Source organism: Nansenia antarctica, assembly GCF_963989245.1.
Source record: "Nansenia antarctica genome assembly, chromosome: 7".
Classification (NCBI taxonomy): Eukaryota; Metazoa; Chordata; class Actinopteri; order Argentiniformes; family Microstomatidae; genus Nansenia; species Nansenia antarctica.
Genome location: NC_137677.1, coordinates 46,345,859 through 46,399,457, shown reverse-complemented (window position 1 = coordinate 46,399,457; position 53,599 = coordinate 46,345,859). Strand labels below are relative to the sequence as shown.

Below are 53,599 nucleotides of genomic sequence, written 5' to 3'. Positions count from 1 at the left end.
CTGAATCTCCTGGCTTTTATGCACCAACATTTGAGGACTTGGAAGCTGCAGAGAAGATATCAATGAATACATACACCTTTTGGCGTCAGAAATGGAGTATATTGGAATGAGTGACCTTGTATTTGTCATAGTCAACGGGCCTCTTGCTATTCTCAACATATTTGCAAATGTATTTTTTGCCTTCTGCCTGATCTGTCCATCGCGTGGTAGAGAGAGACTCAAGCAGCCTGTGAAGACACTACTGGGATCATTGGTTTGCTGTACCATCTTTTACCTGCTTTCTCTTATTTCACTATACTGTCTAAGGTATTTGCAAGATGTCCAGTTAATGGTGGTATTTAATTGGTTAGTGACTTACACTGTATCAATGAGCATGTCTTCTTATGTTTGGCTGAATTTTTATTACTATATTCAGATTGTACCTGCCCAGAGAGCTCTCCTCATCTGGGTGAAGAGGAATATCAAAGTCTTCATATACTATGGCCTGTTTGTTGACAGGATGTTCTATTCGCTTGAATTTGCTACACAACTTTCAATTGGACTCATAATTCAGTACAATAACCGTGAATCTGACAATGGGACAACTACAGCTAATGGGACAACTTCTTGGAATAAAAACGATCATCTGTACGTCACATCTCAAACATGTTTCTGTCTGAAAATAGTCTATAGTTTTTTTTGTGTCTGTGTGACGGTGTGGTCGAGCGGTGCCACAGTGTGCTACCTACACAGACACATAAGGAGCATGAGAGAGAGTGGCAGCCCCTTCTCCTCCCCCTGTCTCAGGAGTCAGATGAGGGTCACTATCACCGGCCTCCTGCAGGGAGTCCTCTTCTTCCTTTGTGCAGTGTGGTTCTACATTAATTTCTTCATCTTCGCCCAGATCAAAGTACAGGTTGAGATAACCGTCCTCTACACAGGTGTGTCTCTCTACCTGTCTGGCACCACTGTAAACCTGGCGATTGGTCAGTCACTCTTCCGACAGAGGGCAGCTGATGTTTGGAAGTCATTGAGGCAGTGTGGTAGTCTCTGTCAATCAGAGATTCTAGGTCCTGAGATGAACTGTGTGGACAACACTGTCGTCAGCCTACAAAATAGGTTTGTTAATAAACAAAATTAGACACGTCATGCTATGATGTGGAATGTTGTGACATATAGGACTGCTTTTACAGAAGCAGATTAAGTCTGTTACAACATTTGAATCAATAATAATCATAATGTGGATTCATAGACATGACCTGAATCATGTTTAGTGTGTGATAGTATGGAATTAACTGCATATAGCTACTGTGTTTATTAACTTATGTTTTTAGTTTTTTATGTGACTGCTTGTGATTTCCATATGAGATGCAAACTGGTACATGGTACCTTTGTTTATGGTACCTTTGACGCCAGGTGTTAAAAAATTATTTCAATTTCTGTTACTCAGTGTGCTATACCTGCACATCGATATGACCAAATAAGCAGCAGGTTGTCTGTCATTTGCAGTAAGCATGCTGCAGGGAGCGCTCAAACCCCCTTCAGATGGGAGTCAGCTTGTGAACATGTTTGTGAAACTGTGTGACTATGTTTTATGTGCACAATAAAAACAACAACATTACAACAAAACAACTGAACTCTGTATTTTGGCTTAGAGTTGATGGACACCTTGATAAGCAACGTTATGAGCTCATAAGGAACAGTCTGCAATGCAATAGGGCACATGTTGTGTTACACAGTGGTTAAACAGATGCAGGTGGAACTTGAGAGAGAATTCATGATGTCATACTCTTCAGTGTGTGTGTGTGTGTGTGTGTGTGTGTGTGTGTGTGTGTGTGTGTGTGTGTGTGTGTGTGTGTGTGTGTGTAGCACATGTGGGTACCATGTAGTAGTCAATTGTCCTCCTTTCTGTTATGATCAGTGATGGGCACGTTACTTTAAAAAAGTAATTAGTTATAGTTACTAGTTACTTATCCCAAAAAGTAACTGAGTTAGTAACTGAATTACTTCATTATAAAAGTAACTAGTTACTAGGGAAAGTAACTATTGTGTTACTTTTTAAAGTAAACATTTAACAATATGAAGTGCTTTTAAATCTTTGTAGTGTAAATTAAATAAATCAAACTGTCACACAACTTCAGACAACTGGTAGACAGACTGTAACTTCAAGTATTTTCAACACAACAAAAGTAAACAGTTAAACAATATGAAGTGCTTTTAAAGTAGTACTGAAAAAATAAGACATGAATTTCTTGGACAAATCCAACTTTAGCTCCTAAACATTCATTCATTCATTCATCTATCCATCCGTACACTCCTTCCTAACACTCATCCATCCATGCATGCATTCATTCATCCAGCCAACCCAGTCATCTAACATCCTAGCCAATGTGAAGTGTTGACACTGAACTATGGTTGGCTTACCATGAAATGTTCTCTACCATAGCCAATCATGATCACTTGCGCGGTTGTCTCGCCCCGCCCCTCCCCTCCCCAACAAACAAACAAAAAACACCTTTGCAACTGTGACTGAGGTCGATGACAATGAGAAGCTTCAGTAGTAACGCGCCGCATTGAATTACTGGTAACGGTAACGGCGGTATAACGCAAAAAATAGTAATTAATTAGATTACCCGTTACTGAAAAAGTAACGCCGTTTATTTTGCCGCCGTTATTCACATCACTGGTTATGATAATAGAAGCTTGAATATTGCTGTCTTTTGATGGTCATGAGGGGAGATATTTCTCCTAAAAAAAGAAAAAGACAAAAAAAGAGATGGAAATATCTAAAGAATACCCAGTGCACACATATACGACAATGATGATGGGGGAGTATCATTTCTCCCCCTTCCTTGTTTTTGTCGGCATGCATGAGCTGTGTTTACCAAACAAACGCCGCGCCTCTCAACATCTCCCACGGTTTTATATTACCAACGCCTGAAGCATGGAGCGACGCCATTTTGGCTCAGACCGGGGAAGGGAGGGTGGGAGCTAAGCTCAACGTACACGCTCTCTGCTAAAGCTGAGCCGAAATGGAGAGGCATCTCACAGCAGTTTCAAGGCACTCGAAAGGATTCTAATATAGGCTGTGTTCGGAATGGCATACTAGCATACTACTCATACGAGATATGACGTAGATTTTGAGTATGCAGTGCGTTCACACTGTAGAGTATGTGAAATTTGAGTATGCAAGAAATGTATACTAGATTTTCGGTCGGCTGGTATTGGCATACTTATGAATTTAGTAAGCAGTATGCAGTATATACTAATTGAGTATGCTAGTATGCTAGTATGCCATTTCGAACACAGTCATAGACTCTCATAGAAGGGAGGGAGGGAGGGAGCTCAGCGTACGCGCTCTTTGCAGAAGCTGAGCCGAAATGGAGAGGCATCTAACAGCAGTTTCAAGGCACTCGAAAGGATTCTAATTAGCATATAGACTCCTCCCACAGTGGATGGCACGCCCATCCTCCAACAGTGTCAACAGCAGAGCTCCTGCAGCAGATCGTCAGTTCGAATCCGCGACAGTTGGAACCAGATTGATACGAGGGAGCAGATCAACTGATCCATCTCCTGCAAGCTTACTAGCTAGCCAAATAATTACCTAGCGTTACACAGATTTCGACATTGTCAATACTTTTTTTTTCGTGTCCCATGAAGGAAAGGCTTCGTATGTTGTACCAGTGAACAGCAGAAGGGCTTTACATTTACATTTTCCTCGGATCCTGTCGATTTTGAGTGAGATCAAGGTGAGAATCGAGTCGATTATTGACGTTATTTTAAACGTTCTGTGCCCGTTTCGAGCCCCTCTTGCTTGGCAAGGCACTGTCTCTCTCTGTCTCTCTATCTCTGCTGTTGAACAAGCTGTTGACTTTGTTGTGGCTACTGGCAGCCCTGCCCAGTCAGCTGGGGTTGTCTTATCTACATAAGTCGTTTGTTGTCAATGAAAGCAGCGTCCATCAGGTTAATTATTGCTACTGCTGTTGTCTTGTTGAATCTGGTCCCAGCCACGCCCACCTATTGTTTGTAAACAGTTGGCTGAAAGTGCTGAAAAGTGTTGTTGTTGTTGTTGTTGTTGTTGTTGTTGTTGTTGTTGTTGTTGTTACTCATCATAGGAGCCATCTCAGATGCAAGTCAATTCTTTGATTCTTTGGTCAACAGAGAAAGAACTGCAATTTCATTGGACAGGGAATGGCCCCAGCCCTGACCAAGATCACCAAAGACGGTCACGGGGTCCACCTGTCGTCTCCACTGGCTTCCAGCAACATGGACACAGAGGGGGCGATGCTCAGTATTGAGTTGGATCCACAGTTGAAACTGATGGAAGACAGCTACTCTCAGAGGCTGTGGCTGAACCTCTCCTCTCTGCCCTATCTGGACACCTGCTGCTCCAAGAGTCCCCTTGAGTTCCCAGAGTCTCTCCTGTCCCCGCTGTTACAGGCAGGGCAATACAAAACGGTGCTCCTCTCCAACCCTGGCTCCCTGCTCAGCCTCCTGTCCCTGAACAAAACCCTGAAGGATACCCAGGTGGCCTATCCAGGTGCGCAAGACATGTATTTTGCTCCCACCCCAGAACACAATAGCCAAGGTGTGACTCAGCAGTGTCAACAACACAGTGGCCATGGACCAGATGGTTATGATATCCCTCAGTCCCCTCCACACAGCCAGGGTGAAACCATGTCCCAGTACAACACTGCCTTCCTCACACCCCCCATAGTGAGGCAGGGGCATGTAGGCTGCATCAGTCCAGACGAGACTGCCCCAACCCAGCCCCAATCCTGCCATGAGCAGCCTGCCTCGGTGGAGAAGGCAGTGAGAGATCGGACTCGGTGGCATGCCTCTAAACAAGCGGCCCTGGTAGGACGTGCTGGGAGAATCCAGAAGAGGTTAAAGGTCATACTAGGGGAGCATGCTTCTCGCCACTGCAGCCTCCAGCTGGAGGGTCTGAAGGGGAGGCAGTTCAGTGGGACCCCTTCATCCCCTGCTGACATCAAGCCCTTTGATCCACCCATGGTGCAGGGGCAGGCGTGGACACTGAGCCCCAGAACCCACTGCCCGCCCCTGCTGAAGACCTCTACAGCCCCGTCAGCCTCCACAGATGTTCAGGAGTTTGCCCGCTACGGCCAGGCAGTGCTGCGATGTTTACAAGTGGCTATAGACTCTGATGCCACAGACAGCAGCAGTTCGGACGAAGACTTGGAGCATGAACTCCAAGGAACCAAGTTTTTACCAGGGTGAGTTTTCTCCTTTTATGAGTTTTTGTTAAAAGATGACTCCTTTAGCCATGTTTGGCCCATGGGTCTCTTTATTGTAAAAAAACCAAACAAACAAAAAAGCCATGGCATCTCCCTGAATGCCTCAGTGTGGGTTATTACTGTCCAGCTAAATGAATAGGGTCTGTAAGACAGGTATGAAGATCACATGGTGAGTGGCCTACGATATGTTGTATGAGTAGGTGTGTGATTACAATGTTTAGGCTGCCTGCTTACCTGTTACATGAAATAGCACACACGGACCTCACACTTTAAACACTTAAATGACATAGGCCTAGGCCTATCATCACTTCATTTGATGCGAAGAAAACAGCTACCCTCATCCACTAGGCCTAATTAGAAAGCCCCCAAACCCAGCCACAGCCCTTTGACGTCAGTCCGAGAGCGTCTTCTACGATAAACAGGAGGGTGATTCAACGAGCGGGTTTAATCTCTGCATAGTAGTTGACAGGCACTCAGCCAGGTACAGGGAGGCCACTGCAGATTCCATGACAAAAAGGCCTTGAGGGAAAGAGAGAGAGCGAAAGGGAAAGAGGGAGAGAGTCGGATGACAGCTGTGGAAAAGCAGCCTCCTTATGGAAGTACCACCCTCTCAGTGTAAGGCTCCACACATGTTTCACTTGGAACCTGACAGGCTGAGCAAACTTGTTGCAGGGGCACATTCCGTCCCTACAGCTGTGGAGAGTGTGACGTTTCTCTGTTTATCTTTGCCTCCAAGGACTTATCCGGTTGGCTAGTCTGCTGCAGCAGCAGATTCCTCCTACTCCCCCTCTCCTGCAGTCATAACAGACCTGTGGTCTCCTAACCCAGAGGCAGGGAAATAAATACAGCCTTATTCCACCCTCTACTCCTTCCTAACTCCCCCTTCAAGTGGAGGAACCCTTTAAGTTCTGCTGTGAAGTCTGTGCGCCCAGATGTGCACAGACTCTCACTTCCTGTACCCTCTTGCCAAAGAGAAGCGCCGATTAACCCAGATGAGGGAGCTGTTTACATTAAAGACCACGTTCTAATAGTTCCCTGCCCTTTTGCAGCTGTAAGAGCTCTCTCCGAAACGATACATGTTGCGTGATTGATCGTTACTTGGTACAGTTATGTTGATCATTACGCGAATTCATGTCTCATTGCTTTGGTGAGGGGTTTTTTCAAACAGCTTACTAGGGATGACTTGGTTTTCTGACCTGGGCCTCTCGTGCCAGCATATCGCCAGGTAACCTGACTTCCCTGCCTGGAATGTTGGAGGGAGATGCAGTGTTTGTGTGGGGTGAGGGGAGGGGAGGACGAGATAGCTCTTGTGATTCCTGTGCCTGTCTAATAAACAGCAGTGAATGACAAAGAGGCACAAGTTTATGAGCTCCGGGAACAGGAATGGGGAGGGAAGGGTGTGTGTGTCCGTGTGTTACCCTGGCAGCAACAGTCTTTGTTGGAGTGTCTCCCTCATGCTGTGCACAATGGTGTCTATGGCCTTGCAATAGGTTCCCCAGGGAGTGTTTTATGACGCATGCACACACACATACACATACACAAACACACCGTCTCGAATTGACTGTCACCTCTTTTGAGTGTATTTTCATTGCCCCCTGAAAACTGTTTGATGCCAACATCTTAACATTGAAATCAGAGAGTCATAAGAACCAGACAGTGGACATCATAGTTTCACCTAATGCTCCCTGGCTAAGCATTAAGCTGATTCTGAACTGAAAGTCACATGGAATTTCTCATAACTGCCCCACAGGCTTCAACTCTCTTGCTTTCCTTCGTGTACTTTCCCATATGTTCGTGATTTCACTAGGCCTAGCTACTTGCGGCAGACCAGCCTAATTCGTGGAAAATAAAATGAGGGACACACCCAGTAAAGTTATTGCCCATACAAGAGCAATAACAGTGTTTAAAATAGCAGAACTCCTACATGTAGCTACAGGCTGGCTTTTTCCTCTCTCTTCTTTTTTTTTCAAAGCTGAGATCAGGGCTGAAGACACTGCACTTGTTATTACAAGAGTACAAGAGAAGGCTTATGGAAGATCATAGTCATTTTTGCCAGTGACATTAAGCTTTTAGTGTGTTGGGGAGTGAAAGGGGGGTGATTTTCTCCGGGCAGCAGTGTCTCTGGAGATGCCTCGGTCTTGGTGCTGCCTGCCTGGGGACTGGTTGTTTATGTTTAGGGAGGGCTCCTCCTCAGCTGGAGATCTGTGCCCCTGCTCCCCCTTCATGTGTGGGTGTGTGCTGCCTGGCTCCAGCCCTGGCCCTGCTGCTCCACAGCACTGTAAATATTCCTGGAATTTTCCTGTTATTCAGAGCGGGCCCGCGGGGCAAGCAGTGTTGGCTGGCTATTGTGTCTGAGAGAGCCTGCTGAGAATGGTGGTGTCAGTCTTCTTGTCCTTGCTCATCTGAGATGGTTCAGGCCAGGGTTCACTAAAACTCAATGACACTGGAATCCATGTTTTGGTACTATTTTAAGCCATTCAATTTTTCCATTGAGCTACATAGACAGCTAGAATTCTATTCATCTAGGCCTAGGCTAATCAATTTACTGTTAAAAGAAACGGACAAGGTCTTTACATGTCTATGGTGGTCCTACCAGCTGGTACAGATAACCTTTCTGTCGTCTGTTTGAAGTGGGGAGCTGGCATTCCCAAGGTCGTTGAGCACTCCCATGGTAACTGGACTGTGGAACTGCTAGCAACCAGTGTCTACAAAGGAGGAATGGTAGAACAGAGGAGCTCCATGGAAACCTTCACACACAGCTTGCAAATGATTTATTTGTGGCCTAGATAGCTGTTTTACCTGGCTCAGCAAAGTACCCCTCTCTCAGCCCTTTCCTTATTTGAAAAAAAGATTATAAGCAAAAGGAACATTTTTCACCTGGTGCATTAGATTGGTTAGAATGTAGCTAGGTCATATTTGTTGGTTATTCAAATATTAATCATATGTTTTTAGCCTCTGTGCTGGAGGCTGTTTTAAAGATCAGTTTTTTTTATCAAACATAACCATGAAATTCAAGTTTCATTGAGTAGCATAAATACGTATCTGGGGACTGCTGGCTAGGCCTAGCCTCTATCATTATGAAAACAACTAATTATAAATGGTTTATAAGAGAGCAGTTATTTATAAGTTGTTTATAGAATGTTATTGCAATGTTTGTTGATAGTTGTCCCATCCCATTCTGATCCCCACCCCTCGCTCTCTCCCCCCCCCCCCCCCCCCCCCCCCCCTCCCTCTCTGTAATGCAGTAGAAGCAGCAGCCATGGGTCTAAGTGGAGGTGGCAGGCAGAGAGGGCGGAGGTGGGCAGCCGATGGACATGGCTGCAGCTGCGTGTTGCTGAGCTGGAGGGACGCGTCCAGCAGCTGGACAGCCTTCACAAACGGATCGTCTCGACCAAAGTAGGTCCCTGGTCTGTGGCCTCATCAGCCCCATGTACTTCTCCATAGGACTCCCCAGTCCCAACAGATCCACCCCAGAGCTCTAAACCAAAGCAGGAGCAAGCATTGCCAAGCCTCTTGTCATATTACAATACAATATGTTAGAGGTGTGTGACTAGAGTAGGCCTATCTCTATTCATAGCCTTGATGAGTTCATTCAAATGGTCTCTTGTCTGGGTCTCTTGTCTTGTCTTGAAGTCGTCCTCCTCCTCCTCCTCCTCCTCCTCCAGGCTCCCCGTGTCCCCCTGAGCCCAGTAGAATGAGATTGACTTGCGTCACTGCCTTCGTGTGATGCCTGTTCCTCTACCCTATCTCATAAAGGGCCTGTGGAGTGATTCATCTCGCTGTAATTTCTCTGGTCTAATTCCCCCGTCTACAACCACGCCAACTTTTTGGTTCCGCACACAACTGTCATGGCACTGATGTTGTTATGTGTGAATATGTCCTTGTTGTAAAGTTAATCACGGCTGTGTGTGTGTGTGTGTGTGTGTGTGTGTGTGTGTGTGTGTGTGTGCGTGTGCGTGTGCGTGTGCGTGTGCGTGTGCGTGTGCGTGTGCGTGTGCGTGTGCGTGTGCGTGTGTCGTCTTAGGGGGGTGTGGTCCTGGCTGAGTGTCAGCCAATGACGGACAGGCAGATCCAGCAGACGCTGCTGACAGAGAAGGCGGGGCTGTCCTTCACGGCAGGGAGCGGCGGACACATGCCCTCCGACACGGAGAACGAGCCCAGCAGCCCCACGCGCCTCCTCAGGAACATTGAGAGACAAGTGAGCACCCCCCAACTACACATAACACAGCAAGGAATGATGGGTAATATTGACTGACATGACAGCATGTCCTGCGGTCCTGCTCATATTTCGAAGGGCTCTTTTGAATTTTGTCATTTCTGATCCATGAAGTGGGACCCTCTCAAAACAGTCCAAATCAGTGTAATTGTTTGTTTCCTCAATTAACCTAATTACACAGTGGAGATATTGAGAGTGAGAGGTGACCTGCTGCTGTTAATAAAGCTGGAGGCAGGTGGCAGGTTTTCAGGTGGGAGCACTGTAGGGGTGAGGAGGAGCACGAGATGATGGATGGATTGTGTGTACGTACTGTATGTGGTCTATCATGTTTGATGCTAAGCGCTCCTCAGTTCAATTGACTGAGAGGACGAGTTGTTGCACCCCACAGAATGCCCAGCTGAGCCAGATCGTGAATAGCCTGATGTGTCCTCTGAACCTGTCGCCCACCTCCTCCCCCGTCTCCAAAAACCCCCGCAGGTGGAAGGGGCAGAGCAAAGGGCCTTTTAACAGGTAAAGACCACATACAATCTTGGAGCCAATAATAATAATAATAATAATAATAAAAAAGATGCTCTCACTCAGTGTTTTCTGCAATTAGATGGCTGATATTTTCTAATGATGATAATCTTGCCGAAGCTCTAATTCACTGCGCCACTGTTGCATGTCATGTCAGAGGATCAATGTATAGGAAAGCGCCAGTGAGCTGTCATACAAAAGCCACACCAGAGTAGCATTCTTAGGAATCAAAAACGAATCTCTGTCACCCTTCCGTGGATTAATGAAATACCAGATACTTGATTCTGCAGACTTATCTTTTGATTGTAGAGATCATGCGAGAAAGAGAAAGTCCTGTTTTGAGGCTCATAGGTCAAGTTCACTTCAGTTCACAAACACCCTCTCAAAAACTGTGGTCATGTACAGTAGCAGCTGTTTTTAGCTGTTTTGAGTATGTACGTACTTTGTTTTTGAGTCAAACCATTCAAATCCTATTAAGGAAAGGTCAAGGAGGTTGGGTGGAGGAGGTTAGGGATGGGCGCTGTGATCTGGCCAGGCAGAGACCAAAATGGGCACACTTCCTGTAACCATTACCAAGGGAACATAAATATCCCTCCCCCGGAGCTGGAGATGACAGCTCGTGAGTGTTGGACAAGTGATGTTCACCAGCCTGTGTCTCCTCCAGCACACACAGGCTCTCCTATCCATCAACCTTAAGCTTAAACATGCTCCCTATCATTAAAACAAACCCATGGAAAAGTCCCCCTCCCGACATCCGCAATGATTTTGATCTAAGTCATTAGTTCAAGTTTTCCTTCCTCTTGCCCTTTTTACTTTTTTTTTTTACTCTGTATATTCCTCAGTTCTTTACTCCCTTGTTGTCATGGAAATCAGATAAGGCAGTGTATATCCTGGAGAACTGGGCTGGACTGTCTCTCTCTCTGGATCATGCTAGGGCGTCTGTCTACTGTTAAATATGAAGTGAACCCGTGGAGTAAATGAAATGTCATATTATAATAATAATAATAATAAATATATATATCTTCCTTCTTCTAGCACCACGACTGCCAATGGCACCTGGATTGAACATAGATTACTTTTTCCTACTAAGACAGGTGGATAGATGATTCACTTACTTAGTCAAATGTATTTATTGTAAGTCGTTTTGGAATAAAGCGTCTGCTAATTGCAAAAAAAAAAGGAAAAAATAAAAAAGTGCTGTATTCTCCCCTGCAGTTGTTTGAGCGCTTGGGAGCTGTTCACCCAGGAGAGGAGGCGACTGGCCCGCAGTAGAAAACTCCTCCGCCAGGAGAACGCCACCTGTGTCTCGGCCCGTACCAGACCCTTGGTGACCTATCACAAACCCAGGCTCTTCGCCGTGAACACAGCCAGCGGACTCAGCAGCCACCAGGTAGAGTGGCTCACCTCACCTCATCTCTGAGGAGGCTGACGTCTTACAGCCAGGGCCATAAGAACAGATGGAAAACACATAGAATGTCTTTATTCCACTGTGGCAGTATTGGGTCATGCCAATAATGAAATGTCAGATGACTGAGAAAAAAGTCTCTTAAATTAAATTGGGATTAGAGCTAAGCAAAGCTGGTCTGGTTTGAATAGCTAGAGAACTTGGAACGTCTTGTCATACACAAAAGGAATAACATTGACTAAGGCCACCATTAATGTACGAGAATGACTATATTCTTGTCAAAGAATAATTTAAAAATGTAATAAAAATGCAACCTTCGGTGTGGCTGGAACCATGGTGTAATAAAATGAGTACAAACTTATCATACTGTAGTCACTGTAGTGCTCACATTGTTACTGTACCATTGTACTTGTACAAAGGTTTTTTTCCAACCTGTGATCAGCTGGCTCATTAAAGCAAGGCGTTGATTCTAGCCTTCGTCTTTCTAAAGAGACCTTGTGCTGTGGCATCATGACCTCCATGTTGAAGAGGCGTAATTGTCACATTGTGAGTCTGTGAATAGCTATATGGAGAAGTTTAAAGGAGCAGGGTATAAGTCTGTTGGAAATCTTCCACTACGGCGAAATTCATTTCAACAACAACGACATCCTCTGTAATAATAATATAACCCCCCTGATATGGACTTGCAGTGTCAGACATTAGCTGTTGTGTTTCTGCATGTGTGCATGATTCAAAGAGCACAGCAAAGTCCATTTCCCTAGAACACCCTTGGTCATGTTCGGATACAAACCAGAGTGTCGCACGAACGCTTTTTAGGACCAAAACAGAAACGATGAAAGATTTCTTTCAGGGGATATCATTCCCTGATCGCTACCAATTAAACATAGTCATCACAACCATCAGAAAGCTTGAATGTTACGTGGTGGCGTGCATGGTGACGTTTAATCTAAGAACATCGACATGGCTGCTTTCTTTCCTCCTACACAATGTGCTAACTCATCTGAGATATTAATGGGAGGAAGGAGAAGAAAGCTTTTTAACAACTTAAATAGTTGATTTACCGCAATTTGGCCAAGTGCCTGCCAGTGCTCCTCCAGGTCACAGTGACTCTCACACAATGTCGTTTAGAGACAATCTGAGGCAGTGCCAAGCCAACCAGCCACAACCCTCTGTTAGCTACTTGTTTACTTCCTCCTTCCTTTCTCAAGGACTGGAGAGTTTTTTTCTTCTCGTGGTTACTGTTTCGGGTATCTGTTTTGAGCAACGCTGACTCTGGAGAATGTCTGTACTTTTTGGTCAGTGGTGAAGCACATGGTGGTTTGATTTTCTCGTAATGTCTTCCTTGTGATTTTATCAGCTTGTCCTGAAGGTGGAAATGGTGTTCTACCGTCTTGTAAATGGTTCTGCATATTCTATGAGAATCATGTTAAAAAATGTTTGGTATTGTTGTTGTGTATACGTTGTATTTTCTCCATTAGGGCTCCTCCTCCTCCTCCTCCTCCACTTGCCCCATCTGTGCCTCCTGTGACCCCCTGGCCCTGTGCTCTGACCCTGCCTGCTCCAGCAACAACCTGAACACTGGGACCAATCGTGCTAGGACACACCCTGTGTTGTCTCTCCCCTCAGGTTAGACTTCTATTTCCTTGTGCTCGACAGACATTGACACCTACATCTGACACACCCTGTGCTGTCTCTCTCTTCAGGTAGGCTTTTATCCCCTTGTGCTGACAGACTCTGACATAACGTTTGCTCACCGATGCTAGTGTTGTTACTGTTATCAGGGTTCCCACGGGTCCTTGAAATCCTTGAAAGTTTGTGAATTTGAGAAAAAAAAATCCTTAAAGGCCTTAAAAGTTTTTGAAAATAGACATGGGTCATTAAAAGTGCTTGAATTCCCCCCCCCCCCTCTCTCTCTCTCTCTCTCTCTCTCTCTCTCTCTCTCTCTCTCTCTCTCTCTCGCTCTCTCTCTCTCTCTCTCTCTCTCTCTCTCTCAAAACATAATTATAGTAGATAAGTCTCTGTATTGCCTAACTTAACACAGTAACTTTACACATATTTCACAATATATTGTTTTGCTCTGCTGTGGTAGAGAAGGCAAGAGACCATCTAGTGTTTAAGCCTCTACATTCAAAAGGCTCTCTTTTTAATTGTTGTCTGTGAGCGGATAGTTCCTATTATATACATTCTCATCTACATCTGTCTCAAACTATGCTGTGTTGGGTCCTTGCATTTAAGGGAATTGAGTCTTGAAAGTCCTTGAAAAGTGCTTGAATTTGATGTTTCAGAAGGTGTGGGAACCCTGTGTTATGTAACTGCTGTCCATGCCGAGTTTAATTGAGTTTACCAACAATAAGAAGAGTGGATGGCGAAGGATGAAAATGGCATGTGGTCAGGTGGTTGACTGTATCTTCCCCACACAGATACCCCACTATCACAACACCTCCAGAATGCTGTCCTCAGAGAGGACTGGGTCCAGTGGCCATTACCTTTGAAGACTGAGACCCCCAGCCCGGTCCACTACCACAGCTGTAGAGACGGGGAACGCAGCTTCACACCAACATTCAGTAAGTTAATATTTAATGGACTATCATAAACCAACAACATAGCATGTCCTCTCTCAACCAGCACCAAATCTCCTGAAATCCTGTCGAGGTGTATTTGTGGCCGTCTTAGTTCCTGGTCCTGGTGTTCAGTACAAGACCTCCTAGTGAGCTGTGTGTGAAGATGAGATGATTTTGCAGTAACTCTCTCTGGCCTCTTACCAGGGGACTGACACACACACACACACACACACACACACACAAACACATACACACACACGCTCTGACTCACCTTACTCTAATCATTACTCTCATGTTGCTCCTCGCCTCGCCGCGCTGTTGGCTATTGGCTTGGGAGGGGGAGGGTGGAGGGGGTTAATGATCCCAAACAATCCCAGAGATCTTAAAGGGGCACTTCAAGGGCAGTTTTTAACATAACATACCTTTTCTCCAGTACCGTACCGGTAAACGGCAATTTTCTACATTGTGTAGTCAAAAAGATAAGACAAAAGGTCTTATGGGAATATACAAAATATATTCTCTATGAAAATTAATTGATTTTCAAAACTACAGCCACACTCCCACCGGCAAGAATGTAATTGATTTATTTTTACCTCCAATGACATCATTGTCCACCCCATGGCCAATGATTGATTGAACTAAAAACAACACACAGACAGAAGGAGGGACTTGGGAAGGAATCCTACAGATACATGTACTTTCCGATATACAGTACAAAGTGTCTCTCTCTCTCTCTCTCTCTCTCTACTGCTATGTGGGGTGTGCTGTGTGTTTCATTACGAACTGTCAGGGCTGTTACTGGCCTGTAGGCTTGGATAATGACATTGTAGCAGGTGGGTGGGGGGGGGTATTGCTGCAGGTATTGTCCCTGCTTATCTGTCCCTGACAGGCAGACAGAACCTCGGTGCAAGGCGTGATTCAGCACCAGCTAGCCCCGTTCAGCATGGCAACCCTCGCAGCTCAGCTGGAGAAGATTACACAGGATCTGTGTCATATCAAATCCCCCACCCCCCCAACTCAACACAACCACAAAACACATCTGTTCTCCTAACAATGCCCGTAGCCTGGCCTTACACGAAGACCTCCATTGACCTCTGAGAAGTGATCTGTCTCGTGTAATTGGACTGATAGTTAAGGATTAAGGCGGCCAGCTATTTTACACATTAACCAAAGCGCCTAATCCTTTGGGGTTGGTGGGGGATTTTAGGCAAGGGGGAATTCCTGTTAAATGAACTATGTTGTTGCTGTGTCATTCAAGGGTACACACACAACCACAAGCCTCATGGGAGGCATCGGAGGGGCGGAGTCAGGGGTGTGTCACCCATCAGGTGGGCCGGCTCTGCTCAGACCCCGCACAAGAGGGCCTGTCGAGGGGGGAGGAAGAGGAGACCCACCCACAGGATGATGGAAGGTGTGTGTGTGTGTGTCTAGGGACCCCCCCTGGTGGAGGGGGGAAACCATGGGAGGTTTTTGCGTATCTCATTGTCATTCTGGGCTTCATCCAGACGAGTAGAGTGCAAAGCAGCCCATTCACAGTCCTGTCTGTGACCTCTAGATGAGCAGGACCTCCTGTCTCAACTGTCGGACCCTGAGGACAGTGCAGAGGAGGGGCCGGAGGAGAAGTTCACACCGCAGGCCTCGCTCACACGCAAGCAGGTAGCCTCAGCTTAGCCCCTTCCACTCACCCAGCCCCACAGGCTGGACGCCCGTGTCCATAGAGGCCCCAACACTGCCTAGCTGGAGTATCAGTTGCCTTGTATCATATAGTCTGATATCTAGTAGAGATGGATTTAATTTCCCAGAGGTTTGCATATATACATACATACATACATACAGTACAAGCATGCATAGTATGTATTGATGTATTGGTTGCCTGTTGCTACAGTATGACATTGTTTTTTATTTAGGGCCCAATCCGCAGAAGACAGGGAGAGAGCATCTACAATATTGACAACATTGTCATTCCCATGTCCCTGGCTGCCACAACCAAAGTAGAGACGCTTCAGTACAAAGACATCATAACCCCGAGGTACGTCACGCACTGTGTGGCTGTAGGTACGGCTCCGAAAACATCAAAGCTATACCCTTCGATCTCTGCTGAGCAGTAGTATTCAAGCTGTTCAAGATGTTGATTGAACCAAATGATACTCGACGACACATCATTTGTATATGAGTGGGCCGCTCGCTTTACACTCTGCCCTGCACCCCTCTTCCACCCTGCAGATGGAGAGTGATTGATGACCTACCGCCGGAGAAGAGAGAAGATGGGGAGGAGGAGGAGGAGGAGGAGGAGGAGGAGGAGGTATGGACATGTCCCACTTCATAGACATTATTTATGATGGTTTTAAATGAACATTTCTGGTGGATTCAATCCTCTTTTATCCTGTGGCTCATTTCTCTAAGTCCTGTCTGTTTGTGTTTGTCTATGGGCTTGTCTTGGCCAGATGGAGCTCCTGTCTGACGACATCTTCTGCCAGAGACACCTGGTCTGTGAGCAGAGAGAGAAGCTACGGTGGTCCTCGTGGGACAAGAGCAAGTGCTATAAACGCATCACCAGGTGGGCACAACACTCTCACCATGCTGCCTGCCAGGGACATGACCACATTCAGCGTATGGAGAGATTGGACCTGCTCCCAGTGTTGAATGCGCTGAAACGTCATTGTCTTTGTCAAGGCTTGGAGTCACTGAAAGCTTCTCACTTCAGTGTATTTGAATACACAACATCCCTTTTCCTTCCACACTGTCGTAAGCTACATATCCTGCTACTGCACCTAGATGTTGAAGACACCTTGCAGAGTGTGTGTTGTCCTAGGCGGTGAGTGACAGGCCTGTGTTATCTCCCTCCAGGTCCTGCAGCAGGACCGCAGACGGCAGCCGTGGGCCAGGTCTAGATTTATCCACATGGGACTGTTCAGTCAGGGGAGACGTCAGCGACCTGGACACTGACGCAGAGGGAGGCGGGGAGGAGTGCCTGGTAGGGAAGAATGTTGGCTGTCTCTATCATGCTGAGTTGGCAAGCTTGACATTACTCGTGCTTCAACGTTCTCTTTTCTGTTCTCACTCCGTAAAAAAGGTCGTCACTACCATTCAATTAACCCTGATGCTACCCAGAAGCATTTCAATCAATATTCCATTAACTCTACCTGCAGAAAGGCATGGTATTACTAGCAAAGGGATGTCATCATCCGTTGTGCACAATTGTGTTAATCATGGATATGCTGTTGAAGGAGCCCCTGACACCACACAGATGCACTTTGGATGATTGACCACAGGCTGATTGTAGTGGGCTCTGATTGGGGTGAGTCACGCACAGGAGCGTAATGAGGGGGGGCCTCAATCAACGCTGGTTCTCAAAACCAAAATACAGTTAGGTCCATATATATTTGGACTATTTATTAGTTATTTTAGCTGTCTACCAAAACATATTCAAGTTACAGTTATACTGTACACTTACATAAAGTGCAGACTCAGCTTTAATTTGAGGGTATTCACATCCAATTTGGAGGAAGGGTTACAGCTCTTTAATGTGTAACCCCCTCTTTTTTAAGGGACCAAAAGTAATTAGACAACTGACTCAAAAGCTGTTTCATTGACTGGTATGGGCTATTCCTTTATTATTTCTTTATCAATTAAGCAGGTAAAAGGTCTTAGTTGATTCCAAGTGTGAAAAGCAACCCAGGCGGTTTTTAAGGCAAAGAAGGGGAATATTCTGCAATGGCCGACTCAATCGCTTGATCTCAACCCGATTGGGCATGCATTTCACTTGCAAGACCAAACTGAAGTCAGCTGCAGTAAAGGCCTGGCAAAAGCATCACAAAGGAGGAAACCCAGCATTAGGTTCCAGACTTCAGGCAGTCACTGCTTACAAAGGATTCTCGACACAGTATTAAAAATGAGCATTTTATTTATGATTATGTTAATCTGTCCAATTACATTTGAACCCCTGAAAATAGGGGACTGTGTATATAAATGGTTGCAATTCCTAAACATTTCATACAACATATATATATATATATATTAGGGCTGTCCCAAACGACTATTTTTCTAACGATTAATCTAGCAATTATTTTTTCAGTTAGTCGATTACTCTAACGACTAATTTAACGATTAGTCTAACGATATTTTTTTTGCTGTTCGATTAATGTATCACTTAACTTTCCCCAAAATAATGGCTGTATTGTCTCTCTCTGTTTAACAGTGTCTTTATAAAGCACTCTGGGTAATAGCTGGCCATCAGGGTTTTTCCTGGCTCAAAATGAGGCGGAGGTGGTACCAGTGGTGTTTGACATCGGGGGGGGGACCCATGAAGCAGGGCTGTCTGGGGGTCCTTAAACATCAAACACTTAATTTCTTGCATTCTGGTGAATTGTGGGCAATTTGTGCCCTTTCTGCATCAAGTTATGGTGGAAATGTCATTATTTATGTAATGGAAAACACAATATTCCGGCACCAGATGACCATTCAAAATATAATGTAATATAATGCAATATAAGGCTCTCGGGCATTCTGTACTTTCAAATATGTATTCTCCTTGAGCAGTCAATATCAACTATCAGCTATTTTGCTAGTAAAAACTAGTGTTGTTCCGATACCGATACTAGTATCGGCATGGCCACCGATACGCACAAAAATGCTGGTATCGGTATCGGCGAGTACTAACATTATATATTTTTTTTTTTTTTTTTTTACTAAAGTTATTTTGTTTGTAAATGTTCACTTGCTGTTGCACTACTACTACGACTGTTTTATATCTTAAATGGATATTGCACTGATTGGCATCTGTGAGAGCCACATTTCAGGTTTTATAAGGGGTTGATTTTCTTGTCACCATACCAGGTAGACAATAAAAAAAAGTTCTATAGCATTCACTCTCTGTTGGTATTTTTTCCTGTTTTACAAAGGTTTTGAGCAGTGCCAGACTAAGTGTTAGCAATAATTTTACATCGAGGTGAGTATGCGGCTCAAAAAACATGTTTTTTTGTTTCGTTTTTTCAAACGCAGTGGTATCGGATCGGTACTCGGTATCGGCAAGTACTGCACGGTCAGGTATCGGTATCGGTATCGGGATCAAAAAATGGTATCGGAACAACACTAGTAAAAACGAAAGCTAACTTATTTGTGCCGCAATTGCAGTTTTACATAAATCCACCGAGTTCAACGCTTGTAGAAAATACGACCGTCAGTTTGTCGAGAGCTGGAGGTGGCTAGAAATATGACGGAGGCGGCCGCCTCATAATTCTCTGTGCAGGAAAAACCAGAAGACAAGACATACAAACTGTGGTGAGCTACATTGCTTGTGTAACATTAGCTAGTACTAGTAGCCTCCTCCATGTTTCCACTGGTCGCAGCCATGTTGTTTATTTGCGACGCACCGACGCACATTACGCAAGTCGACGTATTGACGTAGTCGATTACGTCGACTATGTCGACGCGTCGTCCCAGCCCTAATATATATGTATATATATATTAGTTTTTTCTGTTTCTGGATAATGATAATTTCCACCTCCACCCTTTCCTCCATTCCCACTGTTCCTACAGACACAGACTGTGTCCTATCTCCTGGACAGAATGTCATGTCTTAACTTATGCTATGGGGTCAGGAGGGGGTAATTCTTACCCCTGTGGAGCAGCCATATGATCTAAAAGGCTGCTCCGGACCTGACAGACTGGGGGAGGTGACACCTCAGTAGAGCGAACAGGGCAGATGGCCCCCCAGGGCGTGAGTGTGAAGGTCACAGAGGCCGTATTGGCTTTGAGACAGTTGTGTGATACACTCCATGTAATATGGGGCAGGGCTTGCACTAACATCTAATATAGCTTCTGTTTTATATGAATTCAATGTTTAATTCTAGGATTGAGACCCTTTATCATAGGAGAACACCGAGTAGGTGTATAGTAGGGATGCCCAGATCGATCGGCCAGCAATCGGAATCGGACAATATTCAGTAAAAATATGAGTTCGGGGAAATCCCATAATGCTTTCTAGTCGCCGATCACGGCAACCGATCAATGACACAAATGACGCAAACAACGTGAGCCAATTCATTGTATCATGGTCATTAACCTAAACAAGCCACTCACATGCTTGTTAAACTAAACTGTCGGTGGTGTGGAAGTACTATAAAGTGTGTGAGACAGATGCCACACATGCCATCTGCAATCTACAATGATAAAATACCATCATGTAGCGGAGCATGGTGAGTTTGAAAAGCTGATCATGGAGAATGAGTAGGAAAAGGCAGATAAACGCCCGCTAACACAAACCACTATAGAGACCCATGCGTATAACTCTGCGTATTATTCCGAAAGAAAAGGTGCATGTCATACTCAGAGATAATGCCCGAAACATGCTCAATTCAATGCAAGATGCAGGATTACCAAGTTTGGGATGTATGGCCCACACACTTCAGCTGGTATTGGCAGTATATTGGGCAGGTATTGCTCATAGATTATCGGTGATCGGTATCGGTGGCAAAAATACGGTATCGGGGCATTCGTTAGAGTAGGTCAATGGCTTTTAAGACACCAAGCTCTCTGATGAATCTTGCACCCACCCACACACACACACACACACACATGAAAGTGAGCATTGTTGGTGTGTTCATGTGTGTAATGTTGCCTCCGTTCCGTCTGCAGCCTGTGGCGCCGTGGGAGAGCCGTGTGTTTCCTCTGTGTGAGGATGACGAGCGGGCGCTGCAGTCTGATGAAGAGGAGCTGGCCGAGCCTCAGTGGTCAGAGAGAGTGAAGACGGAGATGAGCAGCACTGCAGACGACTGCAGTTCTGTCCATTCCCATCCTTCCTCCCTTTGCTCTACCATGGTGCCACCTACTGGAGAAGACGGGAACACTTCCCTCACTGCCGACAGCAGAGTCACCTGAGACGAGTGGGCTTCATCGTGGCGTCAGGTACAGGCTCATATTATATTTTATGTATATCACTATTTTTACTACTTATGCATTACAATGAGCCTGTCATCCGATTTCTGCCTCCACCAGCCTCCCCTCTGTGGGCTTAGTATAAACTATATAAACTAAAATAAAAAGAAGTAGAAAAGAAGTGACACATCGCCTCATGCATTGACCTGATGGTTTCATTTGATGGGAGAATGGTAAGAGAGAGCTCTATCCCATTTTGACTGACTGTGTTTTGTGTCCTGTGAAGATCCCCTCAGGATTTGAAGATTCCAGAGAAAGCTGTGTGATCCCCCGAAATCCGATGAGATTGCCTGAATTCCAAGGAGATGATGAGGATAATGTCACACCTAATGTGTACCTCATTTTAAAGGTTTCTTATATTATTTGAATACAGTGATATGTTTTATCAGTTTGGAATATTTTGGAGGAGATTTATTTTCAAAAACAATCCAATGTATATCTGTGTATTTGAAGGTATTGGTTGGGACCCTTGCTTGAATTCATATAAAAAATATCTGTGTTCTTACTTCGGCACACAAAAAATAGTAGCCCCAGGCAAGTGCTTTACTGTTTATGTAGTTGTTACATTGTAAACATTGTATTTATTTCTGTTTGAAGCCGTTGTCTGAAAACGAGAAGTCTTAATATATATATATACTGTATATTCATAGAAAATAAATGTTGTATGTATTTTTAGATTCCACCTGTTAAACTCTTTATTAAAAGATTGTATTTTTTTATAAGCAATCTTTTTTAATGATTTTTTTTTTAAATGACTTTTTAAGACTAAACAACAGGTAAAGCATTTCCATCCTTTTCAGTTAATACACTGAAGGGTGCCAGACCTGTTGATTATGGCATTAAAATCATTTATTCCATCATTTGTGATTGTTTCTTCAAACATTGTTGTATGCTAACATTGCCGGCACTTTCACTGTTACCTGTAATAAGTAGATGATAGTACCTACCTCCATTCACATTAGTCTTCTTACAGACACATGTCAGTAATAAGCCATCGTACATGTCAAATACATCGGAAAGAAGGTATATTACCCATACATGACACCATGTGGCACTATTGTCTTACTCTTTCTTCAGCAGGAATTTGTCATTTTTTGTGTATTATATCATGTATTTCTGGCTGGGGCCCTACATATTACAGTACATGTGAATACAGTATATTTTTTGCATGAAGTTCACTACAATATTCTTTGATATTTTGAGGATGATTTTCACTGTACTCTACATGGAACTCCATTACATCGTCAGCACACTCAAACATGCGCTACATAAACCCAGCAGTCCAATTCTTATTAAACTGTTTCTTTGATTTTTATTGCGTTGACCTGCTTCCTCCATCACAGAAGCACGCACACTGTATCCATCAAGTAGCACCAGGGAGGCAAGTGGCGGTCAAGTTGAGAGTGGCCAGCACCTAATGAGAAGCATCTACGCCCATTAGCTAAGGATCCAGGGGTCTCAAGAGCCAGTGCCCTTGTGCCTCAAGTCCAACCTTCCCCCCCAGAGATCATAATAAAATCACTGTATTCTTATAATGATGTCCATAACACATGGTCTGTTTATTCACTGTAATTCACTGTTGTCTTTAGCTGACTTAAGCTGTTGTATCTGCAGTTGTCTGGGTTGGATGACTACAGAATATTCTGCTTTTACTAAATGTTATGCTGTTTATACAAAATATCCGGCTCTTGTTATGCTTTTCGAATTAGTTTGACAGCTACAGAGATGTAACATCAATAGCCTGGAGTAGCTTGGTATGTAGGCTGCTGTAGTGGAATGGGTTGCGATGCTACTGTTGGCATGGACTGGCCTGAGACAACTATTGCTGTATTGATTGGTTACGGTTGTGGCTCAGGAGGTGGAGACGGCGTCTAATGATCGCAAGGTCGGCAGTTCGATCCTCCTGTCCACGTATCGAGGTGTCCTTGGGCAAGACACTGAACCCCAAATTGCTCCCAATGAGCAGCCTTGCATGGTAGCTTGCTGCCATCGGTGTGTGTGAATGTGAATGGGTGAATGAGAGGCCATTGTAAAGCGTGTTGGACTGCACTTACTATATAAGTGCAGTCCATTGCAGTTCATTTACATCATCCCACCACTGGTTGCTGCTTCATCCCACTGTGGGCCTCATCATCGGGGAAGAACATATCTGTGCTCCATCTTAAATCTCCTTAGGGGCTTTATGGCCAGCGAGTGTATGACATACAGCGTCAGTATGTCCTATGTTCAGGATTGATTGTGTAAATGAGCGATAGCCTACCTGTTTCCCCAATAGGAGTCAGGAATTAGTGAGCAGCAGATGTCTGATGGCACAGACGATCCTCCATCCGTGCCAAAAAGCTGTTCTGATTATGTTCAGGATTACAGGCCTGCAAGGTTGAAGGGTGTGTGCCTGTTTGTCGATCTCTGTCTGTTGAGGAGTAACAGTGAGGCTCTTTATCTCATGAGAGACTGCTAATATCAGCACTAGCAACAACACATCAAGTCTCACTGGTTTATCCATCCATCTACTCTCGTGGCTTTCTATCTACATGCTGCTTTCTTACTGTCATCATATTATTTGCTTGTTGTGTCACTGTCGGGCTGTCAGACTGTACCTGCTGCATCGCATTGACTGAAAAAAGCATGTTCATCCAAATATGCAGTATATGTCTGGAGCTCTGATAACAACAGTGCCAACCTCAGATATTAGCAATCTCTCTTAGCATCCCCACACATGCTTCAACATCGAGGATAGAAGCTGCAAGCCTTCTAGGCTTCTATAGGCTGTCCATGATTCTGCTCCACTCCCTGCAATCCACCTGCAAATCCCTTGTCTCAGTGATGGCAATCTGAACTTTGTCTGTGCCCAATATGTGTGTGTGTGTGTGTGTGTGTGTGTGTGTGTGTGTGTGTGTGTGTGTGTGTGTGTGTGTGTGTGCGTGTGCGTGTGCGTGTGCGTGTGCGTGTGCGTGTGCGTGGATAAATGAGGATAAATGGGCCTACTATTATAACATTTAGTGTAACAATTTTGCCCAAGCTGTGTAGCCCATTGACATATAAGATGCAATTATACAGTATATAATTCAATTTTTATGTCTACCAAGCCCAGTGAATTATACTGTTGAATTCTCTAGCGCTCCTGTTGAACTATTTACGGTATTTGGAGAGCAGCGGGAGGGGCTACGTGGCCCCTAGATTCTGTAGTCTGTCGTTGCGCTCCGAGAGAGAGAGAGCGAGAGAGAGTTCTATTGCGAAGCGACTGCGCTGAACAGGTAAAGATGAAATATTTATTTATTTGAATGAAAACCATAATGCAAGTGAAAAATGGTAAGGAGTTTTTGCCTAGTTTTTGTGTTAATTGATTCATTCCATATACCTATACGTATGGGTTTTATTATTAAGTATTTAACATGATCTGCATGAAATAATGTGTGCTACCTCTTATGTTAGCCTATCGATTTAGAGAAAGGACGCATTGTTCGTTGTCTGTGTTTTCTGGTGAAGCATAAAGGCTACGGGGCAGTTTGACATAACCTGTGGTCAATTCCATTGCATGCATTAATCTAAGATAACCGTATTGAATTGGTGTTTGGGGTGTTATTTAATTAAAAAGGCATGAATGAAATCCTTGGGAAAAATCCAAACATTGTTTATTGTTCATTCAGAGCGGTAGCCGTAACCTATCTGGTGGGCTGTATTGAATCGATCGCTCATTGAATCTATGGTCCAAGGAAAGATAGCTCTTTCAAAGATTACATTTAATAGGAATTGCTGATTTGCGGGCGCCAGTCTGCAGAGCGCCCTGGATGACGCGCTTCGATTAGGTCCAGCACGGATGGTGCTGAAACGTCGTCAGTCCGGTTAGCTCATCGCGACCTATTTTATATCCATGTCTTTGTAATTATTCCTGGTCCTCCCTTTTATTTTATATTATACTAGCCTACATTGGACCGTCTGTTTTAAATTATACCGAAACTTGTTGCGTTTGTTCAGTTTTGATTCAGCATGGACAAATGGGTCGTACGGAATAGCCTACTACACATGTCACATTATGAGGACTTTATCAAAGGATCGTTTTTACGCCATAAACATACACTTTGATGTGTTTGGCGCATAGACGTATTTGAGGAAAACATAACAATTGTTCTAATCTGAATCTTTAAATTCTCACTCACGCACTGCCCCCACAGGGTCCATCGCGCTAGGTGGCGCATATGAGGTTTCACTGATTTCGCAATTGAAAACGCAGTTATTGACGCATATTGCAAGAGGTTTGATAACAATGTTTTAGAGAAAGATAATCGAGGACCCTTTCTCTCTCTCTCTCTCTCTCTCTCTCTCTCTCTCTCTCTCTCTCTCTCTCTCTCTCTCTCTCTCTCACACACACACACACACACACACACACACACACACACACACACACACACACACACACACACACACACACACACACACACACACACACACACACACACACACACACACACAGGAGTTACTGAGTCATTACATTGAAATTATATACATGTATCCTCTTTGTCCTGACGTTTTGGAACAAATTCAACTGTAATGAGAGTGCCTCAATACACTGTAAGTGGAGTGTCTCTTTCGACCGGTTTGAATGGATTAATTGAGATAGATTTGAACGGTGGAGACTAATACTGAGGGCTCTTTACTATGCTGAAGGAGCCTTCCATTTTAGAGCCATCCCGGCGACACACACAGCATTAGGTATAGCAGCCTTGCAATTTCTGTAAAACCTTGAGGTTTCTCAGTCCAATACTAAAGAGATATTAAGTAGAACATACTGTAGGGATGCTGCAATCCTATCACATTTACATGATATTGATGGTATTGATTTCCCTCTGTTGTGTCCACTCGGTAGGTGCAGGTAAATGCCGTGTGCATCCGTGATGAGACTGGACTGGAGTGAGTCATTTTTAAAAGCCGCTCAGAGACCGTCAGAGAGCCAGAGCTGACACACTGTAGTCTCACTGTTCATCTCCTCCTGTAGGATCAGTGGAACTGTCAGACCTACTTCTCCCCTCTACGCCAGCTCCTCTGGGGGGGGAGAACGCATCCGGACTCTTTAGATGTAGTCTTCCTGCTGGTGTTTTCTATACTGAGAGACATCTGTTCTCTGGGATCTGAGCCTGTCTCTGTTTGTAGATCCTTGTTCCCAGACATGGCAAAACATGAACGCATGTGTACTGTAACTCCCTCTGGTCCATGCTGACAGGTGTACCTGTGCATTGATGCAGCATGTTTTACCCTTGTGGAATAGTTACATGTCCATTCAGATTCATCTCCTCATTGTCCTGGCTTGTGAATGAGTCTAGTAAAATATGTAAATCACTCAGCCAGAAGTTTACAGTATGTGTGACTGCATTGTTCTGCCCATGAGGATTGTGGTAAAATAGGCAAAGGCAGCCTGTCCTGTAAGCCACCAGGTATAGTAGCATCTGATTAATAGGAATGTTACTGCAATGCCTGTTATGTGGGCTACATAGGCAAATAAGACACAGTGTGATATGCAAAAGCTGTGCTGTGGCATAACCACCTTGGTCGCAGTGCGAAAGCACCAGGTGTTCATATAGTCGTGGGACTGCAGAGTAAAGCACTGTGGCAGGTGGGGTTTAGACTGTGAAGTGGCAAATGTCATGTGGTCAGCATGGATATAGTCTTAGGTCACCTACAACCATCAGGATGTGTAGCTGGTAAGATAAGCTTGGAGATCCATCTTTGTTGTAAAGAAAGCAGAAGCAAATTACTGCCCATATATATACAGTATATATGAACAATGATGAACAATCTCTGCTCCTAGTTTAGTTTGTGTTTTGGGGGGAAATGTTGGAAGAAGGGGACCCCTGATATGGGAGGGGCTGGGTGCACTAACATGGACCCAACACAATGACCTCACTGTTCTCTGCTGGCTGATGAAAAGAGGTCACTTCTTGGCCAGCCAACTGTGTGACGACAAATTGAAGTTCTCCCTCAAACATGAAGGTTTCCACAAAATCACCTTGCTATTGCTAAGATTTAGTGTCTATCAAGATAGTGCGTAGAGCATTTGTATTATCCAAAGCCTACAGCTCAGTATCCCACATGCAAATGATATTCAGTACCATCACGAAGAAGTAATGTCTATGAAAATCATTTTCAAACATTGTTCTGTTGTGATATCTGAGCTAAAGGTTTTACAGAGAAGAAGCCATTAGTCCAGACATATTAGACCTAACAAGAACGATAAATTAGGTTTGAAACGAGGCCTTATCTCTGTAATGTGTGTACTTGATCTATACCTGAGTCAATGACTCAGTCAGTGTTAGTAATCAATACAGGAGGGCTGGGCATTAACAAGCAGTCAGTCTAGCAGAGTAGGCCCGTGGGAGCGCTCCACTGGACCACGGATAGAGCAGCCAGTGTTTCAGTAACACAGGAAGGAGATCTTTGTATTCGCCTATTGATCATCCTTCCCTCTGTGCTCCTTATGTAACCATTTGTAATTTGCACGACTTTGCCTGAATGCGTGAGGCTTTCTTTCTTTGTATTCTTTGAACAATAGTGCTTTGCAATCTATCTTTAAAGAAAAAGAGGAGAGATGCTCTCCAATCCTGAGTTGAGGGGCCAGATCTTAGTGACAGGAGAGATGTGGGTGAGGTTAGGTAATGGCAGCAGGTTATGTCAGTGGTGCAGGTTTACATAAGCTGTCCCAGTGATGCAGCAGGCCTAATCCACGACTCACTCTGACACTCAGTACCTCTCACAGAGCAGCAGCTACAGGCTCCGCAAAGCACTCCTCTCCTCACACTACTGCCAAAGCCTGACGTAACGTCCTTTCTGTGTGTGTGTGTGTGTGTGCGTGTGTGTGTGTGCGTGGCGTGCGTGGCGTGCGTGGCGTGCGTGCATGCATGTGTGTGTGTATGTGTGTGTGTGTGTGAGAGAGAGAAAGAGAGAGAGAGAGAGAGAGAGGGAGAGAGAGAGAGAGTGTGTGTGTGTGTGATCGTGCATGCGCCTTCTAGGCTCTGTTCCAGCCCTTATTTCGGGAATCAGAATCTTAAAACCTCATCTCCTGAATAGACTGGGAGGCCCTACTGCAGAGAAGAGGAGGGGCCACTAGAGTTGCCCCAACATACTGAACATAGAACTTAGAACCCCCCGCCTCTTACACGCGCACACACACACACACACACACACACACACACACACACACACACACACACACACACACACACACACACACACACACACACACACACACACACACACACACACATTTCCCTACCTCTCTCTCTCTCTCTCTGACTGTCAGATTTAAAAAAAAAAAATGTTTCCCAGTTCCCCTTTTCCATCTCCACTAGTAGGATGACTGTTAGTTTTAACAGCATTGCCAGCAATGAGGGCAAGAAAGGAGGCTATGGTGTGGGTGACGCCAAGCCCTGCCCATAGGCTCCAGACAGTTTTTTGGGCTGTTTAGATGTGCCCACTGCTGAACACAGGTGGTATTGGCTCTGAGGCCAAGAGAGCCAAGGGTAGCCATTAATCCCTCTGTTAACACATTAACACATCGAGCCCTCTGTTATCACACCAATCACCTCAAGATGTGTCTCACCAGCTTTCCTCTGTAGACCAAGGACTCAGCACAGTGTTGTACTGTGTTACGTCCTTTCCTTTATCTCTTAGAGTTTCCAAGGTTTTCTATCTCTTTCGTCTCTGCCGTTGCTTCGTCAACGGTAACCACTTGTATACCATGCCTAACAAGTCTATACGGTAGATCGCTCTGCTTGGCTTGTCTCTACAGGGCTTTATCTCACCCATAGGGCTAAGGGCCTGCTCCGATAAACAAAGTAGTGAGAGAGATGAGGTGGGTTCTTAGGGGCCATTTGTGGCCATGGTCCATCTTTTTAACCACCTCCCCAAGCTACAGTCGGTCTCAGCTGACATTCATTAGCCTAAGCTCTCTGGACAGCTCCCTGTGGGCAGAGCTGCCAGTCTGTCATTGCACTGCCCCCCCACCCCACCCTGCCACCCTCCCTGCCACGCTGCCATTTAACTTTGTGGCCACAGCAGCTTTTTTGGTTACTCCATACTCCTTGATATTGAAATGGAAGATGTCCTTTTTTTGTGATAGTGATAAGATTGAATGCCTTTATGAATGCACACTCAGTTTTACGGTCAGCAGATGTCACACACTCAGTTTTAATGTCAAGATACTAAGCCAATAAGATATATATGTATAAGATATGTATATGAAATATAATGAAGTGACTGCTGCTGTTGAAAGAGAGGGTAAAAAAAAATGCTCCATACAGCCTGGCTTGCTGCACCACTCCATCAATGTGTCATACATGCCACCTGTTGAACTGCACTGCTCTTTTATGTCACTCAAGGTAACTGACCTTTGTGTGGGTAGGAGGTAGTGAGGTAGGCACACTCAAAGACTAGCCTGCTCCTTCAAGTTGACGCGAAAGGCTCTTCTGAACCTTATTGTGGTGTGGCCCGGTTTCTTTTTCTCACACAGCTGCCCCAGTGCTGCGGTGTTGTCCGTGTACAGCCAGTGTAATGCTCCATATCTGTCTCCCATCAGTGGGGCCACAGAGTAACTGCCGTAGTTACCAGGGAGTTGTGACTGGAGGTTAGAATCGGATGGCTTAATGGTTTAGGTCTGCGTGGTTAATGGCCACTGGCAGGCAGATAAAGGAGCCTCAGAGACAGAACATCTCTCCAGTGTCAGAAAGTGCCGTGCATGGCGTGCGTGCGTGCGTGCGTTCAACTCAACTGTGCTACAGAACATCGGCATACAAGGTGTACAGAGGGGCAATTTCTACGAGTAATGCAGCACAGTATAGCCTATCTAGCTGGAGCATAATGTGTATGAATGTGTGCTTCCGACAGTCTCAAATACTTTGTATACGTTTAATGCATAATGCTATCCTACAGCATATGCTTTAGCAGTAGATGATGTAGATATGTATCCTAGAAGGAGAGATGGATGACAACAGGGTGTGTGGGCTGAGCCTAGGGGAGCATAAGGGGACCAGGATGAATCATACTGTTATTATATTCTCCTATATGAGCAGCAGCAGCAGCAGGCAGCTCATCTGTGTACTGCTGCTCCCCTCCTCTCTTCCCTGTCAGCATCAGTGTCTTTCATGTGTTTGAGGGTGGATAGGCTGGTAGGGACAGAGGGAGATGCTTAGAGGGGACACAATATCTCTGTGTGGGCACTGTGTAGGCTAAGTGTGCAACGTCAGAGAGCTGGAGAGCCCTTGAGATCATGTCTCACTCGCCAGTAGGGATGAAGGATCCATCCCACCCACACAACCCACCCACTCGAGCCACCCACCCACCCTCCCACCGATGAGCCAGACCCGCCCTCCTACCTGCTATGCCACAGGGGGAGAATGGTGATGGGTATCATAGTCTAACACGCTTACAGAGAGAAGATCTGTCTCCTGTCGAGTCTTAAAGCCATGATGAACACACGAACAGAGGTCTCTAAGACAACTCGACTTTCCTTCTGTGATATCCTCATACATTAAAGTGCTCTCGTCAAAGACCAGTCTAGAAAATACATTGTTTAATTGGCCATGGTTAAAGTTTACTGCCATTTAATTGGGCACACGAAGCATGTCTGTATGTGTGTTTCTAAGTGCCTTCACAATGTGCTACTGTTGCCTCTGGATAGTATTTAATAAAAGATGGGAACATTCTGAATTCAAAAACATCTCTTGTTTTGCATTTACATTTACATTTTTGGCATTTAGCAGACGCATTTATCCAAAGCGACTTACAACAAATACATGTCTAAGTATGTGAATCATCTATCCATCAGTCATCATAAGAAAAATAAATCTATGATATTTTTATAGTAATAGGTAGTGAGGATGAAGAGGTCTTTCGGAGGAGTGTCTTTAGGAGGGTCTTTAGGTGGGACAGTTAAGATGTAGCCTGAAGAGATGGGTTTTCAATCTACAGCTGAAGAGAGGGAGTGACTTTGCAGTCCTGACAGCAGTGGGAAGCTCGTTCCACCAGAGGTGCACCAGGGCAGTGAAGGCTGTTCCATTTAAGTATGAATGAATGGTCTTTATTGTCATTGCTATAGTACAGGTACCAAACAACGACATTTGGGAGGGGTGGCTCCCCTGGTGCTAGGAAAGAAAAAAACAAAAAAAACAAGAAGGGAAAGGAGCTGGTTTACATAAATAAAGGCTATGTACACTATCCACTATACTATACTGTACAGATAAAACGACTAGGGTTGTCATATTGCACATAGTGTTATTGCACATTCATTTAAAGTGTCGCAGTTTGCAGGCTTGAAATGTACACATTTGCGCCTCAGCACTACACCTGATTTTTCAATCCAGCAGCTGCCATCAATCCGTCCAGACTGTCCAGGGCCCAGAGGGGCAAGTAGGGAGGGGCTGTTCCATTTAAGTAGGGAGGGGCTGTTCCATTTAAGTAGGGAGGGGCTGATGCAAGCTGCTACCAGGAGCCAGTGAATGGTGCGAAAGAGGGGGGTGACATGGGAGAACATGGGGAGATTGAACACCAGACGGCCGCCAGCATTCTGAATGAGCTGCAGAGGTCTGATGGTGGAGGCGGGGAGGCGGGGAGTCCGGTCAAGAGTTTTGATGCAGTAGGCTTGAATATGGCACTTCACAGATGCATTGGATTGCTGAGATGGGATTGAGAGGTCATCTCATACCAGTTCTTCTGTTCTAAAGGGTCTTTTGCAGATGTGAGGCAGTTGCTGATCTCTAGACATCTTTCCTAGGGAAAGGCTTCCCCATCACTCTCTCTTTTTTAATTATGTGTTGCTCTTAATGGCTTTCTTGCCTCGATGGAACAAAATGGCTGATGTAAGGCCCTCTGGCTAAAGACTGTCACAGAGTCTTCTGAGAAATGGAACCAGAGGGAATTCAGTCCTCTGTCACTCTGATAGCACTCCAACATGGAGACACACAGTATATCATCCTATAGTTTATTTATTTTGTTTACTCATTGAATCCTGTTTCTTTAAGTTTAAGTGGGTTGGCTTTCCCTTTCGCTTGAGACACATACAACTGTCACCAGTCGTCTGTTTGTATTCTACATTCTCACTGGTCCATGTTCCTGGGGAATTGATCACGATCAGATGTGTTTCTGGTAAATGATACAGTTCATTATTTTTTAACTTCAAATGTATTCTATTCTCAGTGGGTCTTGGGGAAATGTGTTTATTTACTTCTGAAAGGAATGGAGATTATATGTATTGTGTAACATGCCCAGTTAAGGGCCTGGTTTACTGTGGACTCAATAGTCCCTAGTATGTACTCATATTAGTTTGATACACCCTATAATAGCTTAAGTCCAGTAGTCACAGTAGAATGTAGGCTAAACACTATTGGGATCCTCTCGCCTCCATTCGCCCCATATGGTTGTACTGTGTGGCCGAGGTCACATGTGAGACACAGAGGGGTCAGAGGTCATGCTGGTCCTCATCCCAGGAGGGTTACGTTAGGTTATCTTCACCAGGCCTTTAGCTCCTAAGTCATGTAGTCGTTCATTTATCATCAACACCATGCTTACGCCCATGTAGCTTATCTTGGTCTCCTGTGCACAAATCTGTATGCAGTCTCTGTATCAGACAATTTAGCTGTTTAGGTTTGGCCAATGTTAGGTGAGCTGATCTGGGGTCATGGTTCATTAGTTAGTTTGATCTACCAGACAGGCATGTTGCTGCTCTCATCCATACATATTCTGCTTTTATGATGTCACTCATGCACACTTTTTTAATGGATCTTTAATGAGGTGTCCAGAGTATAGCAGAGGAATAATGAGGGAACTCAAGGCACAGAGCAAGCATTGAATAGACACATGTATGCAGGTTTACATGCATGCACACACACACACACACACACACACACACACACACACACACACACACAAACACACGCACGCACGCACGCACGCATGCACGCACGCATAAACACCCTAACGCACGCACGCACAAACACCCACACACACAGGTTTACTGTACCCTTGGTATCGGATTAGAAGTGTCATCTATGTCTTTATGCTTCACGTGATCTCTCTCATCTCATCCCGGACACTTACCTCCTATATTCTCCATCCAAATGGGAGAGAGGTGTTTTTTTTAAAGGCAGATTTGTGATGGGATCAGATGATGTTGCTTTTTGGAGCAAGCACTATCACTTCAGAATGTGACTCAGTCCCAGTTATTAACTGCAGCCCAAAATGTCTACGTCATATAGGGCAATATCTCACACACATCTCTTGTCACACACTCAGGATAATAGCTGATCCATCACCCTGTGTGTTTTACCCCATCCCTATTGTGTATAGGCTAGTAGTGTAATGTTTAGGTGGATGGGTAGACTAGTACTATTCTTTTAGGCACTCATCTTAGGCCATCTGGTCTGTGGGACACTTGCTGTCTGTAGGTCTTACCCATCACCACCCACCCCACACAAGTGTCTCCATGAAGCTGACCATGGCTTCTGACTCCCTCCCTCCCTCCCTCCCTCCCCCACTCCCGCTCTCCCCCACTCCCACCCTCCCTATCTCTCCATCAAACTGCTGTATTGAACCACAGACCCCCCCCCACACACACACACACACACACACACACACACACACACACACACACACACACACACACACTCCCCTTATGAGATTGCCGGCCAGTGGTGTAGACATACCATCACACAGAGGCGATGAGGAGAGACCTCAACACAATACACTAGTTATTTGATTATTGGGTTAAAGGACAAAGTTTATATGTGATTAAGAGGAATTGACAGGATTAGAGACGGAGCCGAGGATAGGGCTGTGTTAGCAGTGACAAGAGTACAGTCTACAGGAGTAATCTAGGGGGGGGGGGGGGCGTTCCAATGTTCCAATGGCTTATGTGGATCCTATCACTATTGTGTTTCTCTGGGCCCTATAGCATACATACAGCAGTACGGCAGTGCTAATTGCTTCTGTATTGTTCACATCTATCTATCCCTGTGTCTATGCAGGCGGCACCGCCTATTCTTTGATTTGCCAATGCAATGTTCTGTTGTGGCTGACCACAGCACATGTGTTTATGTGCCTTTCCCTTGTTTTCAGTTGAGGAGCAGTGAGGGGAGGGAGTGTGTGTGTCCTGCCAGCTCCCTGTATATACTGTAGTCATTGCTGACACTGCATGCTGGGGATAGCCTTGGGAATGCAAAGCAACCACAGGGCTGCAAACGGCTGGATCAGAGGGGATCAATGTGTGTGTGTGTGTGTGTGTGTGTGTGTGTGTGTGTGTGTGTGTGTGTGCGTGTGTGTGAGTGTGTGTGTGTGTGTAGTAGAATGTATGGGGGTATATGCGTGGGTATGATATAGAGAATGTTTGTGTGTGTGTGTGTGTGTGTGTGTGCGCGTGCGGGTGTGTTCCTTTCTGTTGGCTTACAATAGTCCTCATTCCTGCCTCTCTATACTCTCCGTCCCCCCACCGTTCCATCAAGAGCCCTCCTTGCTCTGGCTAAATGGCCTCCATAGCAACACATGCCCCAAACCAATCACAGCTGGCGGGGAGGTCTCTATGGTTTACTATTGGATGCTGTTGTCCACACACAGAAAACAAAGTCATCGGGGCGCTTGGTGGCGTAACACACTAAGCGTCGACCATGTAACCACAGTGTTCCCGGTTCGATTCCAGCCGCGGACATATCCTGCATGTCATCCCTTCTCTCTCTCCCATCCTTCCTGTCAAAATCTCTACTGTCTCTATTGCAATACAAAGAAAAATATGAGTGGGACTGCCCCACTCAGAAAAAAAACAAGAAGAAAAAAAGAAATAAAACAAAGTCATCAGAGGAAGTTGCATGGGTTTGGTTACCCCACTACGCTCAGTGTGTGGCTGATAGCATCCCTACTTGTGTCTCAACCTGCGCTGTTGACAGAGACGAAGAATGAGTTTGAAGGGTTGGATGGCAGCCATGATGACCTGGTGAGAGGAGACTCTCTTTAGAGGTGATGTCCTGTCTCTGACTGGCCCCTTGTGTGCTCGTTTCCTTTTGAACAACAAGACAGGCAATTTTCTCTTTTTTTTTCTTTCACGTTTGTCTTTAAAAGCACCGAATAAAGCCAACCCCAACTTCCCCCCTCCCCAAATCCAACATTGACCCTGGGACCCCCTGTTAGAGTGCTTAAAGGGCTGCTGCTGAGTGGAATCGAAAGGAAGCCCCTTGGTTTTGTCCTGGTAAAGACATCTTGTATTGTTCCAGTGAATTGGCATAAAGTTTTGATGTGTTGTGCTGCGTAGCACCTCTCTGGTTGAGTTATTGACGTGAGTTTCCTGCTCACATGGAGTCTGGGAGAGATGCTGTTCTCCGGGCATCAAATGGCTCGCCAGATGCTATTGATCCTTGGGGTGCAGTTTCTCCCCCTCTTCATTTCTCTCTCTCTATTTACTCTTTCCTTCTCTTCTCTCCCCATTCCTCTCTTTATTTACTCTGTAATGTGGTTAAGTAAACAAATGATTTCCAAGTAATTATAATGTTATTCCTTGTGCAGTATACAGTAAAGCCGTGCATACCAGACTTAGACTGCATTGGAGGTTATTGAAATGTTGCCAGCAGGGTGCTATTTTTGTTTGGTGTTCTTCAGTGAAATGCTTATTGCTTGTTGTAATGTGAATGTGACCAGGAGAGAGACACTGGCTTCCTGTTTTTAACCCAACGTCTGGTACTGTACAGTGTTCTTCTCTGTGTTGACTGATAATTATTAGGTTTGATAGAAAATGCAGGCTTGCCTTTGTTTTTCTAACCATGGTATCTGGCTACCAAGTTGATCAGTAGCTAGGTACCCCAAACCCCTTGGGTACCACAACTGGAACCCTCAGTCAAGGCTATGGTAATGCACCCCAGGAGTACCATAGCTCTGCAGGCACACACTGTACAATGACAGTACTTATTATCTGCCATTAAAAAAAGAAAAAAGAAGTCCATTCTATTCTCTTATGAACCTCCCCTGCTATTGCTGCTATTGGTCGCCATGGAGACTGAGTCTCAGTGTTGCCATGGAAACAGAGTTTTTGTGGCTTGTCGATTCGCCGCCCACGACTCAACATAGCAGAGGCTTTTTTTTTTTTACTCAGGCACAGGCAGCTTGACATGCTGAAGGTCCCAGACAGCACCACAATTAGAGGTCCAAACCCACCCTGGGCTCACTGACTACCCTTTAGAGGGCCAAACCCACCCTGGGCTCACTGACTACCCTTTAGAGGTCCAAACCCACCCTGGGCTCACTGACTGCCCTGTAGAGGTCTGAACCGACCCTGGACTGACCTGCTCTTGTAGACCAACTCTCAGGGGCAAATTCTGATCAACAGCCAAAGTCTGTCATAGTCGCCCTAGCAACCATCAGCATGTTGATTGAGTTAAAGTACAAGGAGCGAGGTGAGGCGAGGTGACAGGGGAAAATAAGGCGGTGTTGGATGGATACATACAGGTTACTTAGATGTATTGGAATACATTTTGATCTGACGTTCCCCCTCAGGTTGCTTTCACAACCCTCCTCAACCTCATAGAGCTCCTAGTTGTTTATTAATTCATCAGCTTGGGCTTGTGTAGCAGTGCAGCTGTAATGGCTGTAGGCTAGCTCTGTGTGTTAGTGCTCCCCTGATACCTGGGTATGTGATAGTGATATGGTAGCTGGTGTTGTTATGAAACACTGCAGCCAAGGGAGAGGGTTAGAGGCCCCCCAGCATACACTAGCATTAGTGGAACAATCCAGTCTCTTGTGGACGGCATACCTGAAAGGAGTAATTTATTACAGTTGGCATTATGTATACATCCCGTGGCTCGGTTTAGCAGCGAGGAAACTGTTCCCCGAGAGACTTCTTCCTGACACATCTCTGACCTCACCACCATCTATGGTCCAAGTACAAAAGCCCCTGTCAATTCAATTCAGTTCAATTCAATTCAATTCAAATCAATTAAATTCAATTCAATTCAATTCAATTCAATTCAATTCAATTCAATTCAATTCAATTCAATTCAAAGTAGCAGCATGAACTTCCAATTCATGAAAGCAACCTACACACTATTACACTACAATAGTCTACAATACAATCAACAACAAATAAACAAAGAAGTGCAAATAAGTACTAATTATGATATCGTACAGTGCATGTTTACTGTAGGGAAAAGAGGATGTATGAAAATCCCTATTAACTGTGCCCATGAGACCATTGATTTACCCACACATTGATTTACAATAGAGAGTGGCTCTGAGGACTCTGACTGACAGTGAGCAGCCAGAGTCATAAACATGTGTTGTGTTGTATTGGCAGGGTGTTAGGTCTAGTTGTTTATGCTGAGTCCCATGCAGCTTTGTAAAAAAGCTGTGAAATATCTTGCATTGTCGTAAAGAGCACACGCCCTGCCTGCCCTACACTGACTGAGAGTTCACTAAGTTGCCGCTAGAGTCTGTTTGATGTTCTCTGAAGTTGTTGTGTTGTTTTTTTACTAGGTGTGGGGTGTAGAATTTCCTCATACTGTCCTCAGTGTTTATAGCTATATACGTAAGTAGCCATGACATATAATAAACGACTGTATAGCAGAGCAGAGGTAAGGCAGTGGAAAACATGAGAGATTGAGAGTGGAAAAAAGTGAACATACCCTGAGAGGGAGATGATTATGTTACCAGACGATCACTCACTACAGACATGAATAGTGGCAGAATCTGGGTGATAGAGAAATGTTAGTAGAGGGGTTGCTGAGAGGGAAGGTATACAGAGAAATATATTTTTTTGGGTTTGGTTGATTCTTGGAAGGGAGAGAGAGAGAGAGAGAGAGAGAGAGAGAGAGAGAGAGAGAGAGAGAGAGAGAGAGAGAGAGAGAGAGAGAGAGAGAGAGAGAGAGAGAGAGAGAGAGAGAGAGAGAGAGAGAGAGAGAGAGAGAGAGAGAGAGAGAGAGAGAGAGAGAGAGAGAGAGAGAGAGAGAGAGAGAGAGATTGACTCTCACGACTATTGAAGCATCAGCCCTGACTCACTCATACAGCCTATCAAACCTGTGTGGTGTCAGTGGATTGGTTCTGCTTCTCACTGCTGTTGCTATCTGCTACATAGCATGTCTGAGCAGACCGATGAAGATAATAATAATAATAATAATAATAATAATGACTTGGTTTTACATAGTGCCTTTCTCAAACCCAAGGACGCTTTACAGATTTTACAGACAGGAAGTCAGACAGACAGAACAGAGACAAAAACGAAGAAAACAAAAGACAGCGAGAGTGACACAACTAGCCTAGGGGCCAAAGGCCTTGGTGAACAAATACGTTTTGAGGGCTGATTTGAAGGTGTCCAGGGTAGGGGCATTGCCGATCATTGTGGGGAGAGAGTTCCAAAGGGGGGGAGCTGCCACACTGAAGGCTCTGTCCCCGAAGGTCCGTAGGTTGGTGCGGGGGGTGGAGAGCAGACCCATGTCTGAGGACCGCAGGCTCTGGGATGGGGTATGTTGGTGGAGGAGGTCAGTTAGGTACTGCAGGCGTGGAGGGATTTGTAGGTGAGAAGGAGGATTTTGAAGGTGATGCGGGACTTGACCGGGAGCCAGTGGAGGTGAATGAGGGTGGAGGTGATGTGCTGCCAGGGCTTGGTGTGGGTGAGAACCCTGGCAGCTGAGTTCTGCACATACTGTCTGGAGCCTGTCCAGGGCTTTTCTGGGAACCCCTAACAGGACTCCATTGCAGTAGTCCAGGCGGGAGGTGACGAAGTCGGGGACAAGGGTTTCGGCCACGGAGTCAGTGAGGGAAGGTCGTAGTCTGGCAATGTTTCTGAGGTGAAAGAAGGCAGTTTTGGTGACGGATTTGATAGGAGGAGAGGGTGGAGTCAAGGATGGCGCCCAGGTTGCGGACTTCGGAACATGGGGAGATGGAGTAGCCGTCAACCTCAAGGATGAAGTCGCCAACCTTCCGGAGCAGCGCCTTGGGTGCCACAACCATGAGCTCTGTTTTCCTACTATTGAGTTTGAGAAGGTTTAATGTCATCCAGGTTTTTATTTCATGCAGGCAGTTGAGGGGGGAGCGGAGAGGATGGAGTGGAGCTGAGATAGATTTGGGTATCATCAGCGTAGCAGTGGATGATATAGTGTTCTGGGGTTGTTTTGCTGGTGATGATGACAATGATGATGATGATGATGATGATTTTACCATTTATGTTTCTCTTCACCTGGCTGCTCCAGTCTTGCCCATGCCGTGATACTGGACGACGGGACGCCGTTGGATTAGATGTCATGGCAACCAATGTGGAGTGTGGATTACTGCCACATGCAAACGTCTCCCTCTGAGCTAGAGGTGAGATTAAGGAACTCAGTGGAAAGAGAGGGGAGAGAGGGAGGAAGGAGAAAGGGGGAGGGAGAGAAAGCGAGCGTTTATGCACTGTAGGTAAAGAGAAGGAGCCTCTTGAGTAGGCCATTTTGCAGTAAGGTGTGAGTCTGTTTGTGAGGGGCAAATACCGTGCCCTTGTCTTCTACCTCCTTTGCCGACAAGTTGTGAAATACCATATGTGCTGACAAATAGACGCATGTACACACACAACTACACACTCTGCTGGTCAAAGAGCTCCTTGGTATAATTATGGGTTTGGAGTGGTGGGGGGGATGGGAGTTGGGGGCTTCTGAAGTGAAGCCCACGCAGGTCGAGGTCACACTTCCTGCTCTAAAACTGTAGATCCGTCAGACACGCATTTTCATCACATGGACCAAAATAATCCCTTCAAAATGAAAAGAAGGAGAAAGTGACACTATACTGGCACGTGTGCTCAAGAACGGACTTTGGTGGCTACACTAGGTGTGAATCCATAAAGGAAGGGCCTTGAGAATCATCCACACTTCACAGAGGGCGTGAGGGCATCCGTCTTTCACAGAGAATACATTACCCAGCATGTCCCAGTCTCCTCTCTCATGGTCCCCACACATATCTACACCCTCAACACAGGTCACATTCATTTAGCTAATGACATTGGTTTGTGGTCGGTATGGCGATATCTGTCTGCAGGTGCATCGGAGTCAACCACTTCTGATCTAACAAAGAAAACCTCCCCCACACTCCCGTGCTTGAAGAGCAACACACATTTTTGTTTGATAAAAAAATAAACATTTCTTCCCAGCTTTTACAAAGGTCTTCTGTCTTCAAAATGTTGCCATTTAGTAAACAAGTGTTCTCTGTGAGTGTTTGATCAATATCTTTCTGAGGGGAAATACATGCTGAATGGAGACAGGTCAAATCTATCATAGATTGTGACTTTCTGAACATGAGCCTCACAGATACATCCGAAGGAAGTTGATTCATGGCGTGGTGTCTCTGTGTCAGACGACCCCACCCTGCAGAGGAGTGTCTGATGTGGGCTGTGTGAAGCGGAGAGAAAGCCACAGAGGCGTGGCCCTGGGACGACATGCTGCTGGCTCACTTTTTCCAGCCTTGTGGGCTTCCTGACAGACATGTACCGAGCTAGAGCACAACCAAGAGGCCAGGACACGACCTTAGTACAGGGATTATCTGTTAATACACGCACACACACACACACACACACACACTCACACACACACACACACACACACACACACACACACACTCATCTCAAATATTCCTCTCTTTCTCCTCCTCCTCTTCCCTTCTTAACTTTTCCGCCTCCTCTTGTCCTGTCTCTTCCCTCTCTCCTGGGTGCTGCTTGTCTGCATTTCCTCTCTCCCTCTTCATTTAGGTCCCAGTACTATATTTGGCCCTGGGAAACACATTTGATATACAAGGACTTTCCTGTGCTATGAAAAGAGAGAGGAAATGAGAATGTTGGAGCTTCTTCTGACACCTTACCCAAATGTCTTATCCTGTGTGTGTGTGTGTGTGTGTGTGTGTGTGTGTGTGTGTGTGTGTGTGTGTGTGTGTGTGTGTGTGCGTGTGTGTGTGTGTGTGTGTGTGTGTGTGTGCGTGTATGTGCGTGTATGTGTGCGTATGTGCAGGCCTGTGTGCTTTTGGAATGTGTTTGCAATACATTTGAGTGAGTTTGTGTATGACATTGCATCTGTCTGATCGGTTGTAATCAACCAAGTTTCCACTGCGGAAGTCAGGCTTAATGGGCTTGGCCCCAAATGCGTTGTGCGAGTGTGGCGCAGAGGACCAAACCGCAGACCATGTTATCCTGGATTGCCCGGTGTACCACCCACCCAACGGGATGCATGGTCTGTCGGTATTAGATGACGAGACGATGACGTGGCTTCTGGAGGGGTGTCCAGAAATATAGCCCGGGTGAGCCCCTCAACCAGGTCTCGGGGTGGTAAAAGGGTAGCCCCTCGGCCCCGAGCCTGGTGGAGTGGAGAGGAAAACAACTACCCATACGCCAAAGAAGAAGGCTTAATGGCATAAAAACGTCTATCTAGTTGCAGCCTTGTGTACAGACCTGTAAACAGTCCTCACACAGCTCCAAACACACACCTCCACATCCCTTACACTATACATTACACATCCACCTTCAGCAATATCGCACACAACAAAGATTATGACATGGTGGCGGAACATTTTCACAAATGTAAATAAGAAACAGATTTGTCTGGAAAAGCGATAATATCCGTTGTGTAAATGTGAACACCTCCCAGGTACAATAGTCTGTTCACTGTGTGAGGCCAAAGCAGATCTGGCAGGTACAGTAATTGCATGATCCATTGAGTGTGTGTGATAATTAAATCATGTTCATTGTGTTAGGATTGTTCATCATGTCATTATCATATGGAACCAGGATAAGCAATGTGAGAAAACCAACAGTACCTGTGTACTGTATATGAAGCTATGTTGGTTGAATCCCTCATTCTGAATCCCCCCCCCCCCCCCCCCCAAAAAAAAAATGCACCTGCCTGCCAGACAGTTGAAGGACAGACACAAAGGTAGTATTTTCCCTGCCTCGCCTCGTCTGGGAGGCTGTCTGACACTCTCCCCTGGCTCTGCTCACGCTCTTGGTGCTGTGTATCACACTGTAATGTGATTTGTCAAACTGATGTTTATCGCCTGTGGAGGAAGGTTGACAGTCTCTGAGGGAATTCAGATCCGGAGACCCTATTCTAACCCACCTCTTCTTTGTTTCCACTTTTCCTCTCTTGGCCCTTCTCCTCCTCCTCCTCCTCCTCCTTTGGACTCCTATATTTCTCATGTCATATATATATGTATAGACTGTCTCCTTTCGCTCCTGCTCCCCTCTGTTTTCTGCCTCCTTGTGCATATGGCACAGTGCCATAAGGACCTTGGCATTCTGACCTTGGTGGATGGTTATTCTGGGCTCTGGTCTAAGTAGAGTGGATGAATGTCCACAGGGGGCCGTGATAGAAAGATCTCCTCCTCTACTGGTGTTAAATCAAGTGGTCAAGACACCTTATAGTATGTAGGATTTCAAACACACACACGCGCACACACACACACACACACACACAGACACACACACGCACACACACACACACACAACACACACACACACACACACACACGCACACGCACGCACACACACACACACACACGCACACACACACACACACACACACACACACGCGCACACGCACGCACACACACACACACGCACACACACACACACACACGCGCACACGCACACACACACACACACACACGCGCACACACAACACACACACACACACACACGCGCGCACACGCACGCACACACACACACACACACACACACGCACACACACACACACACACGCACACACACACACACACACACACACACACACACACATGCATTATTATTGTAGTTGACTCCATAGCATTCTGCAACTAACAAAGCAGAAAAAGACCTTGTAAAGTGATGATGTGAAATGAAGCACTTAATCATCAGACAGAGTAATGAGTGTCTCACCCCTAAGTGGGGCCACAGACAGTCAAATAAGGCTGAGAGGATTTCTCAGACTGAGTCCATGTGAAGAGAGTTTAATGACTGGACAGCTTTCTACATAATCCCTGTATTAATTCCCCTGATGTCGATGCATTCTGATGATAGTGGGTAATTCGATTTCCAAGTCGTATAAAAATCGCGTGATTGTGAATAGTTCACAGACGCAAATGTAAAACAGGATAACATCTTCATGTTCTTTCATGCAGTCGCTGGTATAGATTATGTTTCCAATCCGATCTAAATTCTGAGTGTAAATGCTATTCCAAAGGGTTATGGGGAAGAACAATCTGATTTCCCTGACAACAAGGCTGCAGTGTCATTCAGCAGTGATCTAACGGCGACCCGTCCATGGCTATTTCACAGCCTAGAAGCCGGTATGAACACCTGTCATTTCAAAGACCTGAAATAGTGGAATGAATAGTGGAATAAGTAGTGGAATAAGTTGAATACAGATGAGTGGGTCAATATTCATCTCAGAGGGAGTACCCTGCCAGCCTTAGCGAGTGCCCTGCCTCGAGGGGGCTGATTAAGGGTATAGCCAGGTTTCATACACACCCTATGCACTAAAAGGAGCATCTGGTCTCAGTGTGTGTCCTGTCTGGATAGCTGTGGGGTATCTACGTTTGTGTGTGTGTGTGTGTGTGTGTGTGTGTGTGTGTGTGTGTGTGTGTGTGTGTGTCGCGACTGTACCTAAAGGCTGATAATGAGTAGGTTCTGGAGATTAGGTTATCCCTGTCTCAGGTGTGCTCTGACGAGGTGCCTGTGGTAGGAGCTCTGTGTGTGTGTGTTTGACATGGGAGGAGAGGAGGGGTGTGTCTGTGTACACATTATAAACCTCACACGTCCTGCCCCAGAGAGGATATGGCTCCTGTTATCCAAAGGGGTGGGACTGACTGAACCCGTTGCTGGAGCTAGCTTAGTGGTGGGGAGTGTGTGTGTGTGTGTGTGTGTGTGTGTGTGTGTGTGGGGGGGGGGGGGGGGGGGTGTGGCGGGGGGGCCCCAGTGAAGGACATGCATACATCACAATAACTGCACTGACTCGCTGTGATTCTCACAGCACCAATTTCAGTGATGCGAGCCTTGGGCAGGATGGGATTTGATCAGGCGGAGGGTGGAGAACCCATTGTCTCGCATCAGTTTGATGAAATGACTCAAATGTGATGAAACTGTAGAGATCTGATTGATTATGGACTCTGCCTGCGAAAGTGTGCAACTGTGCAATGAAAGCCTTTGTTTTCATGTTCCTAAACGCTGCGATGATCGGTCCGTTCCGAGCATTTTTGCCAAAGCGAGTGAAATAAACGATACGAAATGTACAGTAAACATTACCTACACACAAAGGTTTCAAAAGAATGAAGACTTTTCAAAATGTTATATTATTTACTATGCACAGGTCACATGTTTAGCAATAGCAAGGATATGCTCTCTCTCTCTCCTTCTCTCCCTCTCTCCCTCCCCCAATCTCTCAATTTGATAGACCCAGTCCTTGCTGTTGGCCACAGGCACCGGAAACCAATTAAATTAGCATACAGAGGATACAGTAGGCTTAATAAGAACTCACAGACAGTAATATGGAAGAAGGCTCTCGAATGAAACAACATGGCAAACCGTTTAATTAACTGGGGAATGTGAAATTGAGTCTGGAAGTCTAAAAAGCCAGACTGTATTCTGGCTTGTGTGTGGCAGCTTCATTAGGTGTATAGTGTTTTTCCATGTTAACCCCGCATAGACAAAGCAGTTGTTGTCCACCATCATTTCCTTCTGCTTTTCAACGAACATCCTTCAATGCTTTGGCATAATATGCCATATTATCTTTTGCTCATCATCTTTCATTGTATTGATCTCAACCACTAACCTATAGCATATAAACATTGTGTCGTTGAGTTCATGCGTTGAGATGTAGAATATTGTCATTGCCATAGTGTGTTCACTCAATCTCAACCTATTATAGAGCCCTATTCCTCTGCCATGATGATGGTCCCTCCCTAGTCCCTACAGTGTTTCCTGTATTGGAGGGTCTGTCTGGGGAGAAGCGGACCAGCAGTTGCTGTTGCCATGGCGACGCTGAGGTGACTGGATTAGCTGACCCTGGGCCCCATGCTGGTGTGGGTCCATATCCCAGGGCCGCTAATCACAGCTAGCATTGGCCCCCGTGGAGCTAATGTAGCCTTGGCTAGCTTCCCTCTGATGCTGCACCTCTCTCTGCCTGTGCGATTAGCCATGAATCACACAGGCTCTCATCTAGTCAGCAGACAATTGTGGGCATGATCTGGTATTGGGTTGGCACATATTTGGCTAAGTTCTGTAAATGGCAAGTATTATATGGGCCAGACATGGTTCAAATCTGTGGGGCCAGCCCTGACTGAGAGTTGGCATTTTGCTGTGGGCCAGGTCTGGTATCAGGAATGTGGCCCTTATTCCTGCTGCTACTGGGCCTCTTTGGTCTGAGTGGGGTTATGGCATGCTGGGTAAAGTCTGGCCTTTTCATGGCAAAGATAAGGCTCAGGAATGGCAGCCAGAACCGGCCTACTTCTGACCTGGGGAAGTTGAACCTGGGCCACATCCGGATGCCAGTAGAAAACCGATGTGGGACAGATCTGGGCCATCATTTCTCGGCTGACTGGGCAGTTATAATACATTTTTAATAAAAATACATGTTGTCGTTGGGTGGGGGTGATGTGCTCCCAGGGTTTAGTGCAGGTGAGGATCCTGGCAGCTGAGTTTTGGACATAATTGTAGCCGGTTTAGGGCCTAGCTGGAAACACCAAGAAGGACTCCAGACAATGATCCAGACGGGAGGTGACAAAAGCATTTTTCCAAAACAAAAAGAAAGTTTCAGCGGAGGTATCAGAGAGTGAGGGTCGGAGACGGGAGATGGTTTTGCGTTACGGTTGGAGTTGCCATTTCCTTGGCGGCTCCTTGGTGCCTCCCTCTGGTGGCCCCTGGTGGCCCTGGGACACCCTCTGTTCCTCTCCTCATTATGGACTTGATGCGTGTCACCTATGTGTGTGTGTTTGGCACCTGTCTATTTATGTCTTCACTTCCCAGCAGTCCTTGCTGGTTGATCTCTTTGTCAGTTCTAAGTATATGTTCCTGGTTTGTTATTTTGTCTGCCTTGCACAGGAATTGTGAGCTGCTCTAGCCGGTGGTTCTGGGTAGAACCTGGTGTCAGTCCGGTCTACAGTATTCACACAGGTTTTGAGCAGCATTCACTCTGTGGGGCTTCTGTCTTGTTTAGCACAGTCAGGAAGAGGGTTTCTTCCTGTGGCTTTCATGTCAGGTTTCTGTCTGTTTTAGTAAAGTGTCCTTAGTTGTGCCAACCGCTGCCTGCTGTCATTCCTTCATCCTGCACCGCACCCGGGTCCGCTGCACACACCTCATCGTTACAGTTTTGAGATGGAAGAAGGCAGACTTGGTGACTGACCGTAAGTGTGGTTCAAAGGAAAGGGGTAGGTCGAGCAAGACCCCCAGGTTCCTGACCTCCGAGGAGGGGCAAATGGAACAGCCGTCAATGGTGAGGATGAGGTTACTGATCTTTTGAAGGAGGGTCTTGGGTGCAGTAATAACACAGAACTCGACAACCATGAGTTCTGTTTTATTACTGTGGAGTTTGAGAAGGTTGGTGGTCATCCATTCTTTGTTTTCATGGAGGCAGGAAATGAGGGAGGGGGTCTAGTCCTACTAGCCCTAATGGTGAGACAGCCAAACCATAATCCATGATTTCTGTCTAAACAGGTCCACTTGTTTGTTTAGGCATCATGACTATGACTTTGCATTTGGTTACTAGTAACCCTAAAGATGCAGTCACTCTACGTGTGTATATGACTGCCGACCCAGCCTAGATCTCTCTTCACACACTTCTCCAAGCGTCAGGATTAGCTGTCCCTCCTGAAGCCTCCCCATCCTCCTGTCAGTTGTTTTTTTATTATGATACACTTTGTTCTTCCGGTCTCCGGACCGGCGTCGGGCGTTTCCGCTCATCAATGCACAGATGGGGCTTGGCCCCAAATGCGTCGTGCGAGTGTGGCGCAGAGGACCAAACCGCAGACCATGTTATCATGGATTGCCCGGTGTACCACCCACCCAACGGGATGCATGGTCTGTCGGTATTAGATGACGAGACGATGACGTGGCTTCTGGAGGGGTGTCCAGAAATATAGCCCGGGTGAGCCCCTCAACCAGGTTTCGGGGTGGTAAAAGGATAGCCCCTCGGCCCCGAGCCTGGTGGAGTGGAGTAAACAACAACCCATACGCCGAAGAAGAAGAATTATACACTTTGTTTATCAGGTCTTATGTCCTATGTTTTAATTATGTTTGTTGTTTTTAAAATGTAAGGATGTCGTTCATAGTTATCATTGTGAACTGGACATGTACAGTATACTCATGTCCCTAACCCTAACCCTATTACAAACTCACAATCGTCAAGGATAGAGCATGGCCACCTGAACAGTTTGATGGCAAATAGGGGTAGGTGTGTGGCAAGTGCACATGGGCCGTACCCTGGCTTGTCCAGGGGTACAGAGGCTTTTGTATCTTGGTGGCCTGGTGGGGGCTGGATGGGTCTGGCTCTGGTGGGGGCTGGATGGGTCTGGCTCTCTGTTCACACTGCGCAGTTTGCTGATTAGGAGCCTAGAATGAACCCCCCCCCCCCGACACAGGAGCCAAGGCTGTCACCCCTGAGTGCTCTGTCTGTCACCGTCTCGCTGTCCACAGAGAGTCAGAGGTATGTGGTGATTGTGAGGATAGAGTCAGATGAGGCAAGGTGTGTTTGATACTCAAATCAAAATGTCATCTCTCAGAGTGTGAAGCTCCTTTCTTGTGATTTGGTGTGGTTCCCGCGGTGCAGCGGAGGAAGAGTCAAGACTCAGCAGGAAGTGCGCTCTTTGTTTCCGAGCCTGTTGTCAGTCATGGCGGCAGAGGAACCCTGGGACAGTATTATTATTCAGCAGGAGGTCGAGCCTCACATCCCCTCATTACACACACACAGAGAGGAACAAAGTCTTAATCCTCCAGTCCCCCCACCTGTACAGACGCACACACACACATACACACACATACACACACACACACACACTCACACACACACACACACACACACACACACACACACACACACACTCACACTCACACTGCCTTACAACTGAGCTGATTCCGTCCTCTCAACCCCCCCCCCCCTGCCTGCTCCATCCCCTACTGTCCCCGACACCTGAGCAGTGCTAGCTGTCGACCGGCAGACACACAGAGTGTGTGTGTGTGTGTGTGTGTGTGTGTGTGTGTATGTGAGGGAGTGTGTCTGTATAAATATAGTAGTGGGTATAATGACTCCTGCCACAGAGAGTTTGGCAGGTACAGCTTAGCACCGTCTGCATCTATAAGGAAACCAAAAACAGGTAGTACGACCATGAAGATTCTAACGTCCCTCTCTCTCTCTCTCTCTCTCTCTCTCTCTCTCTCTCTCTCTCTCTCTCTCTCTCTCTCTCTCTCTCTCTCTCTCTTGCTTTCTCTCGTTAGGACTGTGAAAGTGTGTTTTTTCCCCTGTGCTGAACCGAAAGCCACCATCCTCTCCTTTGTTCTTTCTCACCAGGTAAGTCTCCCTCTCTGTGTTTCTCTCTCCATATACAGTATCTTTGTGTGCGACTGCAAATATGCTGCGTCACTGTGCCCGTTTCAGCGGCATATAGAGAGTCTCTCCATAGGGGAGCTACACTGCTACAGGAAGCAGTGGCATAATTGCTCCTCTATTATCTCTACTGTCACTCTCTCTGCTAATGTAAATGTACTGTATGTTATCTGCCACAGGATAGTTTGTTTGATTGATTGTGTGTGTGTGTGTGTGTGTGTGTGTGTCATCTGTGTGTGTGTGTTTCATCTGTGAGTGTGTGTGTGTCATCTGTGTGTGTGTGTGTCATCTGTGTGTGTGTGTGTTTCATCTGTGTGTGTGTGTGTGTGTGTGTCATCTGTGTGTGTGTGTTTCATCTGTGCGTGTGTGTGTGTCATCTGTGTGTGTGTGTGTGTGTGTGTCATCTGTGTGTGTGTGTTTCATCTGTGCGTGTGTGTGTCATCTGTGCGTGTGTTTGTGCTTGCTTGTGTGTGTGTGTGTGCGCGCACGCGTGTGTGTTTGTTTGTTTGTTTGTGTGTGTATGAGTGCCAAAATGGCAGTGAGGTGGACAGTCTAGACACTATCCATCACATCGTTTTAAGGACAGCTCTCTGGCCATCACACCGTCCAGGTGCAACATAATTGGTGTAGGGAAGAGGGAATTCACACAATTCACCTCTAGACTGAGATTAGAGAGAACAGGAGACTTCCTTTATCCTTTCCTTGGCTGTAGGAAGCTAGCTTTCCCCCCATTTTGGCTGCTGTTCACACATTTCACCACTGCTACCATGTCTCACTATACGCTCGTCTCATATCTACTCACATGCTATGTAGCAGCTAGCAACAGCAGTGAGGAGCAGAACCAATCCACTGACACCACACAGGGTGATGGGCTGTATGAGTGAGTCAGGGCTGATGCTTTAGTAGTCGTGAGAGTATGGGTCTCTATCTGCCTAGATTGTAGTCTCTCAGCAACTGAATCAATCTCTCTTTCTCTCTCGCTCTCTCTCTCTCACACGTGCACGCACACACACACACGCACACACACACACACACACACACACGTTCTCCCTCTTTCTCTCTCTCTCTCTCTCTCTCTCCTACACACACCCTCTCTCTCTTTCTCTCTCTCTCATGACAGAAAGCAACAGTGACATTTCTCGATAGGTCTGATTGACCTTTTCTTATTGGTTTAGCCTCTCCCACTCAGTACTCCCGTCATGCTGAAGCGTTGGCAGCCATTTTTTTCCTTGTGTGTTGTGGTCGTCTTTGTGAGCACGTCACAGCACCAACCAGTGGGGAGAGGACTCAGAGGGTGAGTGGCCCACAGCTCTGAACAAGCAAGCCCTTCATTAGGGGAGGAAACAGCCTGCCTCGGAACCAGAGACCAAGCCAACTCCACTTCTTACTGACACGATAGCAATTAGACCCTCAGAAGCTGGCTGACTGTCTGACTGCTTGGCAAAGACGGGGACTAGACTGCACTGTGTGTGTGTGTGTGTGTGTGTGTGTGTGTCGGTTTGTGTGTGTGTGTCGGTTTGTGTGTGTGTGTCGGTTTGTGTGCCTGTGTCTGCTTAAACCTCTCAGAAACCTTGATGTATTGGTATTTTTACCTCAAAGGATTGACTACCCTATGTTCACATGACTCAGTGAAAAAAAAAAGACACAAAGAGCCTTGCGTTGCTCTTAGGAGAGCCCAGTCTCAGCAGATGGGCTACATTTCTCATATTTGCCCTTGTCCCCTCCTTTGTCATGTGTGCTCTAATAGTTGTATGTATAACGGCAGAGGTGACTGTTTACTGTGTAGAAACAGAGAGATTGGAGAGTTCTTTCATTCTCAGCCACTGCAGCAAGGGAAAGCAATGATGTAATGGCCTAGACAGGGCCCCCATGGCACTCTTTCTCTCTCCCTCTCTCTCTCCCTCTCCCTCTCTCTCTCCCCCTCTCACTGTCTCCCATGGTAATATCAGACAGGCAGCAACACTTCCGCCTCTAGAGAGGTCCTGCTCTTTGCGGGGAAGTCACAGGAATGAGAGGCGTACTGGACAGTTTTTATTTCTGTTTTGAACAGTCATCCCTTGACGGGGAGCACGATTACATGCTCGTCTTTTCTGATCCCCTGTCTGTTCTGAGATATCTTACAGAGGGAATACCAGGACGATGGAGTGTGGTCAGTTGGGATCGGCCTCTGATGGGCAGTTATACTCTCCATCTGATTATCAAATCCACTGTGCTATGTCCACGCGGATGAAACCAGAGAACAGGTGGCTGTTCTGGTGCCTGTCTTCCTATAGCACCTTGCACAGTAGATCGTTATGAAGGCAGAACTACCTCTGCCCCGGGTACTTTCTCTACATTACTGTCTCGTATCTACTCACTGTAATGCAGTAAGCTGCTCTCCACTGGAGGCCTGGTGGGTTTAGATCATCCTTATTCTATATGAGGTCAACTGCCCCCGGTGGTGAAGATGTATGTATGCACTTTTCTTTTAATGTATTTTTTTATTGGGTATATTTCAAAACACGTACTGTATGTGAATATGTATAGAACCAACCTTTCTTTCAACATACTAACACATTTAAAGACATGCAAACAGTACCAACAATGTAAAAACAGAACATGAGAGCAAATGAAAAATTAAATAAAGACTACATTTTTATTTTTATTTTGTATAAATAATAAAAGTCTAAGGCTTCCAGTTTCTACAGAGTTGGGGAAGGTCAGGGTCTCAATGTAGGACAGGATAGGGTCCCATATGAGGTGAAAGAGTATATAGAGTAGAGTATTTAATTGGAGGAAAGTATTTAAGTGGAGGAGAGACAGGAAGTCCTTCAACCTGGAAAAAGAGCTCGGAGGGCTAGAACTCTTCCAGTGTAATAAGGCAAAAGCAACCACACTAGCACACTTTGTGTTAAGTCTGGTCACTAAAGCGGACGTCCCAAAAATTGCCATCAAAGGACATGGTTGTAAATCAATATTGAGAGCTCTGGACATAGTGTCAAAAAAGGAAGACCAGCATTCTTTTAATTCTGGCCAGGAATAAAACATTATGTGTATGTATACACTTGGTCATGATATACAGTATATGTCTGTTATCACAGGCCAGTGCAGGACGTCACCCTGGGTGATCCACGTGGCTGCTCCAGGAGAGGACGGGAGGCTGAGCAATAAGCATGATTAATAATATATATGAGCTAATAGAGAATTATCATCTTCAAAAATGAAATGCCGTGGCCTGGGGTGGTCCAGTGGTCTAGCACCACGGTCTACAGTGTACACATATGCCCATGTCGGCATGGGTTCGAATCCGGCCCATGCCCTGCTAATATGCCCTCTCTTACTTTCCTGTCTGTCTTCACTGTATCTGTCCAATAAAATGAAAAATATGAGTGGGACTGCCCCACTCAGACATAAAAAAAAAAAAAATGAAATGCCTTTCGTCCTTTACAGTTACAACCCTGCTACTCTGAACTTCTCTGGAGTTTACTACATGACTGTACTGTATGTACTTGCTGAAACAGCTGTATATATTACTGGGGCCGGAAAACCTCTGTTGTCCTTACTCTTTTAGAGTAAGCCGTCTTGTATTAACCCCCCCAAAACAAGCTTTTTATCATTTTGTTTGGAATCGTCCAAGGCTGCAAACTAGCTTTTTCTGCAGTTCAAAGGCAGTGAGAGATTGATGTGTCATCTCTTCTTTGGGGGGAGAACATTGCTAACCTCACGGCTCAGCCACATTGTAAATTCATGAGCCCTCAGATTTTCTCTGCAAAAGAAATGCAAGTTCATCTGAACCCCCACCCCCGCCCCCCCGGTGGGCTGCATTAAACATGGGCTGACAGGTGGCTTCTGAAGAGAGTGGTCCAGGGGGGGTGCGGACTGTGGTTGTAGGGATGGGGGTGGGGGTGTGCAGGGGGTGTGGGTGGAGGGGCCGTTGGATGCAGAGCTGAATTATGGATGAGCTTAAGGCAGCGGCAGGACCTTCAAGTTATGGAGGGAAAATGTCTGCAGGCCCTATGGCCCTATGATCCTCAGAAAATCTATTCTAAAACTGTACCCCCCCCCCACCACCACCACCACCACTACTTCCATTATCTGACCATCACCACCACTCCCACCACTACTCAAACAGACATTAGCCACAGACAGGCCACTCTCTCATGGACATAACAGGGTGAGGGTGTCCTTGTCATGCAGCAGAGAGAGGCAGTAGAGATGAGGTCGTTAGTAGGGGAAGGACAGCGTCTGTAGAAGCACTCACAAGCATCCCTGGTGATCTTTTCACCTTGTTTGTCTCCATAAACTGCAGTGGAGCAGTAACAACCCTGTTCCCTGCAGCATACTGTAAGATATGCCACCGCAGCTGGTGAAACCGGCTCAGACTTTTATTCAGAAAAATGTAAATAAATGTTAAATGTTGTTGAAAATCTATGACACACTCTCTAGTCAAGCAAAAATACTAGCAATGCAATGGATTCGGTGAGTAATCCCCACTACTACCTAGTTAACTATAACACTACTTTACAGGCTCACAAAACAAACTGTGTTAGTTGACTAGCCAGTGTGTCATTGATTTTCAACAACACGTTTATTTACATTTTTCAGAATAAAAGTCTGAACATTTGATGGGCTGCTGACTTGTTCCTGGTTTCACCAGCTGCTGTCACAGACTATAACAGACGTCACCGCGCTCTTTGCTTAGATCGGATTAGACTGCATGTGCAATGTACAGTCCATACATACGCCGTGCATAGGACTTCTCACAATGAAAGGTGGAGTGTGTGCAAACACATGTTCCCTGCCATGTAAAGACCTAACACGCCGCATGAGTGTGATGGTGCCTTCAGCGTACCGTCTCTGCATCGTGGAGGGTGAGCTAGCAGTTCAGCGCGTGCACACTAAGCACCATCTGCTTATCCTTACTGCAATGAGAGCCAAGCCATGCCATCACTACAGTACCGAAGACTGAAGAATTCAACTTTGGAGCTACAGTATGTGGCACACACTAAAAAAACAAGAAAAAAAAATCATTTCTGGGCATTTCTGCTTTATTGGGTTAGAAACAGTCAGAGACTGACAGGAAGGATGGGTGAGAGAGAGGGGAATGACATGCATGTCGATGGCCGGAATCGAACCCAGGGACGTTGCGATGATATGGCATGCGCCTTAATGTGCTACATAGTTTCTTATATGAGAGTCTATCACACACACACACACAC

The 53,599-nt window shown here is 45.8% G+C and overlaps 1 protein-coding gene across 1 annotated transcript; it reads left to right on the top strand.

The window, feature by feature from the left end:
* The first annotated feature begins 3,607 nt into the window (after positions 1 to 3,607).
* Positions 3,608 to 21,548, top strand: kansl1l (KAT8 regulatory NSL complex subunit 1-like). Its single transcript, XM_080535518.1, has 16 exons — positions 3,608 to 3,728; positions 4,141 to 5,213; positions 8,480 to 8,630; positions 9,259 to 9,432; positions 9,839 to 9,960; positions 11,182 to 11,356; positions 12,850 to 12,997; positions 13,792 to 13,935; positions 15,191 to 15,343; positions 15,488 to 15,588; positions 15,840 to 15,961; positions 16,156 to 16,234; positions 16,377 to 16,489; positions 16,780 to 16,906; positions 20,569 to 20,838; positions 21,095 to 21,548. The coding sequence occupies exons 2-15, from the start codon at positions 4,171 to 4,173 to the stop codon at positions 20,809 to 20,811; spliced, it is 2,895 nt and encodes a 964-aa protein (XP_080391644.1). The 5' UTR covers positions 3,608 to 3,728; positions 4,141 to 4,170; the 3' UTR covers positions 20,812 to 20,838; positions 21,095 to 21,548.
* The last annotated feature ends 32,051 nt before the right edge of the window (positions 21,549 to 53,599 follow it).

Bases quoted from the DNA above. Each gene is read 5' to 3' on its own strand.
- kansl1l (XM_080535518.1), top strand. From the start codon at position 4,171: ATGGCCCCAGCCCTGACCAAGATCACCAAAGACGGTCACGGGGTCCAC. The intron at 11,357-12,849 runs GTAGAGTGGCTC...TTTCTCCATTAG, and splicing joins GCGGACTCAGCAGCCACCAG to GGCTCCTCCTCCTCCTCCTC. The intron at 15,344-15,487 runs GTGTGTGTGTGT...TGTGACCTCTAG, and splicing joins CACCCACAGGATGATGGAAG to ATGAGCAGGACCTCCTGTCT.